The sequence below is a fragment of the Numenius arquata genome, chromosome 9, assembly GCF_964106895.1.
Source record: "Numenius arquata chromosome 9, bNumArq3.hap1.1, whole genome shotgun sequence".
In the NCBI taxonomy this organism is placed as follows: domain Eukaryota; kingdom Metazoa; phylum Chordata; class Aves; order Charadriiformes; family Scolopacidae; genus Numenius; species Numenius arquata.
In genome coordinates this window covers 60686776-60755035 of record NC_133584.1, presented here as the reverse complement: position 1 = coordinate 60755035, position 68260 = coordinate 60686776, and the positions used below count along the sequence as shown (strand labels likewise).

Below are 68260 nucleotides of genomic sequence, written 5' to 3'. Positions count from 1 at the left end.
CCCCCCCCAAGACCCCAGGAAGTGTGGGGCACCCCCCCAGGCCCCACAACCTACAGCAAGTTCCAGCAAAGCAGTTATTTTTAATAATTACTTTGATAATCAACCTTATTTTCACATTTAGGGGATGAAAAAGGCCCTTTTCCCAATCTTCTCAAGCCCCAAACCCCCTGAGACCAGGAGGAAGGGCCAGGGGGTGTCTGTCATGGGCAGCGATGGGGACACGGCGATGGGGACACGGCGATAGGGACACGGCGATGGGGACACACCAGTGGGGAGCCAAGCCGTGGGTGGGATCCTGGAGCAGGATTTGTGATGCCCGGGTGTTTTTTTGTGGGGCTGTCAGGAGGAACCGGGACAAGTGCCAGCGATATGGGGTGCCCCAGTAGGATCATCACCACCGAGGTGAGCACCAGGGAGTCCCCAGTGTAGGTGCTCCCCACCAGCACCCCCCATCTCTCCTCAGCCCTTGGGAGCAGAAGGGTCAGGCCCTCAGGGCTGGAAGGGGATGGGGGGTCAGGCCTCAAGGATTAGAAGGAAAGCACCCAATATGGGGCTGTATCTGCTCTCTGATGGTCACTGGTGAGGAGACTGCTTGGCTCACTGGGTCCTGGAGCTCTTCCACCCACGACACCTCTAAGGGGGCCAAGCAGACAGCTGGGGGGCCGGTTGGGCCATCCTAGAAGCCAATAGGGTCCTCCACAAATTATCTGTGGATATATCCCTGCTCTTTCACTCCAAGTCAGCCCCCGGGCTGTCCTCCCTCGCCCAATCCAGCCATCTCCTGGTGCCTTGGTCCAGCCACGATGGGTTCCCTCAACCCAGCAGAGCCAAGATCCTGCCAGGGGCTTGGAGCAACCCCCCAAAACCCTTCCCTGACTCCCCACTTTGGAGGATGCCTCTCGATTCTGCCTGGTTCCTGTCCCAGGGAAAATAAATGCCCTCTGAAAGGGGCTCCCTGGGGTCCAGGTTGGACATGAAGCAGCTGATGTGGACCTGGAGAGACAGGACTGGGCCGCGGTGGGGGACCTGCTCCCCAAGCCCTGGGATGATGGTGATGGATGAGTCTGAGATGACCGTGTCTGACCACCTCAGGGCAGCGGGACAACACCTTCTCCTCCATCTGGAGTTACTGGCGGTCACCACTGCAGGGTTGGAAGAGTAGTAGCCGTGAAGCTCAGAAGAAGAGATCTCCGGCTTCAGCACGCCTGGGCATCCGCCCACCTCCAGGCTGGTAACTGGTGGCATCGCCTGTGCTGTTGCCATGGGGTTGTCATGGTATTTGTATCTGCGGTTGCCATGGAGACAAGAGGAGGCTGGGAGTAGGGGGCTGCTGCCAGGGCTGCAAGGATGTCCCCCAGGCCCCACAGGGAGGAGTTACAGGCCTGGCCGCTCTATGGTGCCCCAGGTCCTCCTTCTTGTCCTTCTTGAAGATAAGAGTGACATTCCTTTTCCAGGGAACTGAACCTCCCTGGTGGAACCTGCTACAAGTGGCTCTGATGGCTACGTGTTCTCTCTCCTTCACGGGTGGGTGGGACAGAAGCCAGGCAGAACTGAAAGGCATCCTCCAAAGGCAGTGTTGGGGAAAGGTTTTGGGGTTGCTCCAAGCCCCCCTGGTCTGGGGGTGCATTAAAAAGAGTATGACCACCAAGTGGAGGGAGGTCATCCTCCCCCTCTCCTCCTCCTCCTGGGGAGGCCACATGGAGCACTGGGTCCAGTTCTGGGCCCCCCAGTTCAAGAAGAACAGAGAACTACTGGAGAGGGTACAGCAGAGGGCTAGAAAGACCTCCCGCGAACTGCTGGCCACGCTTCTTTTGATGTAGCCCAGGATGCAGTGGGCTTTCTGGGCTGTCAGTGCACTCTGCCAGCTCGTTGAGCTTCTCATCCACAAGAAGGTGTTCGGGTGACTTGTCATCTCCTTGGGTTCGGTGTGGAAATCTGATGGAGAGCAGAGGCTAACTGTCGTGGCCTGAATGAAGTCACACCACCACTGAGTGCTGCTGTGCTGGACGTGTTAGAACTTAGAGGGACATCTCCTCACTCTCTATCTGTTCCTTAACATAGAGGGCAACACCTCCATCCCTTGAGGAGGGTTCACCCATCATATTGGGCCCTCCGCCCCCCTCAGGTAGGAGTCACCAACAACTACAACCCTTCTTTTTCTCCCTGTGGGTGTGGTGGTGATCTGGGGTGTACACTTTTTTGACTGAGGAGACATCTGTGGTGTAGAGTGTCCATCATTCACTTCAGGGCACCCTCTAGCGCCTGAGATTGTTGGTTTGTGTCTGTTTGTGGTTTTTGGTTTTTTTTTTGTTTTGGTTTTTTGGGGGTTTTTTGTTTTGTTTTGGTTTAGGTTTTTTTGTGGTTGGACTCGATGATCTCAAAGGTCCCTTCCAACCATGAAGATTCTGTGATCTACTTCCTCACTTGGCTGCCCTTCCTCAACCAGAACCTATCTGTTCTTCAGCGGTACCAGACAGGGCGAGGTGGGCAAGGGGGAAGTTCTTCTGCTGTCCTGACCACGAACCTGCCTCCATTTGCTCTCTTCATTTAGGCTTCTGCCTTCAGCCTGACCGGGGCCAGGTACAGAGGATCCTAGACCCTGGCTGCTTCCCTCCCTAATGCTCCTCAACCTTTTGACTTCCTCTTTCGGCTCCGCCACCAGGCTGAGCAGATTATTCACCCCTTCACATCTCACACAGCAGGTCTCAGAGCTGCCACCTGGTACCAGTAAAAGGTCCTGGCACTCCCTGTGACCTGGACAGCCGCACGTTTCCATGGGAGCTCTGTCTTGAGTTCCCACATCCATTCTGCTTGAGGTTGAGAGCATGACCTTTCTCCGGTTGGAGACCAGGGCTAAGCTCTTTCCCAGGGGGTGGTGATCACCAGCAGGACTCGCCTGTCGAGCTGGCGAAGCTTCAGTTCCCTCCTAGGTGCCCTTTCCCCGCACCTTGTGGTGGTGCTCCCTGGTGGCCACCAGGTCCCGGGAGGCCACCAGGTCCCCGGTGGCCACCAGGTGGCATTCCGGGTGACGCCCACCCCCTGGCTTACTTGCTGGCTGCCCAGCTCTCCTTGGAGGAGTGGGCCCGGCGTGTTTACTCCTGGTTTGAATCTGCCGCCGGGGGTGCTGGTTCCTGGCCACGCCGCCTCAGTAGCCCGCCCACCAGCCACCGGCTTGCGGCAAGCTCTGCGCGGGTTCAGAAAGCCCTCCAAAAGAGCTCCTTGCCCAGCCGTTTTGCCGCGATTTCCCTTCCCCAGCGCGGACTCAACGCCAACGCGGGGCTTGCCCCGTCCCCTCGCTCTGCCTCCTCTCTCTGCAGACTTTGTCCCCCCGGAGCCTTTACGGGCTTTTAAAGGAGGTCTTTAAAGCCTCCTCCTCCTTTTCAAACAGGCTCAACTGGGAGACGGCTGAGGGCAGCAACAACTCTTGACCTCCAACATGGCCTGTGAAGTCGAAGTTACAGCAGCACCAGCAACATCTCAAGATCCAGCTGGGTGCTCCCAATCCAGCTCCTGAGGTGCCCGAGGTTCACTCCAGGGAAATGGAGATGCCTCTCCACCGCAACAAAGGCCAGGAGACCATGGAGGGCCTCATCCCAGAATCCAAACTGGAGCAGGAACTGGGCCTGCCATTCAATGGGGCGTAGACTCTGAAGAATGTTCCAGCTCTGACTCCTCCAACACCCCAGCGACCAGGAAAGCGTGATCACAGAATCACAGAATCTTCATGGTTGGAAGGGACCTTTGAGATCATTGAGTCCAACCACAAAAAAAAAAAACCAACAACCAAACAAAAAAACCAACCAAACAGAAACAAAAACAAAAAAAAACCACCAAAAAACCCCACCCACAAACAGACACAAACCAACAATCTCGGGCACTAGAGCATGCCCTGAAGTGCCATGTCTACTTCAATGCAACTTCAGACCATTTCCTCTGGTCCTGCCATTATTCCCTTGGGAGAAGAGTCCAACACCCACCTCTCTACACCCTCCTTTCAGGTAGTTGTAGAGGGCAATAAGGTCTCCCCTCAGCCTCCTCTTCTCCAAACTAAACATGCCCAGTTCCCTCAGCCTCTCCTCATATGACATGCTCTCTAGACCCCTCACCAGCTTGGTGGCTCTCCTCTGGACGTGCTCCAGCACTTCACTGTCCTTCTTGTCATGAGGGGCCCAGAACTGAACGCAGTACTCAAGGTGAGGCCTCACCAGTGCCGAGAACAGAGGCACCATCACTGCCCTAATGTGATGTGGTGGTTCCCATCGTGCAGGATCTGGCCTTCCTGGATGAGGCTGTGAAAATGGAACTAGAGACTCACAGTTTACAAATGGAGATCCAGAGGCGCTGTGGGCTGCAGACGAGGCTCCTGGATTGTGAGCAGAGCTTTGAAAACCTCCACTGGAGATAAAAAGCCTCTCCAGCTTTCCCTCCACACAAACACCCGGGACTGCCCTAGCGCTCCCCCTTCCAGCACTGGAACGTTGTGGTGGTTTGGGCCGGCCTGGCCACTGAAACCAACAACAGATACTCTCCCCCACCTCTCTCTCCAAGGTGAGGAGGGAGAGAACCGCTCCCGAGAGGGAATATTTCACAAACTGCCTATAAAAGCCACAAAAGTAGCACAACCCAGAAAGCTGGGGAAGCTCGGGTGAAAACTGAGTGAAGATATTGATGTAAGGGCTTCTCCAGCAAACACTATGGCAGAAGCACTGCTTCAGGAGGGAAAAAGAGCTGCGAGTCTAGCTACCATTCCCAATTCACCTCCTGAGGTGCCCAAGGTCCACTCCATGGAAAGAGAGATGCCTCTCCACCACAACAAAGGCCAGGAGACCATGGAGGGCCTCATCCCAGAACTCAAAATGGAGCAGAAACTGGGCCTGCCAGTCAATGTGGAGGAGACTCTCCTCCCCTTGGGGGATCTCGTTGGGTTCCTCAGCCTCCCCACTTGACCCTTTTTGCACACCCCGTCATCATACAGAACGCTGCAGCAGATGATGGCACTTCCCTGGGCAAGATGGAGCAGCGGGTGGTGCTGCCCCTCATCTCAGGCCTTTGGGGCTTCCTCTGCATATGTGCGCTGCTCTGCATCCTCGGCTTGGTGGCCATATTCATTCTGCTCGTCCCCAGGATCTTTGGCCTAAAGAGCAAGGCCAAGGTAGGCGTCCTTCCCACCCCCTCCCTATATGCCTCGTGCTGCTGGGATGGGCTTGTCCCAATGTCCCCCAAGACCCCACCTCACCCAGAGCATCCCAGAGCCAGAAGGGCTGGCTCTGGGGATCTGTGAGACCCCCCAGTTGGTCAGGAGAAGGCAGAGAGAGGGACTGGGTCCATCCCATCCCACAGCAGCCCCAACAGACCAGCCGGTATTTCCACCCGCAGGTGGGAGAAGCCCCATGGAAGAGGACAGTGGGGAAGTGACCACGGCAGGGAAGAGGCTTCTGCAAGGGAGCTCCCCCGGGAGACAGAAGACATGGCTCAAGGTGGAAATTCCAGTGCTGCCACCAGCACCGAGATCCTGGGGAACCAGCTGTCCACCACTGACATGAAGGAGCTCACCAGGTTGCTGTTGGAGTTCCTGGGCATCGATGCGGAGGAGCTCACTGCGTTCCTGATGGAATCCCTGGACATGACCCAAATCTGCCGAGACCTGCTGGGCAAGCTGAAGGAAGTTCCAAATAGCACCTCTGCGGTCCTCTGTGGAGCCGTGAGGAAAGAACATCTCATCTGCCCGTGGTGTGGCCGATGCTTCACTGGCCACTGCCCGCACTGCCGGGAGCCCGTGGCAGACCAGGACTTGCCCACGCTGACCGCCATCCTCCACACTGTGGACATCCTGGTGCACGAGGAGGACCTGCAGCTGGAAGTGGGTCTGGGCTTTGAGCTGGCCATTGACGGAGAGCCAGCCGGTCTTCGTGTGGGAGAGGACCCAGCGGTTCCCCAAAATCCCCCCCAGGCCTGGGCAAGGAGTGGGCTGGCCGTGGCCCAGCTGTGCTGAACCTGGTCCAGCTGTGCTGGCCGTTGGCAAGTGTTCAAGTGAGGATTCAGCTCAGCTCAGGGAGGGTCACTTGCATCACAAAGGTTGCCATAGCTGAGTGCTGGAGACATCACAGCTGCTGAAAGGGTGACAGCCGCGTGTCACGCCTGCATCACAAACACGGGAATTCATACGTGGGTGAGCGCCGGGTGGCATTTTGCCTGTGAGCTGCCAGGTGAAGAGACGCTCTTGGGCTGGGAAGGAAGAGCCGGTGAACTGCTGTCTGGGTCTGGCCATACATCCTCAAGCTCTCCTTGTCTTTCTCTGGCATGTTCCAGGCACGTCTCTCACGCTCTGGGGAATGAGCCCGGCACGCTGCTTCATCACTGACTTTGCTATCATGGCGCTGGTATTGGCCCTGGTTGTCTGCTGCTTCCCAGTGACCATGGCCTGGCCCCAAGTAGGAGACATTGCTGGGGCAGAACCCTCTCCTCCCCTCAGGGGATCTCGTTGGGTTCCTCAGCCTCCCCACTTTACCCCTTTTGCACACCCCTTCATCATACAGAACGCTGCAGCAGATGATGGCACTTGTGTGGGCACGATGGAGCAGCGGGTGGTGCCACCCCTCATCTCAGGCCTTTGGGGCTTCCTCTGCACATGTGCGCTGCTCTGCATCCTCGGCTTGGTGGCCATATTCATTCTGCTCGTCCCCAGGATATTTGGCCTAAAGAGCAAGGCCAAGGTAGGCATCCTTCTTGGCCAACACTCCCTGGATGAGGGTAGCCCAGGGCAGAGCTCAGAGGGAGCAGTGAACACTGGCCATTGCCCACCCAAGCAAGACCCCTGCCCTGGAGCCACCTCCACTTGGGCACCAGACTTGGGGCCAGGGATGCTCCTGTCCCTCTAACTCCAGGTCCTCTTCCCAGGGTCCTTCTTTACCAGGCAAAAGCCTTCCTGGCCGAGAGGAGACATCCTGCACTAATGAGGGGCTTGCTGTTGGGGGGCAGGGGACCTCTGTGGTGAAGAGCCCTCAGAAAAGGACGAGGAAGGATGCGAGAGGTGAGTGTCCCCGTCCCAGAAGTGCACCAGGCTCTGGGACACCCATTGCATGGCCCCCATGATCGTTGTCCTTCCTCATTCTTCTACCTCCTCCTCCAGGAGCCACCACCCACTCGGAAGGTGTGGAGGGGTCTACAAAGACCTTGAAGGATGGGTAAGAAGAGCCCTTCCATGCGGGGGGAGGGACTTGGGGAGGGCGAGGGCAAACCCCTGTGGGGATGGGAAGCTTCCAGGGCAAAGCCTTCTGCTGACACCCACTGTACCCCCTCCCGCAGAACCTGCTGGTGGCCCCAGAGCTCTGTCCTGAGTACTTGGTCCCTCAGCCCCTTTTCTTCTGGGGCCGGAAGATGCCCACCCCCTCCCTATACGCCTTGTGCTGCTGGGATGGGCTTGTCCCAATGTCCCCCAAGACCCCACCTCACCCAGAGCATCCCAGAGCCAGAAGGGCTGGCTCTGGCGATCTGTGAGACCCCCCAGTTGGTCAGGAGAAGGCAGAGAGAGGGACTGGGTCCATCCCATCCCACAGCAGCCCCAACAGACCAGCCGGTATTTCCACCCGCAGGTGGGAGAAGCCCCATGGGAGAGGACAGTGGGGAAGTGACCACGGCAGGGAAGAGGCTTCTGCAAGGGAGCTCCCCCGGGAGACAGAAGACATGGCTCAAGGTGGAAATTCCAGTGCTGCCACCAGCACCGAGATCCTGGGGAACCAGCTGTCCTCCACTGACATGAAGGAGCTCACCAGGTTGCTGTTGGAGTTCCTGGGCATCGATGCGGAGGAGCTCACTGCGTTCCTGATGGAATCCCTGGACATGACCCAAATCTGCCGAGACCTGCTGGGCAAGCTGAAGGAAGTTCCAAATAGCACCTCTGCGGTCCTCTGTGGAGCCGTGAGGAAAGAACATCTCATCTGCCCGTGGTGTGGCCGATGCTTCACTGGCCACTGCCCGCACTGCCGGGAGCCCGTGGCAGACCAGGACTTGCCCACGCTGACCGCCATCCTCCACACTGTGGACATCCTGGTGGACGAGGAGGACCTGCAGCTGGAAGTGGGTCTGGGCTTTGAGCTGGCCATCGACAGGGAGCCGGTCTTCATGTGGGAGAGGACCCAGCGGTTCCCCGAAAACCCCCCAGAGAGATGTTGCAAGAGCTGCAATGCCCCTCTGCCCAGGAGCCCTGGCGACAACTGGACAGACCTGCAGACAGTTGGATATGGAGGGTCTCATTCCATGCAGGTTTCCAGGTGGCCCCAGCCCCCCTCCCCTGTGGTCCTGGAACGGTTGCTGAGAGCTGGGATGGAGCCCCTGCCCCAGGTGGAATTCAGAGGTGTGGGGATGGGGCTCAGTCTGCAGCGCATCCGTCAGTCCTGGTACAAAGTGAAGGCCAGCGCCTGGAGGACCATGGAGGAGGAGTGCCACTGGCTGTGGATCTCAGAGGAGCCAGCACCCAGCAGCACCAGGGAAGGGGACGGGGAGCTGCCACTCCATCTCCAGCGCAAGGTGGCCGCGGAAAGCCATGTCACGCTGATGGAGGTGTAATGAGCACCGGTAAGATGCCTGGAAGAGGCATGGGGAGGTGGGTGTCCTGTGGGGCTTGCAGAGAGCAAGGGCTAATGCCAGGGGTCATAGAATGGTTTGGGTTGGAAGGGACCTTAAAGACCATCCGGTTCCAAAGCCCTGCCATGGGCAGGGACACCTCCCACTAGACCAGGTTGCTCCAAGCCTCATCCAGCCTGTGGATGCCCAGGAAATGCCCAGGAGATGCCTGCTACTCCCACACCCTGAAGCCCCTTCGCTCAGAGCCCCCAGTACGGACCCCAGAGCCCCCTTCTGCCCCAAGACTGAAGTCCAGGGTCCCTCCTCATCTTCTTTCTCTCTTCTTGGGTGGCCAGGAAGACCCTACCCACTGGGCAGCACCCCCAGTGCAGCCGGATGATGATGGAGAGCAGTGACCGGGAGTCCCCTGCCCATCACCGCCCTTCTCGGTCCCTGATGTCCCCAGGATGCGGCTGTCTGCCCGCTGCCATCCTGCCCCAGAGGGGTGGCAGGTCCCAGCCATGTTTGGTCCCCATGCAGCTGAGGGACCAGGCTGCCACCCCAGGCACAGGAAGCGGAGAGAGGCCACAGGAAAAGAGTCCGGGTCCGGGGAGCAGTGGGGAGATGGAGAGAAGGAGGAATGGGATCCTCCAGAAGAGCAGCCGGCAATGAGACGTCTCCCCACTAAGGCAAGACCTTGGCAGAGGACCCAGACGTAAAAGTCAACTTTTATTGACTGATTAAAACAGTGTTATCCTGAAAACTTCCCCCAGATCTCAGTTCCTCGGTGAGGGTCTGAAAGCAACAAGGGCTAAGTGTAGGGTCCTGCACCGAGGAAGGAATAACCCCATGAACCAGTACAAGTTAGGGTTGACCTGCTGGAAAGCAACTCTGCAAAGAGGGACCTGGGAGTCCTGGTGGACAACAAATTGCCCATGAGCCACCAATGCACCCTTGTGGCCAAGAAGGCCAATGGTCTCCTGGGGGGCATTAAGAAGAGCATGGCCAGCAGGTTGAGGGAGGTCATCCTCCCCCTCTCTCTGCCCTGGTGAGGACCCATCTGGAGGACATGATGCTGAGGTGATACCTGAAGCAGACTTTATGTATTCCTTAAATGGTTAAACTGTAGGGAATGTGCTTTTAGAGAAGTAATGTAGCTATTTTAGTAACCATCCCAAATCGTTTCAAGGACTTAGTAAGATAAGGATGTCTGTGGCCTTGAGAACATGGTGGCCTAAGACAAGGATGGAATAAATACGGACATTGTCTGACAAACAGGTGGTAGCAGGAAGATGAATAGTTTTAATGATCAATTAAGCAGTTAGAATGTTTTGCCAACATGAAAAGTGAGCCAAAGGACAGATGAAGAAGATGAAGATTGAGGAAGAACCGACCCTTACTCAAAACGAAGACAACCAGAAGGCGTGACTACACGTGCCCAAAAGCTCATTGTAATATGTAAATGAATTCTGGGAAATGTAATGAAGATGCGAATGTTTTCTTGGAATTACGTTGAATATGTAGACCCGGCGCGTATAGATTTGGCTTGATGATAGCATTCAGTGTGCGCAACAGAAGAAGATGGAGGAAGAAACGACCCTCACTCAAAACGAGGACCACCAGAAGGCGCGACTACACGTGCCCAAAAGCTCATTATAAATATGTAAATGAATCTGGGAAATGTAATTAAGATGCTAATGTTTTCTTGGAATTATGTTGCCTATGTAGACCTGGCGTGTATAGATTTGGCTCGACGGCAACATTCGGGGTGCACAACAGGAGGAGCGATCCCCTGCGCGCCCGGCGCCGCAATAAAGAAGTCCTGCTTTCTAAAACTTCAAGTTGAGCCGGGGGGAGTTTTATCTGCCCCTTTGCGGTAACATGGGGGACGTGGCAACTTGCCAAACGCTGGCCTAACGGCCGCACTCCATGATCTTAAAGGTCTTCTCCAACCTAGACGACTGTATGATTCCATAACCAGCCGTGGATGGTTATGGAATCATAACCAGCTGTGGACGGTATGTGCCTGAGCCGGGGAAGGGCGGGGGAGGTTGGACTAGCCGGCTCTCCACAGCTCCCCGCCATTTTCCATCCCTTCAGTAGCCGCGTGGCCACCAACCGCCTCAGCGCATGCGCAGCAACGGCCACCCGCGGGCAGGCGGGAAAGCGCCTCCGCGCATGCGCGACCGCGCCGTTGCCAGGCGACGGGCGGGACGCCCCAGCGGCGGATGCGCATGCGCAGTAGCTGCCGCCGCGCCGGGCGGGACGGGGCCGCATGAGGCGTGGAACGGGCAGGGAGGAGGTGGCGGCGGCGGGGGGATGGCGAGACCCGGCCCCGGCCCTCGGCGACACCGACCCCGACCCCGAGGAACGTATCGCCGCCCGCCGGCGCCGCATCGCCGCCCGCCTCGATGCCAAGCGCCGGTGAGAAACGGGGTTCCTTCCCCCCTGCCCTCCCTGCACCGGTTGCGGCCTACACTCCCAGGCGGGTCCTCCCCCAAATCTGAGCTGGGTCCAGGCCCTTCCCTGCCTCACACCGGCACCAAGCACCCCCATGTCTGGTCACAGATGAGCTCCTCTTCCCCAAACTGGCACTGGGGTTGATGCCCCCAGCCCCAGACCAGTGCCATCTGCAGATCCCTCACCCCAAAGTGGCACTGGGGTTGAGGCCCCAGCCCCAAACCAGTGCCAGCTGTAGATTCCTCACCCCAAACTGGCACTGGGGTGGATGCCCCCAGCCCCAAATCGGTGCCAGCTGCAGATCCCTCACCCCAAACTGGCACTGGGGTGGATGCTCCCAGCCCCAAACCAGTGCCAGTTGCAGATCCCTCCCCCCAAACTGGCAACGGGGTGGATGCCCCGAGCCCCAAACCAGTGCCAGCTGCAGATCCCTCCCCCCAAACTGGCACCCAGTCCTGACCCCCCACCCAGGCTCAGAGACTGTCCCCAGGGCTCAGAATACCCCCTGCCCCACACTGGCACTGGGGCCTAGACCCCTACCAGGAACTGGCAGGGGGCAGGGTCCCGAGGTAGCCTTGTCAGCCTTCATGGGGTCCAAGACCTCTTCCCAAACTGGCCTTGGGTCAGGGACCACCCTGAATCCTGAACCAGTCAGAGACATTCCCCACTCCTTGCCAAATGGCAGGGGGTCAGGGACGACCACTCTTAATCCCATCCCACATTCAAGGACATCCCCATCCTGTCCCCAGCCCAGCAGTGGGACAGTAATACCTCCTTCCCTAAGATATCACCCTGCCATGGACCGTCTGCTCCCCTGGACAAAACCAGCCTGGATCAGGCCGATATTCCCCCAACTGGGACTAACCAGCAATGGGGCTGCTTTCCCCAAAGCAGAACTGACCTGGGGCCCTGTCCCAAGCCTTTGCCGTCCCTCTAGGTTGGGTGACATTGGACCGTGAAGTGGCAGTACCCTGCTACCCTCTCCTGAGCTGGGGCTGGGTCATTGTCCCCCTTGTCCCCCAGCCTGGGGAAAACCAGGGTGCTAACCACCATCTCCTCTCCAAACCATGAGTAAACCACACCAAGGTGCCTGTGGAGCCTATGACCAACCCATGGGGCCAAAGTGGTCGCTAGCATCCACCCCAACAGGCTCCTTTTCCCCTTCCTGATTCCAGAGCCCTCCCTTGAGATTAGACCGATCCCAAGGAACTAGCATGGGATCAGTGCCAGCCCTGAAATGGCTCCAGGCAGAAGCTGTCTGTCTTCGTGGCCAAGCAAGTGTCCCCCCACAGCCACCTAAGGGCAGCCCCCAGAGAGCCCCTGCCCCCTGCCCTCCTCCTCTCTGGGAAACAAAGAGGGGCTGAGCCCCCCAGCCCTGCGCTGCAGGAGTGACCAGCCCTGGACTGCACTCCCAGCCCCAGAAAGGGAAGCCTGGACCCCATTTTCCCTCGGGGAGGCTGGTCCCACCCTTTTCTACCCTGGTCCCACCCTTTTCTACCTCTTTTTCTGCATCCGTGGGGACCTCCTGGCCTGGGACTAAACCTGCTGAGGGGAAGAGAGAGTAAAGTACTGAACCACACAGTTCTGGGGTGGGATCGCAGATCCAAGGCCACCTCTGAGCATAAGGAAAATGGCGTGGTGTGAAATGTTCTGGTTTTTCCCCTTTTCTGCCCAGGGAGGCCCTTGGAGACGATGAGGAGCCAAAGGTAGCTGTGGAGGAGGAAGAGCAAAGAAAGAGCCACAAGCAGATTGAGGAGAGCAGGCAGGTAGGAAGGTCCTCTCAGGTCCCTGATCTCTAGACACTTGGTTTTACCTTCCTTTTAGCTTTCTGAGGTGCTTAGTGTCACACAGCAGCATTTATGTGAGAAGAAGCAGGGACAGAAACTCCTCAGGACTGGATGGGGAGGTGATTCTTGGGCTGCATCCTGAGGATATGATTTCCCTGTGACAAACAGCCCATGGATTGGAAGGATCTGGGACGGATGCTGTCCATCCAAACCCAACCCCCCGTGCCTAACCCCATCAACACTCTCTGGGGAAGCAAAATAAGGTGCTCTGAGCATGTTCCTCTTGGTGCGGAGGGTCTGTGGGGCTTTCCAGGAGAGGGAGGACCCACTGGGTGCATTGAGGTCCTCGCAGTGCTCATCAAACCCCTCCATAACAGGGGAAGATGGGGCTTGTGGGTCCACATGGGACCGCAGCATGGGGATAGGAGCCAAATCCTGCACAGGCAAGAGTTCCTCCAGTATCCCTCCCTCCAGAGCTCAGGTCTCTGGGTGTGAGACGTGTCCCACCTTCTTCACAGAGGCTGGCCAAACTGCTCTTCGATGGCACGCGGATGGTGACAAATATCCAGGTGGCTGCTGACTTGAGGGAAACGCAGAGGAGGGCAGAGGAGGCAGAGCTGAAGCTGCAGAGGTAAGAGATGGCACGGGCGAGTCAGCTTTCGGGGGACATCCTAACCCTGGTCATCCAGGAACGCTTAGCAGTTAGGGCAACACTGAATTTATATTCAAAAGGAAAATTTAGGCACACAAAGAGCCTCCAGATCCAACCTGCCACAGCTGGATCTTCGCAGAGCTCTGCAACTCAAGGCTGGTGGCTTCCCCAGGTGGCATTGTTGTATCATGGACTCTCTGGTCATCGATCTCCTCCAGACCCATCACATCTTCAGCTCCAGAGTGTGAGAACCGCAGCTGGTTCTCAGCTTTTCACCAAAGCCTCTACCACGTATGCTTGTGGCCTCCTTGCTCCAAAGGCATAGGCACAGCTGAGCAGCTCTCCTGAGCCTGGAGGTGACACCGTGGTGGAAAACGTGCCACCTTGTGCACGTGGCTCGTTAAAGAGGTGGCTTGTTAAATGGCCTGTTTCCAGAGGTTGCCTTCTGGTGATGGAGATAGGGATGGTTATTAGCCATGCCATGGGAGTGCACTGGGACAACCACTGTGTGAGGAGTGGGAAGAACTGTGCTAATTGGAGAAATTGGATATTAAGGTCTTTGCAGTGAGAGTGGTCAGATGCTGGGTCAGGAGCCCCTGATGTTCTAGATATCTTCCTCCTTGGGGATACTCAGGACATTCCTGGACAAAGCCCTGCACAACCTGCTCTGACATTGAAATTAATCCTGCTGTGACCAGGAACCAGTGATTTTCCAAAGCCTTTCCAGCCTCGATTATTCTCAGATCCTCTCTCTGTGCCTTCCTAGGCAGACCTATCCTGCTTCACCAGAGGAGCTGGGTAGTCTCCAAGGGACTGGATCTTTCATCCCTGTCCCCAGGACTGGGACATCAGCGAGGAAACACTGAGTCCTTGCTCCTGCTGCCTTTGGAGGGCACTGCAGGAACAGTTTATGGGAGGTTGCTGTAGCAGGATGCCTGTTCCTCACTCAGTGGGATTCCCAGTGGGAATCTTAAGGAACCAGGTGCTGGGTTCAGGAACTGCCCATAGAGCAGCTTTGGGGGTGGCAAAGGTGGTGGCCGCTGTTCAGAGCCATCCCCAGAGCACGTGGGATGGTACCTCTGGTTGGAAGAGGAAAGAATTTTGTAATATGGACATGGACTGTTCAGTGCCATTTGCCTTTAGCCGGAGTGTAGTGTCTGGACTGTTTGAATCCCAAGTCTAGATGTCCCCCCTAAAGGGGCTCCAGTAAAGCTGGGGAGGGACTCTTGATGAGGGAGGGGAGCCCTAGGAGGAGGGGGAAGGGTTTGACACTGAAAGAGGGGAGATGGAGATGAGATGTGGGGAAGAAGTTCTTTGCTGTGAGGGTGGTGAGAGCCTGGCCCAGGTTGCCCAGAGAAGCTGTGGCTGCCCCATCCCTGGAGGGGTTCAGGGCCAGGTTGGAGGGGGCTTGGAGCAACCTGGTGTGGTGGGAGGTGTCCCTGTCCAGGGCAGGGGGTGGCACTGGATCGTCTTTAAGGTCCCTTCCCATCCAAACAATTCTATGATTCTATGTAGCCAGGAGGCTGTTTGGCACTTCTTGTCCATCACCTCTTGCTGTCCTGCCCCAGCTTCCCATGTGCTCCTTTGCTGCCTGCAGGGTGGAGAAGCTGGAGAATGAAGCTGACTCTGGCACGTTCAAGCTTGAGGAGATCACCTCCAAGTGGGCCTTGGCCGAGGAGATGAAGGTCCCGCAGGAGCTGTGGCAGCTGCTGAACCAGCAGCAGGAGCAGTGCGCGCTGCTTCTGGAACAGAAGAACAAGCTCATCAGTGACCTGCAGCAGGTAGCGTGGGGACCAGGCAGGGACAACTGGGAAGGATCAGGGGTTCAAGCTGTGGAGGATGCTGTTCTCCAGCAAAAGCCATGCCTGTCTGGCTTCTTCAGTCATCCATCTGTCTGGATCTTGAATTTAAGTCTGTCCAGGACCTGGACTGCCGGTGTCCCAGTGTGGAGGATGAGGTTGGGTGCCCTGGCACCGTTCAGCAAGGACAGACACACGGGACACTGGTGGCAGTAAGATCAACTGGCAGGTCCCGAATTGCACAGTGAAAATAAGGCAAATGAGGAGAGAGAGGGAGTGAAGAGGGAAGAGAGCCTTCCCCACAGCAGGTTCTCTGGCCCCCCGGAAAGGAGTAGGGTGTCTGCAGGCGTGTCACCTCATTCTCCATCTCACCTGGACCTTTTGGCAGCGACGATCTGTCTCTCCTCCCACCTTCCCTCCTAACAGCCTCTTGACTTTCTGGCTCTTTGCTCTCATCCCCTCTTCTTCTTTGGAAAAGGCAGCAGCTGGGTCTTACCCTCTCAGTCAGTCCTTGAGGATTCCTGGTCAAATGCTTCCCTCTGATTTCAGCATCCGCTCTCCTCCTCCCAGGAGCTGAAAAACAAAGACGAGCAATACGTGCAGGCCATTAAGAAGCAGTCAGATGACATCCACCTGCTTTTGGAGAGAATGGAGGAACAGATCAGGCTCCTGCTGAAAACCTACCGACATAATCTCCTGCAGATTGAGGTAGCCGGTTCGTATGGTGGGACAATAGTTCAAGGAGAAAACCTGCGGCCTCTTGCTCCTCCATATCTGTGGCAAAAAGGCACTGTGTGTTCGTCGGACGGTGGCCCCAGTCTGCAGCCAATCCTCTCCTGGAGGCTGCTGGCCTGGGCTAGTGAAAGGTTGGCAATGAGCAGTGCCAACATGATGATGAAGGGCTCTGTCTTCTTCACAGAAAGCTTTTGAGCTCGAACGGCAAGAGCTGCTGGACAACAACAGGAAGAAGTGGGAGGAAGGCATCCAGGCCCACAACACACAGGAGGTAAGGTCCATGTGAGGTTTAGAATCATGGAATCATAGAATCATTTAGGTTGGAAAAGACCCTCAAGATCATTAAGTCCAACTGTTAACCCAACACTGCCCAAACCACCACTGACCCATGTCCCTCAGCACCATGTCTGCCCAGCTTTTAAATACCTCCAGGGATGGCGACTCCACCACTGCCCTGGGCAGCCTCTTCCAAGGCTTCACAACCCTTTCCATGAAGAAATTTCCCCCAATATCCATCCTAACCCTCCGCTGGTGCAACTTGAGGCCGTTTCCTCTTGTCCCGTCGCCTGGTCCTTTGAAAAAGAGTCTGACCCCCCTGGCTACACCCTCCTTTCAGGGAGTTGTAGAGAGTGAGAAGGTCTCCCCTCAGCCTCCTTTTCTCCAGGCTGAACACCCCCAGCTCCCTCAGCCGCTCCTCACAAGACTTGTGCTCCAGACCCCCTCACCAGCTCCGTTGCCCTTTTCTGGACCCGCTCCAGCATCTCAAGGTCTTTCCTGTCGTGAGGGGCCAAAGGCAGCCTTGAAAAACACACGTGCGCAAAGGCAGCTGGTTCCTCAAGAGTGTGGGGGGCAGAGAGGCAATTTTTCAGCCTGCTCTGTCAGGGAATTATCCATGTGTGACCTTGCTGTGGGCTGGCCAAAGGAGCTGTGATCGCGGGAGGAAGCTGTCACCACTGATGGATGACATTCTCCTTTTGCCCGTAGCTGGAATACCTACGTGGCCGTATGAAGAAGGTGGAAGAGTTTGAGAAACAGCTGCATCAACTGCGGGTGCAGGATGAGGAGGAGTATAACAGCATGAAGATCCGGCTGGAGAATGATGTGGAGGTACAGAAAGGGCTGGCCGTGTGCCATGTGGGGAGGCAGAGGGTCAGATCTCCCTGAGCTTTTCTGTCTGTAGCTGGCGCTGTGGGGCAGCTGGATGGTGTGAAAGCTGTGGCTGGTATCTGGTCATAGAATCTTAGAATGGTTTGGGTGGGAAGGGACCTTAAAGACCATGCAGCCCCACTCCCTGCCCTGGACAGGGACACCTCCCACCAGACCAGGTTGCTCCAAGCCCCCTCCAACCTGGCCTTGAACCCCTCCAGGGATGGGGCAGCCACAGCTTCTCTGGGCAACCTGGGCCAGGCTCTCACCACCCTCACAGCAAAGAACTTCTTCCCCACATCTCATCTCCATCTCCCCTCTGTCAGTGTCAAACCCTTCCCTGTCATCCTAGGGCTCCCCTCCCTGATCCAGAGTCCCTCCCCAGCTTTCCTGGAGCCCCTTGAGGGACTGGAAGGGGCTCTAAGGTCTCCCCGGAGCCTTCTCTTCTCCAGGCTGAACCCCCCCAACTCTCTCAGCCTGTCCTCCCAGCAGAGGGGCTCCAGCCCTCCCAGCATCTCCGTGGCCTCCTCTGGCCCCGCTCCAACAGCTCCATGTCTCTCCTGTGCTGAGGCCCCAGAGCTGGAGGCAGCACTGGGGGGGGTCTCCCCAGAGCGGAGCAGAGGGGCAGAATCCCCCCCCTCTCCCTGCTGGCCACGCTGCTGGGGATGCAGCCCAGGGTGTGGGGGGCTTTCTGGGCTGCCAGTGCATATTGCTGGCTCATGTTGAGCTTCTCATGTTGGTCACGTCAACTCCTCACCGCACACATTCCAGCCCCATGTCAACAGGGGGATGGAGCTGTTCTGTTCTCGGTTTTCGTCTGCCCTTGGCTCTCAGAGCACATGAACTGTAGCCCCAGGACGGGTGAAGCACTTGGGACTGTCAAGGGGTTTGCTACTCCTGGCATCATGATTGATAGAAGGATTGAATAGTGTGAGTGTCCTGACAGCAGATCATTCCAGATCCACCTAATTTCCTCCTTCGTCAAGATCCTTGTCCTAAGTGGCGTGAGCTTTTCCCTCTGACATCTGCCTGTAGAATCATGGTTTCTCTAATGCCCTTGAAGTCCACTTGGTGTGAGAACTATCACGAGTTTGCCCTTACTCATCAGGGGCTCTCACTGCAGATCCAAACCTCGTAGCTGTGGCTTTCCCGAGAAACAGATACCTTTTAATCCACCGCATTCTCTGCGAGCAGCAGTGTCAGTGGCTCTCTGCCATCCTGCTGGACGGCAGCTCCAGCTTTGGTCCTAAATCCGTCAGATTTTGTTTTGCCCAGCATCATTCAGCCTCCTCTGCTCAGCTGACACCTTCCTGTCTTGTTTTCGTGTGTTTCTTCCCAGGTAGAGATGGGACACATCACATTTGGACTTTAGAAAAGCTCATTGTTTGTCCCATGGGATGTCCTCCCGGGAAGCCCAGGGAAATACGGGCTATTTTTAGAAGGTTTTGCACAACTTCAGGTGAAATATTAGTGTTGCAAGGTCCCTGTCAGCCTGAAAAGGGCAAGTCCAGGGAGGCCAGTCCTGACTCGGCAGTTTCTTCACCTTTATATCGATAACCTGGGAGGTGACACAGAGCGTGTGACATTCGCAGGTGGCTCTGAGCCATTTGGGGGGGGAGGTAGCAACACTCTGGGGATCGAGGTTCACAAGCAGCAATATGGGGCTGTTGTATAAATGCACCCACTGCCTTTAGCTGCAGTTGTGGGAGGGTCTATATATATAAGGCAGGAGAGGTAATTATTCCTCTCTACTTCGTACCCACGTGGCCTTGTCCAGGTTTGGCAACACGTTTGGGAACTGGGGAGAGAGTCTAGGACAGACCAAGGAGACAAATAACCCCTAAGAAAAGGTTGAAAAGGTTGGGACTGCTTAGATCAAGGAAGAAATTTATGGAGGGAGGTGATAAGTCTACAAATATTCACACTTCTGTATGATGGAGAGTGATTTCTTGTTTGTCTCCACTGTAGATGCAAGAAAAAATCATGGGGTTGAGTTTTGGTGGAGAAGATTTAAACTGGCATTTGGATTTAGGGTTGAAATTTCAAGCTAGGAAAGGCTGGAAAGGGCAAGGACTTGCTTGATGGTTAACCAGAGCAACTTGGTCTGCTGCTCTTTGACAGAGGGTTTAGGGTTTAGGTAAATCAACTTCTGTTGGGGCTGATTTGGTGAAGTTGTGCCCTTGGTGGGGCAGAAGAACTGGATGTCCTCCTGGTTCCCTTTAGCACCACAGTTGTCTAAATGTATAGCACAGACTTTACCCCTCCAGGTCAGGGAGAATAAGAAAAGAGAAGTAGAAAACACTTATTTTCCTGATTAACCTGTGATATCATCATCCTGAGGTATCTCAGGAGCTTAGCCAGGACCTAAAGATGAAGTCTATGGTTGGAGGGTTATGGAATACTCCCCAGTTTCACCAGATGGGAATCAGCTTTTTAAATATAGGGGCTGGCCCATGGTTTTCCTCCATCTGCTGTGAGGAGAAGGTCCCTTGACCCTGCTGAGATTTACCTCCATCTTTTCTTCCATCCAGCTTTGATCCCAGCCACCTGGAACTGCTCCTGGGTGTCTTCCCAGGCTGTTTGCACACTCCCTGTTGTATCCAGGGCTACCCAGGAGAGCTCTGAGCCAACTAACCCTGGTACCAGTGTCTTCCCTGCTTCCAGCCTTCACCTCAGGACCCTCTACCTGCCCCCAGAGATGCTCCTGGGCCGAGAGCAGGGGAGAAATCCCGCTGGGTCTCTGCTGTGCAGATTTCTGGGCAATGATGCTGGAATTTGGGGCCGTGCAGCTGCTTAATTCCCATCCCTTCCTATCTTGGAAGAAGTCTTTATGGGCCTCCCCGGTAAAGCACTGTATTATGAGGGTTTTTTTCAGATTTCTGCCTCTTTTTGCACATGGAAAACATTTATACTGATGAATTAAACCACCCAGGCCAAGACACCACCTCTCACCCATCCGTGCTGTCTGCTCCCAGAGTTTCCATGCCACTGGGTCACAGAATCACAGAATCATATGGGGCTGGAAGGGACCTCTGGAGATCATCTAGTCCAACCCCCCTGCCAAAGCAAGTCCATCTAGAGCAGGTTGCACAGGAACATGTCCAGGCGGGTTTTGAATGTCTCCAGAGAAGGAGACTCCACCACCTCCCTGGGCAGCCTATTCCAGTGCTCTGCCACCCTCAAAGTAAAGAAGTTCCTCCTCATGTTTAGGTCCTCCTGAGCTCGTTTCCAGATGAGCTGTAGGGCTGAGACAGAGCAGCTCATGGGTAGAGTGTGATGTCTCTCAGCCCAGAGCAGCAGCCCCAGGAGACTGGGGCTACAACTTCAGTCCATTCTCCCTTCCCCAGACATGGCCCTGTATCACGTACTCATGGACAACCAGCATCTCCATCACTTGCCTGTGAGCAGTGCCACGTAGCCAGGGGTTACCTGGGGAGCTGTGAGTGGGACGAGGGAGTTTGGAGATGCAGGATGAGTAGGACCCAGACTTCAGTGGGGCTTTCGGTCATGGCACGGCTTGTTTTTCATGTTTTTTGAAACGCCAGCACCTGGAGAGGCAGCTCCAGCAGTTCAAAGCCATCTATCTGATGAACCAGGAGAAGCTGGATTACAGCCTTCAGGTGCTTAAGAAGCAGGACGAGGAGAACACCATCATGAGATCCCAACAGAGGAGGAAGCTCAACCGGTAAAAATGCATCCCTGGAAGATGGGTTCTGCCATCACCTCCCATATGCCACTTTTTGCGGAGCCCATCACCCAGCACAGGCCAACAAGCTCTGTCCCAACCCATTCCTGGCCAGAAGCAGGGAACAGCCCAAGGCAGGGCCATGTCCAGAGTGCTTTGGCTGGCCATGGCCAACCTGTGTCAGCTGCCTCAGGGTACCAAAGTCTTCATACAAGCTGGATGCCTCTTCGGAGATGCTCAGCTCTGTTGTCCCTCTCCAGGCTCCACAGCTTGCTCAATAATCTGAAAGCAAAACTGGCCAACCAAGAGAAGCAGTTCAGAGAGGAGAACCAGAGCCTGGCAGCCGACTGCAAGCGCATCATGGGGCAGTGCAAGGAGGTGCAGAGGAGCATGAGGTGGGGTTTCCACTGGTGTCCATCCATGGTGAGGCCTCAGAGCACCTATGTGAGGTCCAGGGGGGGCTGACTCATCATGTGGGGGCACAGAACCTCTTCCCACAGGCCACCTCCCTTCTGGGCAGGCACTTTGCTGTCAGCGATGCCAAGAAGTTCACGGAGGTCTGGCTTATGAACGAGGAGGAAGCCAAAGGGCTGATGCGGAAAGCCCTCAACGCAGATCGCATCATTCATGCCCAGCAACTGGGGCTGCCCTGGGAAGAGCCCAGTTACTGGTTCCTGCACAACGTGGGCCCCCTCAAGCGTTACAAGGCGAAGAGGATGGCCACCAAGCTGGCTACAGAGGTCCTGACAGGTGGGATGGATGCCCTTGTCACCCTTGTGGCACTGGGAGACCCTCACTTTCCTCCATGACAGCCCCTACTGTCACTCCTGTCCTTGCCATGGCAAGGTGGCATCTTACAGGGGTGACTTTGTGTCCCCAGCCCTGAGCTTGGGCATCTTTGCCCTGTTCCAGACAAGCTGACCAAGAGCCAGCTCGTGTCCCAGGGTCTTCAGGGTGGTTTTCAGGTCACCAGGGAATAACTGTGATTTCCCTGATGACTCCTGTAGTGATGTGACCAGGGAGCACAGCCTGGGGACCACTGCCAAAGCACAAAGGCTTTTCCTCACCCTTCTTTCTCCCTGTTTCAGAGAGCGGCTCTGGGGGACAGAAGGAGGAAGGGAGAAAGGAGGAGAAGGAAGAAGCGAGCAGTGGAGAAGGAGTAAAAGAAAAGGCAGTGAAGGTTGAGGACAGAGTCACACCTCTGCGAAACATCTCCAAGAAGACTGCCAAGAGGATCCTGGAGCTTGTGAGCGACGAGTCGGTGCGTGACAATGTCCCCTGGCCCCTCCAGCTTGTCGTGGACCTTTTCTGAGCTCCACCTCTTGGGGTCAAGGCTTCTGCATGGCACAGGCCTGTGGTCAGAGAGCTGCCCCACAGGCCGGGAGAGGACCTCCAGGTCTTTCCACTGTGTGGAATATTCCACATATATGATGCTAATAAAAGGTATCGGCAGGCACAGTTGCCCAAATCCACAGCTTCCCAGCCCAGAATAAGCACAGGCACATCTGGGTCTGATGCTCCAGGCTGTTCCCTGTCTGGGGACAATCAGCAAGAGCTTCAGACCATGAGGTCCTTTGGGTATCACCGTGTTGATCTTCTTTCTCTGCTGGGTGGCTGTTCTGGAGCCTCCTGCCCCTGCCCAGCCTCTGCCCACCCTCCCTGCTCCTCCTGCCATCACAGGATGGCACAGCCATGGCATGGCATGGCACTGGCTGGCTTCTGGGCAGGGACGGAGACACTATTTCTCTGCACCTTCTTCTCTGCGTGTCTCCCAAGGGTTTCCTCATTGAGAAAAAGCTGCTGAAGCCCCTGAACGCGCTGGGGAGGCACGAGCGCACCCTCATGAAGCTCGACTCCATCTTTGCGGTAAGTTATGGCTTGGCCCATCAGGGGGTCACCAGGGAAAGTTCTCTGCTCCATGTCCACGTGGCGTAGGACCGAGCCACCCCAGGGAGGTTCAGCTGGGCTGCTGGGGGGCTCTGGGCCAGCAAGGGGAGAGGAACATCACGAGAGGGTGTGAAGAACCATGGCCAGACACTTCTCAGCTCAAGGACACCCTGCTGATGAATTAAACATCTCCAGGGCCCTTCCAGCCTTGTGTGGCATGGCCAGAGGGGCACCCTCTGCTCCTGGGAAATGCTTTCTGTTTCATTCCCCCTTCCGTGACATCTCTGAGGGACACCTAACCTGGTTCCTCCCCTTCCCAGGCCCTCGGGATCGACACTGAGGATGACCTGTATCAGCTGGTGGATTTTTTCCAGAAGTACAAAGCCCAGGAGGCGGCTCTCGGCCAGGTGGGACCACCAGGGACAGCAGTGGGGACAGCCCAGGAGAGACAGGGGTCCAGGGAAGGGGGAGAAGAACATTTGAACACCCAGGGAACGCAGAGAAGGGGACCCTGAAATATTTCCCTGTGACCAGGCATGGGAGGTGAACGTGCCAGGGTGGAGGGGTTTTAATCTTCTGCCATGGTTGAACAGAGCCTCTTGCACATGATTTTTTGCCTTGGCTCCCTAAATTTGCCAAGGGACAAGGCTGTGGGCAGCTGGAAGGTCCCAGGGGGAAGGTGGCTCTTGGGGAGGAGGAGGGGGTGGAAGGCACACTGCCCAGTTTGCTGGCCTTCCCTCCAGAGCCAGGACAGCCCGGGTGGAGAAGGTGTCACGGATCCGGCTGAGGACAGAGGGGACAGTGGATGCAGTGCCCAGAGGGACAAGCTCAAATCCCCTGGGACCTCGCCAGGCTCCCTTCCATCTGTGTACGTCTATGCCGATGACGTCCTAAAGATCCTGAAAAAGTTTTTGCGGGATTTTGAAAAGACAAGGTAGGACTTGGGGGTGGGGGAGGGCGGGGGGAACAGGGCTGTTGTCACTGGGAGGGAGCCAGACTGGGACAGAGGGGTTGTGCAGGTAGGGATGGGGGTGACAGTATTGCCCTGGCTGGAGCAAGAGCTTCCCCTGCAAGATCACAGAGGGAGGTCCCACCAGGGCAAGGGACAGGTCCACCAGGTCCCACCCTGGGCAGGGACACCTCCCACCACACCAGGTTGCTCCAAGCCCCCTCCAACCTGGCCTTGAACCCCTCCAGGGATGGGGCAGCCACAGCTTCTCTGGGCAACCTGGGCCAGGCTCTCACCACCCTCACAGCAAAGAACTTCTTCCCCACATCTCAGCTCCATCTCCCCTCTTTCAGTGTCAAACCCTTCCCCCTCCTCCTAGGGCTCCCCTCCCTCATCCAGAGTCCCTCCCCAGCTTTCCTGGAGCCCCTTGAGGGACTGGAAGGGGCTCCAAGGTCTCCCCGCAGCCTTCTCTTCTCCAGGCTGAACCCCCCCAACGCCCTCAGCCTGTCCTCCCAGCAGAGGGGCTCCAGCCCTCCCAGCATCAGAGGATGGATGGGGACAAGGCAGGAGATGACCAGCAGCCTGGGGAGGGCAGCAAAGCCATGGGGCAGGCAGGTGCCAGCTGAGGGGTCATGCTCATTTGTTTGACGATGGGGTTGGACTAGATGGCCTCAAGTTGTGCCAGGGAGGTTTAGGGTGGATATATTAGGAAAAATTTGTTCACCAAAAGGGTTATCAAGTGTTGAAGAGGCTGCCCAGGGCGCTGGTGGAGTCACCATCCCTGGAGGGATTTAAAAGCCGGGCAGACGTGGTGCTGAGGGACATGGGTCAGTGGTGGGTTTGTCAGTGTTGGGTTGATGGTTGGACTCCATGATCTGAAAGGTCCCTTCCAGCCTGGACAATTCTATGATTTTATGATCTCTGAAGGTCCCTTCCAGGCCCTGCCATTCTGTGGTGGTGCTCAGTGCAGCTGAGCTGCTCCTCACCCGTGAAGAGCTGAGCCCCAGGGCTTTCTTCTGTGTCCCCCAGGGAGAAGGACGGACCAGCAAAGGAGGTGCCACAGATACCAGACAGCTCCAAGGATGGGGAGTACTGGGAAGCCCTGGGACGCGTTATCCCCGAGCCCACCTTGAAGCTGTGGGATGCACTGGCGGTGGCACTGGAGGAATATTAGTGAGTGCACAGCAGCAATGCTGGGGACAGGGCAGGCTGGGGGGACCACGGTGGGGCTGGCACCAACTGTCAGTGACAACCCTCTGTCCTCTTCTCCCCAGCGAGGTCCTGATGCGGAGGTCCAGCCTTCTGGCTGAAGCAGCCATCCTGCAGCAGCAGAACTCGGAGCTCTACCTGCTGCTGAAGGAGTACGTCAACTCCGGGGTGAGTGTGGCATCCTCCTCCCCTGCAGAGCCTTGGGGACATGCCACCACGCGTGCCCCACGCAGAGGTCCCAGGGGACTGGAGCCCATCGCTGTCGGCCTGTTTCTCCCCACAGGTGAACCACAAGCCGCTGTCACCCCCCACGAAGTGGAGGGACTCAAACATGTCCTGGCCCGGGGAAGCGCGGTGAGTGCCCAGGGCCGGGGCACGGCTTTTTTTTCTGTCCCCAGCTCAAGTTGTGCCCGGAGCCAGGGCTTCCTGGCAAGAATTAATAAACCCTTCCCAAATCTGGGCTGGGAATGTGCGTGTGGCCTGCGAGGAGCGTCCCTCTCGCCTCTGAAGGTGCTGGGGAGCCACAGCCAAGTGTTCCCTGGATCCAGGGGATCCCACGGGAAAGCATATCCCCATTCGTGCTTCAAAGCCTTGTGGTCTGGGTCCTTCCCCTCCCTTCCCTTCCCTTTTTCCTTCCTTTCCCTTTTTCCTTCCTTTCCCTTTTCCCTTCCCTTCCCTTCCCTTCCCTTCCCCAAAGCCAAGCAGGAGCCCCCTCCTGCAGGCTCATGTCCCCACTGTCCCTTGGCATCCTGGCTTCAGGAGAACCCCACCCTTCTTTACCTGATTTTACACCTTATTCCACTTTTTTCCCAACACTTTTTCTTCGCCGCCTCTGGGCTCCTCCCAGACATCCCACCCCCAATGACTCTTCCCTCGTCGGTCCCGGGGCTGCTAAATCTGTACCAAAATTGTGCATTTCGGAGACAATATCAGCCCAAAGCGATGCTACCGGCAGAGTTGTCTCCAAGGAGGGCTACGTCCCATCCCATGACTCCCGGAATTCCACCCGTCTGGTTCCCACCAGTTTTATCTCATTCCCAGTCTGGGTTTCCCAGACGGCTTTATCTTTAGCCTTGACTCCCCTCTGCCTGATGCAGGAGCAGTTTCTCACACCGGAGCAGAATAACACTATTTTATTTTTTTTTGCTCCCTGGGTATCTCTGCCCTTGAATAGTCGTCGCTTTTCTCCCGATCCCTCATCAGGGGCCCTGGCCGGCTTCCAGGGCCGGCGGTCCCACGGGATGGCTCCCTCCCTGTACCCCTGGGGGACAGCGGGATCCGCGGGGCAGAAACGCCAACAAAAAGACCCAAAATTGAGAAGGTGGAAGGCAGGGGAAGGAGTTTTGGGGCAGGGATGGGCAGGGGAGCGGCAGACACCGCCCGGCACACCTCGGCTCTGGGCTCCCGGGACCGCCAAGGCGCCAGCCCCTGGAGTCAGGGGATGTTTGGGAACTTGGGACGGAGCAGCCTCCAGCTCCTTTAATCACAGAGTGGGTGTCAGCGGTCCCAGCCACACGAGGAGGAACGGGGGGGGGGGGGGGGGGGAGGCAGGAGACCCCTAAACCCCTCACCCCACGCTTGGGGGGGGGTCGTGACCCGGTGAAGATGCCCCCCCCAGCAGCAGCAGGAGGGCTGAAATCCGGGCAGGGAGATCCTCCGGAGCTGGGACGGTGGGGTGGGGGGGGCCGTGCCCGGGGGAGGGCCCTCCCCGGCGGCTGCAGCCCGGCCCCCCCCGCCCCGCCCCGCCCCGCCCCGTCCCGCCCCACCGGGAGCCCTCGCCGCCGCCAGTACCGGACGAGCCCCGGCACCGGGATGCCGCAGGCGCCCACCCGAGCCCCCCTTCGTCCGCCGCGGCGGAGGAGCCGCTGCAAGCGCTGCCTCTCGCCCTCGGCAAGGTAGGACACCCCCTCCCCCGGTGAACGGTGCTGAGCACCCCTACTCGTGCTCCACGGGCACCGGGGAGCACCGGGGTTCGGACACCGGGGCTGCCCCGTGGGCTGGGGTCCGGGCACCGGAGCAGCCCCGGAGGTGGGGGTCCAGGTCCGGGCACCGGAGCAGCACCGAGGTTGGGGCACCGGGGGTGCCTCGAGGGTTGGGGTCCCGGTCCGGGGCTACCCCGGGGGCTGGGGGTCCGGGCGGTGGGGCTGCCTTGCGGGCTGGGGGTCCGAGCACCGGAGCAGCCCGGGAGGTGGGGGTTCCGGTCCGAGCACTGGAGCATCCCTCCGGGGGTGTGGGGGTCCGGGGCTGGGGCAGAATCGCGGGCGGGGAGTGCCGGTCCGGGCACCGGAGCAGCACCGAGGTTGGGGCACTGGGGCTGCCCCGGGTCTGGGGGCCCGGGTCCGGGCACCGGAGTATCCCCGGGGGTGAGGCTCCGGGGCTGCCCCGGGGGCTGGGGGTCCCGGTCGGGGAAGCGGGGGTTGAGGGTCCAGCTCCGGGAACGGGGGGAGAGCACCGGCGGTGGGGGTCCGGTCGGGGCACCGGACCGGGGAGTCTAGGGCTGGGGCAGACCCGGGGGTGGGGGTCCGGGACCTGGAACCGGAGCACCCCGGGGATGGATTGTGGGTCCCGGCACCGGGGCAGAGCACCGGGGGGCGGGGAGCCCGGTCCGGGTATCGGGGCTGCCCCGGGGGCTGGGAGTCCCGGTCGGGGCACCAGAGGGTGAGGGTCCCGCTCCGGGAACCGGGGGAGAGCACCGGGGCTGGGGAGGGTCCGGGCACCGGGGCGGCCCCGGGGGCTAGTGGGGTACGGGACCAGGGCAAGCCCCGCGCAGGATCCGGTCGCCCTCGGCCCCTGCCTCGCGGCCCCACCGGAGCCTGCCCGCCCTTGGCGGCCACCAGTGGCCCGGGACGGTGTCACTCAGGCGAGTGACGGGGAGGGAGCTGCGGGGTGAGTCACAGGCAGGAAACCGATTGCATCAGGAACGGGGCTGTTTTTCCAACCGGGGCTCCCGGAAAGCCCCGCTCCCTCCATCCCCTCCCTCCCCAGCGCCATGGAGAATGAAGCCGGACCCTCAACCAGCAACTCGGTGGCCTTGGCCTCGTCCTTGTCCTCCACGGCCACCTTCAAGGAGGAACTGCTGTGTCCCATCTGCTACGAACCTTTCCGAGAAGCCGTGACGCTTCGCTGCGGCCACAACTTCTGCAAGGGCTGCATCAGCCGTTCCTGGGAGCACCGGCACCACGTGTGCCCCGTCTGCAAGGACACCTCCTCCTTCGACGACCTGCGCCTCAACCACACCCTCAACAACCTGGTGGAGATGATCCTCAAGGAGGAATGCCAGTCGCAGGGCCGGGCGGCCGTCCTCTGCCCCCTCCATCAAGAAGAAGCCAAACTCTTCTGCCTGGAGGACAAGGAGCTGGCGTGCTTCGTCTGCCAGAGCTCCAAGCAGCACGAAGGGCACAAGATGCGGCTGGCGCAGGAGGTGGCGGCGGATTTCAGGGTGAGGGATGGTCCGGGGAGGGGGGGGAGCTGGATGTCACAGGGAGGTACCCCGACATCTGGAGGGGTGCAGCCCGCGCACGCCCTGGCACAAACTTGCCAGCGCAGGGTTTTGGCTGAGGCACGGCGTGGTTGTACCCGCCGGCGTGCCGGGATGAAAGATGCCACGCTCCCATGGGAGTGCCCCTGCCGCATCCCTGCCCCACGCTCTCCCGGCCTAGTAATTACGCCCTGCCACCCCCTGTCCCCCCCCGCCCCACCGCCAGGGCACGGCCCTTCGCCCCGCGGGAACGGGGAGCGGGGTGATGCTCCCAGGAGTTTGGCCCCGTCCCCTGCGCTTCCTTGGCTCCTTCATCCTCCGCTGGGCTGGATTTGGGCCGTGCTGGTTATTGCAGCAACCGGTTATTGCAGCCGCGCCTCGGGGTTGGGAACGTGTTTGGGATGGGGGAATTGCACAATTCCCCCAGCCGGGGAGGGACAGGGGGGATGCGGGATAGAGGGGGAAGCGGGACGGGGAAGGAAGCGGGATAGGGGGGGATGCGGGACAGGGAAGGAAGCAGGGGAGGGGAAGGAAGCGGGATGCGGGGGGGATGCGGGATGGGGAAGGAAGCGGGATGCGGGGGGGATGCGGGATGGGGAAGGAAGCGGGATGCGGGGGGGATGCGGGATGGGGAAGGAAGCGGGATGGGGAGGGATGGGGAGAGAAGGCAGCCCCTGAGCCCCATGAGGCATGACGGGCCATGGCAGCACGGGGAAGAGGAAGAGGAGGAGGCGGGCATCCCGCCAGGACCTGCCGTGTTTCCCGGCCCTGGCTCAGCCCTGCCCCGGGAAACCATCCAGATTTCAAATGTCGCGGGGCGGCCGTGGGGCCGCTGTTTCGCAAGGCTTGGCCAGCGGCCGGGGGCAGGCAGGGACTTGACGGTGCAGCAGGAGAAGGGCTTAAAAACAAGGGGGAAGGGATTCCCTGTGGAGCGAAGCTCCTCTCCGCCTCGCTTAGGGGCATCGTGCCCTCACAACCCCACACGGAGCTGACCCCAGAGGGGGAAGGGGGTGGAATGAGCGAGGATCCTGCTTAACCTCCTCCTCCTGGGTTGGGGGCAGCTTGTCTTTCCGGGCTGGGAGCCCCGGGTGTAGGTTGGCGAGGGTGCTGAAGGCGTCTCCTCCCCGCAGGCCAAGCTGAGGAACATGGAGACCTCCCTGCGGGATAAGGTGAAGGATTTCTCGGCCGTGCATCGCTCCTACGAGTCCATTTCCAAACACAACCAGGTGGGTGGTACCTCCCCTCTGGCCCGCAGGCAACAGGCCTGATCCTGACACATGCGTGGACATGTATGCACACGCGTGTACACGTGTGTACACACCCCGGGCAGGAATGTGGGTTGCTCTGGGGTGGAGCCATCCTGGGCAGCTCCATCCCTGAGCGAGGAGGGTGCTGGAGATGGGGAATTGGGGACCTAGGGGATGGAGATGGGGCTGCTGTGGCAGCCAGGACATTGATTTTGGGAGGGCAGCGTGGTCCCAGCGAGTCCCTGAGCACTGGAGCTGGTCGGAGGTCTCCAGAGAGGCATTTAGGGAAGGCAGGGAGAGCCCGGGGGAGCTGGGGGGCTCCGAAGGGAGGTGGTGACATCCCCACGTGGGGCAGGTGGAAGCGGTCCGGCTGGAGGAGCAGATCGGGAAGGAGTTTGAGAAGCTGCATGAGTTCCTGCGGGATGAGGAGAAGGCGCTGCTGGCCCAGCTGCAGGAGGAGATGCAGCGCAAGAGCAGCCTCATCGAGGGCAAGATGAAGTGCCTGGTCAAGGACAGACAGGCCCTGCTCAACGAAGCCATCCAGCTCCAGGCAGACCTCAAGGAGGATGACTACACCTTCCTCATGGTAAAGCCCCAATGGGGTGCTGCCCCACACCCTGCGGGGTGTCACCCTCCCTGTGACACCCTCCTGCCTCTGCCAGGGGATGCTTTGGGTGCTTGCAAGCCCCCGTGAGCCCCCCTACAAGCTGGGATCTGATGCCTGGTGTCTCCTTCTCTTTCAGAGCCACAAGAACCGCAAGCGCAGGTAAGTCCCGGTCCTCGCTGCATCCTCTGCCTGGTGACACAGGGGGCTGAGGGGAGGGGGGCTGAGCCCCTGCACCCCCTCCATGGGGCTGAATGGGGTCTTCTGTGAGGTCTCTGCCCCATATAACTTTCTGTACCCATGGGATGCTCCAGCAGAAGAAGGTCCTGGGTGTCCCCAAGGCTGGGTGCCTCCAGGCAGGATGGTGAGGCCACACAAGCAGACGCAGAGCAGCTCTGCAGGTCCTGGGGGAAGCATTAAAACCCTGATGGTGGAGGGGGATTTGGTGCTGGGACCCTTCTGGGGTGAGAACAGGGTGGGGGCAAAGCCTAGGAGGAGACACAGGGTGCCGGTGGGGACGTTGCTCCCAAAACAAAGAGTACCAGGTGCCCCCAGACACTTCCTCCATCCTTGACCCGTCTCCATCCTCTGTCCCTGCCCCAGGATCGCCTGCACAGCTGAGGAGCCCGAGGCTGTGCCCTCTGGGATGCTCCTCGATGTCGCCAAGTACCTGGGCTCGCTGCAGTACAACGTGTGGAAGAAGATGCTGGATATCATCACCGTAGGTGAGGTGCTGGGCCTGGGGGACACGTGGGTCTTCCCCGAAGGGTGGTTTTTCCCAGGGCTGGTGGATGAAAAGCTGGACAACGTGGGCTGGCAGCCCAGAAACCGCCCCCCACACCCTGGGCTGCATCCCCAGCAGGGCAAGGGGGGGGATTCTGCCCCTCTGCTCCGCTCTGGGGAGACACCCCCCAGTGCTGCCTCCAGCTCTGGGGCCTCAGCACAGGAGAGACATGGACCTGTTGGAGCGGGGCCAGAGGAGGCCACGGAGATGCTGGGAGGGCTGGAGCCCCTCTGCTGGGAGGACAGGCTGAGAGAGTTGGGGGGGTTCAGCCTGGAGAAGAGAAGGATCCGCGGAGACCTTGGAGCCCCTTCCAGTCCCTCAAGGGGCTCCAGGAAAGCTGGGGAGGGACTCTGGATGAGGGAGGGGAGCCCTAGGAGGAGGGGTGATGGCTTTAAACTGAAAGAGGGGAGATGGAGCTGAGATGTGGGGAAGAAGTTCTTTGCTGTGAGGGTGGTGAGAGCCTGGCCCAGGTTGCCCAGAGAAGCTGTGGCTGCCCCATCCCTGGAGGGGTTCAAGGCCAGGTTGGAGGGGTCTTGGAGCAACCTGGTGTGGTGGGAGGTGTCCCTGCCCAGGGCAGGGGGTGGGAATAGATGGCCTTTAAATGTCCCTTCCATCCCAAACCATTCTATGGCTAAAACAGCCTTTGCATGGGGCAGCCCCAGGGGCGGTGGGTGCTGGAGAGGAGCGTGGAGCAATCGTGTCCACAGCTGGTGGGCCTGGGGAAGGGGGTTGGAGAGCATAAAGGGTGCTCAGCACCTCGGAAGGGAAGCCCTGGAGCATGCATTTCTCCATGGTGAGCTGGGTTAGGAAAGGATGGGTGGATGTTCCCGCCCCATAAACTCATCCTTGCGGCAAGCCAGGCTCCTAACACGTGTGTCCGTCCCCCCCCAGTCCCCTTCAGCTTGGACCCCAACTCTGCGGGTTGCTGGCTCTCAGTGTCCGAGGACCTCACCAGCGTCACCAATGGGGGCTACAAGGTGCTGGTGGAGAACCCCGAGCGCTTCACCTCGGCTCCCTGCATCCTGGGCTCCCACGGTTTCTCCACCGGCTTCCACACCTGGGAGGTGGACCTGGGCAGCATCACGAACTGGCGGGTGGGGGTGGCCCGGCCCTGCGGTGGCACCCACTGGACCTTCCACCACAATGCCCGCTCCGGCTTCTGGTACATCTACCGCCTGCCCGGGAAGGATGGTGAGACCTGCCGAGCCTCCAACACGGCGCGTTCGGAGGCGGTGGTGGGCGACCTGAGGCGCATCCGGGTGGAGCTGGACTGCAACGAAGGGGAGCTCTCCTTCTACGACGCCGACCGCAAGACCCACATCTACACCTTCCACGAGAAGTTCGGCGGCACCGTTTTCCCTTATTTTTACGTGGGGGGCAGGCCGGAGGGCGCGCTGCCTGAGGGGCTCCGCATCTGTCCCCTCCGGGTCCGCGTCCATGAGGATGTCCCCGTCTAAGCGGCCACCGTCTCCTGCCGCCGCTGCCTCTCGCCTGCATTTGGGGTTCTCCAGGTGCTTTTTCAGCTTTCCTTAAGGAAAAAAAAAAAAGAAAAAAAGAAAAAAGGATGTATGTATGTATGTATTGCCTCTTTTTTTTTTTTAATCATTAATAAATGTTCTGCTCTTCTGGGATGGCTCCACCTCTGTGTCTGAACCGCCCCGGGTCCTGTCCTGCCCCTCTCCATCATGGATCAAAGCTGAGAAGTTCTTGAGGAAAAGGTGTCTCCCTGCCAGGGGACTGGAAATACTGAATTAAACCATCTTGGGCTTTTCTTAGCTCATACAAGGGTTGCAGCTTGCAGGGCTCCGAGTCTCCCTGCTGTGGGTAGAACAGGGGACGGTGGCTTTTGCCCACAGACCTCAGGGACGGGGAAGTCCCCCATGGCCTGGTAGATGCAGGTAGAAGCATCTGCCTCTCCTCTACAAGAGAAACCACAAAGGGGGACGCCCTTGAGAGCAACAACCCATCTCCTCCAGCCCTTCTCCCTGTGACTTTTACCCCTCTGAGGGGCTTTCTCCGTCAATCCCCAGCTCCGGGAGTCAGGTGATGACACGTGGTTGGAGGTGGTGGGATGAGGGGGATGCTCGGAGGTGGGATGAGGGGAGACAAAAAACCCACCCTCTACAATCCCCTGCTGGGTCTGGCCCCACATTAATCCTGCCAAAAAAAGGCTTTTTCCTCCATCCTGGTGAGGACGGGGTGGGGGGGGGTTTGAAGGTGATGTCCTGGGGAAAGGGGGGGTGCCTGGTGGGCCGTGCTTCCCACGCTGGCCAGGACCTCGCTGGCAGGATGCTGCTATTAGCGGCTGGTTTCCATGGTTTCTCCCCATTTGCATAAGGATGCTCCTTAGGAACGAGGAGGAAAAACAAAAGGGAGCTTGAGGGAGGTGTTTGGTGCGGGGGCGACCCCGGGGGGTCCTCCGCCTTCCTTACGTCGCCAGACGTCATCTATTTCCAGCCGAGCATCCCTGGATAGGGGGGAAAAAGAGGAACATCAGCCCGAGCATCCCATCTCCCTCCCGGCCCCGCATCCCGACGCTGCCCACCGCCTCCCAAAAAGCTGGAAATTTGGGCATCCTGCAGCCAATTTGGGCACAAACAAGGCGTTATTTGGGAACAATAAAAAGCCGACGGAAGCTCTTTGAGTTGTCGGGGCTGGAGCAGGACGAGGAATTTCTCTTTGTCAGGCCCGACGGGAGCGTTTCCCGCCCCCCCCCCCCCGGCCCCGTGGCTGCCAGAGCAGGTGCCTGGCGTAAAAATGGCAATAAAGGGTGAAATGAGGCGTCGCCTCGGACGGCAAAACCCAAGCTTTTTGCCTTTTTTTTTTTTTTTCTGATTCATTTTGCGAAAAATTGGCTTGCAGGAAACAATACGAATTAATGAACTGGTTTTTTAGGGTAATAAACGGTACCTGCCTCTTCCCCCGAGCTTAATTTCATTCCCATAGAGGCAGAGAAACGGCTTCCAGTGGAAACTTAAAGCCACCGCAGCCACGGGCGATGTCTCCCCGGGACTGAACATTTGCTCGCGCGTCCCACATGGGAGGAAAAATTTGGGGAAACCTCCCTGATTCCTGCGATCCCGCCTGGGGACGCTTGCGGAACCTTTCCCGAGCTCAAACCTTGCAGCAATTAAAAAGATCTCGTTAATACTAATTACTATTGGTAGTAGTAGCATTATTTTAGCATCGTTTTGGGCTGCCGAGGATGGGGAATGACGGCATCCAGGATGCCCGGGATCCCCTTCCCCATCCATCCCGGCACCGCTGGTCCACGGGTGGGCGTGGGGGGCGAGTGGGGCTCCCCGGTAGCCGGGTGGGGAAGTGGGGGCGTGAATCCAAGCGGGGGAGGGCTGGGGGTTGCAGCAATGAAGCTCCCCCCACTCCATCAGGCTGTACCGACACACACCCCCCCTCCCCTCCCCTCCAATTTATAGGGACGGGCGATATTTCGGAGAAGCAGGCGGCTCTCCCATTGGCTGCCAGCCCGGCGATGATGTCATTTCTGCCCAATCCGGGGGGGGGACACAACACCTTTTTCCCGCCTCCCCCCCCCCCCCGCCCTCCCCCAGCCCTCCCTCGTCCCGGGTACCAGCCAGCGCCGGGGCACGGTGGATACCGGAGGGGTGGGGGGAAAGTGGGGACCCCCCCCCCCCTCCAAAAGAGGTTTCCCGGAGGGTGTGGAGACCTCGGGCAGCCCGGGGGATGCGGGGGGGATTCTGCACCGGGGCAGTCGGGGGGATGGGGGGTCCTGGGGACGGATCCAGCGCCGGGGCATCCCAGGGGATGCAGGCTCCTGGGGATGGATCCCGCACCGGGGCATCCCGGGGGATGCGGGGTCCTGGGGATGGATCCTGCACCGGGTCCCCAGCTCCGGGGCATCCCGGGGGGATCCTGTGGGGGGGACAAATCCTGCGCCCGGGTCCTCAGCGCCGGGGCAGGGGGGTTGGGACTAAGCCCGTGCCCTGACAGTGACGGCCGGGATCTGCTCCGGCTCTTCCCGGGACCAGGAATCCTCCGGAATGAGGAGGGTCCAATCCTGTGGGCCTTCTTCCTTGAAGGATCTGTGGATGCTGTACCTCTGGGAGGAGGTTGGAGTTGTCCTGGGAGGGGAATCCAGGGAGGGGGATGCAGAGCCCACCTCCAGACCTGCACACCCCCCGCTTCGAGTATGACTGGAGGCTGGGAAGGGGCTCGGGGGGGGACACAGCACATATGTTCCCCCCATCCTTAGGGTCTTCCATAGATGCCTGTTCCCTCTCAGGACACACGGACCTTCCCCCGTGTCCATCCCCGTGCTCCAGCCCCGAGGGACCACAGGCTGCAGGTGGGTCCCACGGCGAAATGTCCCCCCCATCTCTCCCGTGCCCGGGAAGGGTTTGGATTCTGGCACTGGGATGCCGAGGAGGTTTCCCTAAGCCAGTTGGCTACAGCCACGGGAGGAGGCAAACCCTTTGCCTCCCCTCGCCACAGGGTGACCCAGGTGGAAACGGGGGGGGGGGGGGGGTGTGTGTGTGACATCACCTGGGTGACACCACAACTCATGGTGGGGCATCTGTGACATGTCCCAGTGAAACCCAATGGGGCAAAGCTTCCCTCCGAAAGGATCCTCTGATGCTGGGGCTCTTCTCTTCCCAGCATCAACCTGGCTCCACCACCAGCCTCTCCTCCAGCCACCTCCTGCCCTGTCCTACCCCAGAGCTGGGGACAGCCCCAGGGCAGGCTGACACCCTGGGGACAGTGTGGATGGGGAAGGGGTGGCCTGTGACAGTCCCCATCGCCCTGGGGAGACCCAAACCTCCTCGGCCTCCTTTTTTCTGTGCCTCGTTTATTTTAGAGCGGTTCCCGGGAGGCTCTGTGGGGTGGAGGGTGGCCACCAAGCGTCCCCAGAGCCACAGCCTCACATAGGGGAGCTCTGGGAGCTGAAACCAAGCTCCATCCCCCCCAACGCTGGTCCTGTGGAGCTGGGGGACAAGGAGGCACCTCCAAAAGTGACCCCCCTGTGGCTCCCAGTGGCTCCCCCAGGTCCAGGGACCGCAGCCAGCCATGGAGCTGAACTGTGGCCATCAACGTGGGGTGGCAGGAGGGGTTTGTGCCCCAAGCCAGGACCTGTGGGGACCTCAAAGGAGCATTTGAGCACAGCCCCCTGCACCCCCCGCCGTGGGGTGTCACACACCCCGGTGCCAGCCGCGGTGGGGACCGTCCCAAAGCCACGTGGGTCCCCACAATGGCTCTTTGTCCCCCACTTGGCTGCTGCATCTTGACTCTTTCCTCCCCTTGCCCCCCACCCTGGTCTCAGGGCTGTGCCCTGTCCCCTCTGCAGGTCCTTGTGCACCCCAAGGCCACCCTCCCCACGGCACCCACATCTGCGTGGGCACCCCAAACCCTGCCGAGCTGGCGGGGGGAGGGGTCCAGCGTGGAGCTCACTCATCACTCCAACATCAGAGGACCCTTTGGGAGGGACACCTTGCCCCATTGAGTTTCAGAGATGCCCCACCGTGAGCTGCGGTGACACGCACACCGTGTCACCCTCACCATTTCCAGCTGGGTCACCCCGTCCTTCCCCGCGTCCTGAGGCCACGGGCTTTGCGAAGCCACCCTAGATTCGTTTTCCAGCGGGGAAACCACCTCCCCAAAACTGCCCTGAGGGAGGGGGCCGGTGCCTAAATTTACCCACGCGGTTCCCCGGAGGTTCTGGGCTTGCGATCACCGTCAGACGGAGCCGTCGGCTGTAAATAGGCCACGGTGAAGCAGATCCGGGGGAAGGAGAGTCGGTTGATGGGAAGGACGCAACCAGAAGAGATGTCCTCGCTCTGCCGGGACCCCCCGGGAATGCCCCCCCCCCCGCCGCAGAATAGTTTCGGGATCTGGGACTCGGCCACCCCGAGCCCCCATTGCCCAGTTTGGAGAAGGAAAACGAGTCCTCACGTGGCTTTGGGGCTGGGAATGGGTCACACCGGGCTTGTGCCGCATCCCGGGGGGATGGAGAAGGTACCCCACTGCTCCCCGGAACGGAGAGGACACCCCACAGCCGGGGTGGGGTCTAGGGGAGCGGAGCCGGGGGGGGGGGGTTGGCCCCTATGAGCTGCCACCAGGGCTCCATTAAACCCTCCCCAGGTCCCCTTCTTTGTCACGTTGTCACTCTCCAGCTTTGTCCTGCTCTAGCAGAGAGCCGAAGCTTCCCTTCCACCATGTGCTCGGCCCTTTCAGCCCATCACCCCCCCTTCAGAACCCCCCAAAAAAAACCTTTTTCGGGCCGAAAATAAACCTTTTGGCGCCCTCCCCCGCCCCCTCCCCTGGTTTTTATATTTTTTCCCCCATTTTTTAATGTGGGGGGATTTTTTTATCCCCCTTCCCTGGGATTTTATTTAAAAATAAATATGACAAAATATGTATTATTTTAATTTTTTTCTTTTTTTTTTTATTTTTTCCTTTTTTCCCTTTTTTTTTTTTTTAATTTAATTTTTTTTTTTTAATTTAATTTTTTTTTTTTTAATTTATTTTTTTTTTTCGGGCCCAGCCCCAAAAATAGCTGCTGGGCGTGATGTCACCGGGCTGGTACCCGGTTCGCACAGTCCCCCGGCCAATCAGGGGCGGCGGCGCCGCTGCGCCAATCGGCGGCCGGGGAGGTGATGTCATGGGGGGGGGGGGGGGGGGGGGGGGCGGGGGGCGTCGGGGGGGCCCCCCCCCCACCCGCCTGGGATGCTCCGCGCAGACCCCCGCGCCCGCGTTAAATGAGCTCGGAGAGCGCGGAGAAGCAGCCCAAGCGCCGGCGGTGGGGTGAGTGTCGTGATGATGATGATGGGGGGGGTGGGAGTGTGGGGGGGGGGAGCTGTTGCTTAATGTGTGTGCCCGGGGCGGGGGGGGGGAGGTGTGTTTTTTTGGTTTAAAAGTTTTTTGAGGAGGGATTTGGGGGGGGGTGGGGGGAAAGGAGGATTTTTCCGGGGGGACCCTAGTGTCGCTCTCTGGCCGCGACACCCCGCTTTGTGTGTGCCCCCCCCCCCCCCCCCCCCCCCACTCCATCCCTCCAGCATCCTCCCCGCCGGGTGGGGGCAACCCCCTGCGCGCTCACCCCTTTTTGGGGTGGTGTCCCCCCCCGCCATCGCCACCCATCCGAGCGCGCACTGACACCCCCCCCCCCCGCCTCGGTGGGGCGTTTGCCATCTACCTGGACAACCGGGGGGGGGTCTTTTTCCCCCACACCCCCGTCTCGACAGCCGAGCTGGGGCTGCTGGAGGCAGCCTCCCCCCCCCCCCCCCGCCCCCTTCTGCCTCCGCACCCCTCATCCTGCCCTGCCAGGGGGCGGGGGGGGGGGCGACCTACGCCCATGTTGTGGGGGGTGCAGGGATGGGGCTCAGCATCCTCCTCCTCGCCCCAGCATCCCCGGGAGACCCGCACCTTCAGCATCCCCGGGACTCCCGGGGCGGGGGGGCGTCGCCTCTCCTGGACACCCCCCCCCGCCAAAATGTCAAAATGTGGGCGCAGGGGCTCGGAGCCCCCCCCCCCCCCCCCCCCCCCCCGCCCCGGGAGGGCAGGGCCAGGCTGAATTATTGATGGTGGCAGGATGCTGGCGGAGGTGACCTGCTCTCAGCAGGCGCTGAAATATTTATTCCAGGGACGGGGGGGGCTGGGAAAGAGAGGCGGGGTGGGGGGGGGGAGGAAGGGAGGAGGCGGCTGCCATCCTGCCTCTCCCCCGGAGATGTGGGGCGCGGGGGGGGCGGGGGGGGAAGCATCCATCACTTGGAACGAGGAGCCCCCCCCCACCTCCGCCCCTCCATCCCCTCCCTCCATCGCTGGGTGCGAAGATGGGAGATGGGGTGGGGGGGGGATCGGGGGTCAGGGTGTGGAAGCACGGTTGCAGCCCTTTGGGGGCGTCGGATCGAGCCCCCCCCACTTACCCCCCCCCCCCCCCCCTCCCCGCCACGTGCGCCTCCTCGGGTGCGGGATCGCTCCCGCAGCATCTCTGCGATGGGGCTTTGAGCGAGGTTTTCAGCCCGGGGGGGGGACAGGTTTAAGTCTGGGGGGGGATAGGTTTTCAGCCTGGGGGGGGACGACAGGTTTTCAGCCCGGGGGGGACAGATTTAAGTCTGGGGGGGGACAGGTTTTCAGCCCGGGGGGGGGACAGGTTTAAGTCCGGGGGGGGACAGGTTTTCAGCCTGGGGGGGGGACAGGTTTAAGCCTGGAGGGGGGACAGGTTTTCAGCCTGGGGGGGGGACAGCGGTGGCAGACCCCCAACCACACCCCGCTCCCTTTGGGCTGGGTGTGCTGGTCGGGGGGGGGGCGGGCAGCGAGGCTGGGAGGCAGAGAAGGGGGCTCAGCAGGGAGGGGGGGGATTCCTCTTGGAGGAGCCTCCACACCCCTTGAAGAACATCTTCATGCTCTTCAGTGGGGCTGGCAGCCAACATCCCCTCCCCCCCCCCCCCTAGAATGGACCCCGTCCTCCTCCCCATTTCGGGGTCTCGGGGGGAGCATCTCCGGGGATGGTGTCCCCAGCACCATGTCCCCACATTTTGTCCCCGTTCCGCCCCCCCGGCAGCTGCGGGCAGGGTATTTGAGAGATTCCCGTGTCAGATCCCAGCAGGAGGGGGGACGAGGGGTTGGGATTTCTCAGGACCCCCCCCAGGTCGAGCTGGGTCGGGGTGTGTTGCCGCTGCGGGAGCTGGCGGTGCCCTGACAGCCCCGGGATGTCCGCAGGGTGGGGGGGTTGCCCCTTCCCTGGGTGGAGGCTGCAAGGATTTAAGAGCTTCTATTTCAAAGACGGATTTCCCCCCCCCGCTTTAGAAACAAAAGCCGTAAATAATTCCAAAACCCAAATTCAGCCCCTGCTTTTCGGGCATTTCCACCAGGAAACCCCTCAGATGCCACCAACACCCCGTTTGTGTCCCCAGAAACCCCAGGAAAGGGGGACAGCCCTGGCTTATTCGGGTTTTAATGAGGCTCTGGGTGTTGCCACCCCATGCCCGGTCCTCACCCTGGGGGTCTGCACCCCAGGAATGGGGTTGGGGGTTCCGGGGATGCCCCCACACCTGACCCATAGCCACATAGACCCCTGGAGAGGGTCCCAGTGGGATGTGGGAGAGGGTTCCGGTGCATCAGCCCCTCTGCATGTGGTCTGGGCAAGGGGCGAGCTGAGGACTGGGGCTCTCGAGACGTGAATCACGCGTGTGTGTCCCCTACATCACACCAGTGTGTCCCTCACAGCACACCAGTGCATGCCCATCACACCTCACCAGTGTGTGCCCTACCCAACAGCACGTACCCACCACACCACACCAGTGTGTGCCCATCTCACCCATCGCATCACACCAGCGTGTGCCCAACCCGACAGCACATCCCCATCACACCACACCACATCTGCATGCCCATCACACCAGTGTGTCCCTCACACCACACCACTGTGTCCTCATCCCAACAGCACGTCCCCATCACATCACATCACACCACACCTGTGTGCCCATCACACCAGTGTGTCCCTCACACCACACCAGTGCGTGCCCACCTCACCAGAGCATTCCCATCACACCATCTCAGAGCGTGTGATCTGAGCACAGATCCCAACCCCAGCAACCCCAACATTCTCACAAGGCCATGTGTGGGCAGATGTCCCACTGCCTGCAGGGGACAGGCACGGCTGGGCGATGTCCCCAGCCCCTGGGACACCCCGTGATGGGCAGACATGGGTGGGTAGGGCCAGGGGATGCCCCCAGCCCCTGGGACACCCCACACTGATCCTGGCTCTTTCCTTCCCCCAGGAACCCTCTTGTTGCAGACGCCCAAGGATCTCCACACCATGACGTTGGCTGGTATGACACGATTGTGGGGCCCCGTGTGGGGACAGGGGACACCACCCAAGCCCATGAACCCAATCCTGACACCTACCTCATGCTGGGGAACCCCTAGTTTGAGTGGGGACCCATCCAACCGCCCCCCAGGGATGGCCCTACCCTGGGCTAATCCTTGCCCTGGGATACTTGTCCCCTGGGAAGGGGTTGCACATGGGGTGAACACCCCAGGAGAGACATAACCCATGTGGCTATGAGTAAAGCACCCCAACTCTGCGTGACTCAGTTTCCCCTTTGCCCACAGCTTCTTTCCCCCGCCCAGATCACCCTGTTTGCAATATCTGGGCAAACTTTGGTGCCAACCACTGTGCCCATCCCTTCCCTTGGAAGGACCCCCCCCCCCCCACCCCACCCCTTTGACCCCAATCCCACCATCTCTTCCCAGCTTACAAAGAGAAGATGAAGGAGCTGCCTCTCGTCTCCCTCTTTTGCTCCTGTTTCCTCTCAGACCCCCTGAACAAGCCAGCGTACACATATGAAGGTAAGAGGCCACTGCCCACTCATGGTCAAGGGGTGCATGGATGGTGGGGGCAGGGGGACAGCACTGCTCCCCCAACCCCATGAACCCAACCCTGGCACCTACCCCATGCTGGGGCACCCCTAGTTTCAGTGGGGACCCATCCAAACCCCTCCTTGGTATGAGCACCTTCAAAACAAGGTGGGTCCACAGTTGGACCTGGAAGCAGGGGGTCAGATTGGGGTCTGGGGGGGGTCTTTGGGAGCCCCGCAGCCCCCCTCCACCACGGCTCCTCTGCACGAAGCACCAGGCGTGGGTTCGGTATTTTTAGGCAGACGGCGCCGGGTGATTCAGACTGATTCATGTTGGTGGGTCCAGAGGCAACAGCGGCAGTGGAATGGGATGACCAGCCTTGGGGGGGCTCTTCCCAGCCAGCTGCGGGTGGTTCTGGGCTTCATGGTCCCATCCCCAGTCCCTGAAGAAGGTCTGAAGTGTCCTGCTTGCTCACATCTCCCTGGAGGGGATGCCTAGCCCCTCAGGTCACCCAAATATTCCCAGCTCAGGGCCCTCGATGGGTGTCTTGGAGTCACTACCCCAACCCACGACGTTGGGGCTGAACCCCAAAGGTGCATTCGGGGTGCAGAGATTTGGGTGGAACCCCTGAAGATTGGGAAAGGTGGTGGCCCATTGAGGGGGCTGTGGGACCCCAGGATGGTTTCCTGATGAGGTGGGATGCACCCGTGCCAGCGGTCAGCCCATGCCCCTCTCCCAGCAGACACGGTAGACCTCACCTGGTGCGTCATCTCCGACATGGAAGTCATCGAGCTCAACAAGCGGACCTCAGGGCAGTCCTTCGAGGTCATCCTGAAGCCCCCATCATTTGATGGCATCCCCGAGTTCAACGCCTCCCTGCCCCGGCGGCGCGACCCATCCCTGGAGGAGATCCAGAAGAAGCTGGAGGCAGCAGAGGAGAGGAGGAAGGTAAGTCTCGTGCACAGTACCGCAGCATGAGGACATGCCATGGGGACATGCAGCCTTGCACTTGGGGTGCTCAGCAAGGTGCACCCACCTTTGGGGATGTTGATGAGTTTGGAGGGGATGGTTTTGACTGGGAGGGCGAGGAACCCATGGTCCACATGGCCATGGTGTCCACTTTGCCCATGCAGTACCAAGAGGCTGAGCTGCTGAAGCATCTGGCAGAGAAGCGGGAGCACGAGCGGGAGGTTATCCAGAAGGCCATCGAGGAGAACAACAACTTCATCAAAATGGCCAAAGAGAAGCTGGCGCAGAAGATGGAGTCCAACAAGGAGAACCGGGAGGCCCATTTAGCGGCCATGCTGGAGCGCTTGCAGGAGAAGGTGAGAGCACGTTGAGGGAGGTGGGATGTGCTGGGACACCGGTCCAGGAGGGTGTCACAGGACACCTGGGCACCCTGCATGGCTCTTGGGGTGGCATTTTCCCTTGGGGACACCACCAAAAGGGGAACTCCCTCTTCCCTTCCCACTATGCAGCAATATCCAAGTGCAATGTCCCACCTGGGGTGGGAGGTCCTGCCCGGGGACCCACCGAGCCTGACGTGTCCGTGGGCTCATGAGCGGTTGGTGGGCGGAGAGCTGGGACCCATAGTTCATCCTTTGCTTTCCCCGTGTCCCACTGTGATGTCTTTGACCCACTGCTGGCAATTTTTCCACCTCCCGGGTGGTAGATCTTCCCCTGGTCCCTTCCCCAGAGGCTGTGGAGCCCTCAGCTCCCCAGTGGAGCTGGAAGGGTCCATGCTGCCATGCTAGGAGACATTTCCACCCTGCCAGCCTGTGCAGACCTCTTCTCTCTCCCTGAAGCAGGTCTGTTCCCAACCTCAGCATGGAAGGTCCCACCCTCACCACCTCCAGCTCCCTCCAAAACATCCCTTCTGCAAGGAGCTCGCCCAGTGCCCTTCTCCAAACGCCTCAGCTAGCCTTGGGTCAGAGGCAGAGAGCACGAGATAATGAAGGACAATCCCAGCTAACCCCATCTCCTTGGGGCTCCCGGTCCATCCCGTCTGGTTGACGTCTACCTCCTAGCTAGAGGGCGAGGACAATCTGTCCCTGAGTGCCTCCACAGTCCTTAAAACACCCCAGGGGAGGAGAGAATGCTGTTGACCCATCAGTGGTGGTGTCCCCCTCCGGGGATGAACCTCGCCAACGCCCTCGTGCCTTCGAACCCCTCCGAAGCCGCTGGCCCACCCGTGGGGACCCCGAAGTCCGTCCAGCTAACGCGTGTCCCCCCCTCCTCCTTCCCTCCAACTCCCCCCCACCCCCTCCCACAGGACAAACACGCGGAAGAAGTGAGGAAAAACAAGGAGCTCAAGGAAGAAGCCTCCAGGTAAAGAGGCGATGGTTGGACTGACAGCTCCGGGGAGGTGGCGGAGGCTGCCGCAGCGCAAGGTCCGGATGGTGGAAGGGTGGACGTTCCTCTGCTTTCTTTGTTCGTGAATGTAAAGAGTTGACCAGTGAAGCCATCCTATTCGTTTCGGGGAGGGTGGGGAGGGAGAAGGAAGGAGGGGAGGGTGGGCGGGAGGGTGCCGGCTTTGGGATGCCCACCTCCTCGGTGGGTCTCATGAGCCGCCCGTCAACCAGGTCCGGAGGAGACAGCCGAAGGCTGGCCAAGCGGCGGAGGTGCCCCCCTACCCAGGGGAAAAGCCGGGGGGGGGGGACACAGAGCAGGTGGGGAGGGAAGAAGTGGGGGGGAATGTGCGTCGTGTGTGACTTTAATTTGGTGCTGGGCAGGCAGGGTGGGCAGGTGGGCATCCCTCCAGCTTCCTTCTTCTCCTCCATCCCACCCCATCAACGCGCAGTGGCATCTCTTGGTGTCCCTCCTTCCCTCTCTCCCTTTTTCCTTCCTGGACTCAGGACCTCTTGCCCAAACCGGGCGCTATTTGCCCATAGACCTTACAGAACCACTTAAGAGGACCCCCCCAACTGGAGGTGGCTGGAGAGTGAGGTTCGCTTGCTCTAATGGCTCTATCTGGCTGTAGGAGACACTGATGATCCTTTTTAAGGGTGAAATTGTAAAGTCCCGTGACTTCCCAAAGAGCTTTTTTTTTTTTTTTTTTTTGTAAGAACCTCCTGAGAATCATCTTTCTGGGAATTCTTGGATGAAATCCCCTTTTCTGCTGTCGAGCATCTGGAAAGCCATCAGCTTTCAGAGGTGGTTATTTGAAAAGGGAGGTCACCCCTATGGAGAGCAAGAGCAGGAGAGGAAAAGAGGGCAGGGCTGTGGAAACCGTCATGGAAGGGATGGGGAAAATCTAATGGGAAAGAGGAGCTGGGGGACCCCAGGCTGGAGAGCCAGAGGTGGGATGGAGATGCCTCTTGGGAGAGCAGGAGAAGACAACGGCCATAGGGAGCTCCTGGGGATGGTGATGGCACCTCCTGGTGACACAAGGCTGGTTTGGGACCCCACCAACACGTCATCCCAAGCCGTGACCAGCCCAGGAGGTGCTTTGTGGGAGCTTCTGTGCAATCCCCTGGGTGATCTTTGCCTCCAGGGAGGGCGAGCGAAGCAGAGAGGTTGCAGTGAGATCCTTCCCAGTGGGAGAAGGTGGAAATTCTGCTTTCTGCCAGGGGGGTGGGTATGTCCCCTCCTCTCCCAGCGGTCCCAGTGCTGCAATGCCCTGGCACCTCATCAGCCTCCAACCCTGATGCTAACAGAGGGTTTGATCCCCACTATGGCCACACAAGGCTTTCCAAGCACTGGTTTGAGTCTGGAGGGAACCGTGTCTCTTCTTGTGCCGCGAGATGTTCACCTGGACCCCAGAGGCCCTGGGGGGGACCACCCTGGGGTGGGGTGGGGGAGCATGGAAGAGGGCGGCAGGTGAAGGAGACGGAGGGGGCTGTTCTAGCTGTGGCACGAGCTGTCCTTTTTTTGTACACAACGGTTGTAAATAAACTGCCTTGGCATTTCTTTTGGTTTCTCATGATCTGTGCAGTGTCTTGTGTGTGGCTTTTTTTTGGGGGGGGGGGGGTGGGTATACGTGCCAAGGTCTACGCTGACGCCAGATGACCCATTGGTCTATGCAAAGAGTAGACAAAAGCAAAACATCATGTCCTCAGCGCCGGCAGAGGAGCTGGGGAGGTTCTAAGAAGAACCCTAAGGACAAAGGGTCTCCAACCCTAAGGAGAAAGTGGTACCAGTTCCTCTCCCATCTTTGCTCAGCCTTGAGGGAGGTGATGGCACCAAAATTTCGGACCAGCCACCCAAAAGGCCCAAGAGTCCATTCCTCCTGGGCCAAGGAGATCCTCCCTGACCTGATCCACTCCCATCTGGGCTAAGGAGGTCCTCCTGACTCTGAGAAACCTTGGTGATGGCACCTCCTGGTGACACCAGGGTGGTTTGGGACCCCACAAACACCTCATCCCAAGCCGTGACCAGCCCAGGAGGTGCTTTGTGGATGTTCAGCTGAGGAGCTGGTGGTCCCACAGGTGTGGGATTCGGTGCCAACATTAGGACAAATCCCAGGAGAGGACTCAGACCTCCCTGTGAATGCAGCAGCCATGCCCAGGGGTTCCCATCACGCTCAGGTGCAACAGAGAAGGGTCCATATCAAAAGGGACCATGCGAAAAAGGGCATGGAGTCAGCGCTGAGGTAGCAGAGTCCACGATGATCATACGAACTGGTGGGACGTGATTTAGCAACCCCTAGAAGCCATGTGGGAGAGGACTTCGGGAGAGCAGAAGAGCTTGTTCCATGTGCATTGATGGTCATGAAGGGATGCAGGAACCACGACACAATGGAAAGGGGCACCCAAGCCGGACTGAGGATGAAAAAATATGGAAAGACTAAAAGATCTTCCTCCAAAGAGCCTTAAAAAGCACCCAGAAGCTTTGAGGAGGGTGGCATAGAAAGGGGGAGCAGAGCCAGAAGAGCACAGCTCTCTCTGGGGACAAGCCAGGGGTGTCTGGGGAGAAAAATGGGGCCCCAGGGTAAGAAGATAATGATCAGGGCACAGCTGATGGCACCAACACCATCAGGAGGCAGCTGTTTGGAGGAGGCTGTCCAAAGAGGATGAAGGTGAGTCAAAACCAAGCAAAGTGTGATGCAGAGGGTGTCAGGATGCACATCCTAAAAGCTGTTGACTCTCTCCTCCACCTGGAGCAGAAACCCACCCCACCCATAACCACCTGCATCTCAGATCATCCTGCTCCATGGCCCAAATCCTCATGAACACGGTTGGTGCTCCAGCAAGGCTTCAGAGGCTCATTTTTCTCTCATTGCTGTCAAGGGGGGGGGGGGCGATGATGGTGGCTTAGGATAAAGAGAGAGGTGATCCAGATCTTCTTCCTGCATCCAGCTTTTTGTCCATCACAGAGATTCACCTGGGACAATCCCCTCCCTAAAATAACCAAGTTTTAATCTCTTTTCCAGCATTTTCAGCATTGTGATTTAGAATAGCTAATGTTTAATTTCCCTGTTCTTCTCCCTCCCCGGCTCTTTCTCTCCAACCCCAAGATGTCTGAAGATCCAGTTCTCCGGCCACGGACACCTCACAAAGGATTATTCGATGACCATCGCTCCACGAGCCCTTTCTTGCCTTTCCTCCAGTCTCAGTTCAGATGCCTTTCCCAGCCATAGGAACTGGAGACCCATGGGACCATGGGCTAGAGGCCCTCATCAACCTTCTCCATCTCCAGTAGACACAATGAGAACTGATTATCACACAGACAGAAATACTTGCCTTGACCCAACATGTCAGATGGAAACTGTCCTCGGACCTTCCTCTTTCTTGGGTAGCTGTGAGCCAAAACAACTCCAGGTCACGTAGCTCTTCCCCCAGCGACACACACGCAGAGCCAGTGGCAGCTCCTCAGCAGGAAAGATGCATGTCCATGTGTGCGGGGGTCTCCAAGGGCTGTTGGGTTCGCGCACCACTGGCTGGGACCCAGCGGGGTGTCTGCCTCATGGCTGCACTCGATGAGGCCCCTGTCAACACGATTTCCTGCCCCACATCACTTTGGACAGCCCTATAATGGGGTCAGCCGAATTAACGAGGCCAGGGTTAGTTTGAGGGGCAAGAGGAAGGGAGGAAGAAGGAGCCAGGCTCGCGGTCGGGAGCCCTGTCCTGCAGAGGGACAGACACGTTTTCCTCCCCCAGCACGGTGTACGGGGTCATTTGATGGGTTCTAATGAGTTTCTTGTTTAACCACACCGCTGTGTCCTGCCCAAAGCCTGATACCCAGCAGGCACCTGGACCAGGACCACCACCTTCCTTAAGGGGAAGCCAGCAGGGTTGTCAGCCCCATAAAGGAGGGAGAGGCAGGGGAGGTGTCCCCCTGTCCCATCTCCTACAAGCTATGGGACACGAGCACCAAGGGGTCCAGGCTTAGCCTTCCCTTTCTGCAGCAGAGCCACTTTTGCAGATGTTGGGCCCACTTCTCTTCCCTCCATCCAGGGAGGAACTGAGGAACCCTCTGGCTGGATTTGGGGCTCACGGAGATGAGACTCAGGCTGCTCTTAGCCTTTCTGGGGTACCAAATACCTTCATCTCACCACACAAAGCCATTTGAGATGCTGCCAGTGTTTCCCACCTGGTTCCCAAGGGTCCTGTGTCCTGCAGGTCCCATGTCACCTCTGCCCACCCCATGTGCCAGCTTCTGGCAGCCCACAAGTCTCAAATGGGGGAAGACACCCTCACCTGGGTGAGGAGTTGGAGCTCAGAGCCTCACACCTGGGCATCCTGCACCAAACACAGGAGAGCAGATGTGATGGAAACCAGGCCCTTGCCTGCATGGTGGAGTCCTCTCCTGTACCACCATCCCTCAGGCACAGGCAGGACGTACAAGGAGAAAGCACAAAACAAAGGTTTGGTGCCTTCAAGGAACTTTCCAAGGAGACATTTCATGGCTGAGATCTGGACAGACCTTCTGCACCTGATCCCACCTCTCCTGTTTGAAAAGCCGGATGTAATCCCATCCCTAAATCCCAGCCCAAGCAAGACCTGTGCTATGAGTTGCATCTCCTGAATATCGGAGGATGCTCCAGTGTCCCTCAGAGCAGACTTGACAGATGCCAATCATAAGATTTAAGGGTGATACCTTTATCATTGTGTTTAATAATGTGCAAAATCTGATTGTAGATTAATAATGATAGTGTGATCACTAGTTAGATCCTTGCTTATTCAAGTGATTGATTAGTCTCTTGGTAGGGTATTGCTTTACCAGGGGACATCTTGGCCTTTTGAACGCCTGCAGTCCAAAGAAGGAAGGTTGTACCCTGCAGGGATGTTATATCTGAGATGTGAGTGCCACGAGGCAAGAAAGCTCTCCTCCCACCACCGATAGTGCCCAGATGTTCACAGCAAGTGAAGGTCCAAGAGTGGCTTAGACCAGTGCCATTGCAACTCCCAAACACCATCTAACATGTCTTGGGAACACCACTCAAGGCAGAACACGAAGTCATGGGGAAAGGACAAATAGCACTGTTTTATAGTCTTGGGGATATTAGTTTGTAGGATGCTTGGAAGGTAACTTCTCTGCCTGATTTGCCCATGAAAAATGAAGTTCCAGGCAAAATGTAAGTCCAGAACAGTGTGAAAGCTACAGAAACCATCAGGGAGACAGCAGAGCATCAAACAGGAGACAAGCAGTTGGGAGGAACTGGGTGCTCTGTCTCTAATGCATCTGCTTTTCCCCTTCACTGAACCCTCTTCGAACTCATCCCCGTGCACAAAGCTGGAAAAAGGTAATTTAATTATATATTCATCACCAAACACAATCAGGGCTGAGGCCAAGTCCCAGCCTGCATTGCTTGATCCTGTGAGGAGGTGAAGTTGGGAAAAAAGGAGGGTCTACTGCAACTACAAATGGAAAATTAAAAGACAGCAACAGCAATTCTCTTTACCCAGAGTAAGGCAGTAAAAAAAAGATCTAAAATTGTGTTTGATCGTTCCTGCAGATCATTTTCAGGGTGGATAGAAAATTCATCCAAAGTCCTTTGCCAGAGAAAGGAAAGAAAGGTGAAAATAGAATAGAAAATGGAAAACCTTCCACATTTTTTATTTTTAAATCCTTCCATTTGGAGTATTATTACCGCAGCTAACTAATGTCCACGTGTATAATGCAATCCCTGCCAGAGAAGGCGACGGCTGCTGCAGACCTTCCTCCTCATTTACCCAATGAGGTTACCGTCCCTGGGCGATGCACGCTGGCTCTCCTGGCTTTCCTTGGGGCCATCTCAGCACCTTGGAGCCACCCTGGCACATCCCTGGGGTGGTGGACCTGCAGAGGCGGTGATGTGAATGGAGAAACTCTGCCGAGACTGGAGAGAGGCTCATCGTACGGCACAAGAACTGGTCTCCATCACATCCCGTGTGGAAAACTCATACAGGATTGCTGGTTCTTTGCTTCCCTCTAAAATACCATTGGATTGGGAGTCAAAGCACTCAACGTCTTCATTCAACGTAAGGTCCAACTTAAGTGTGTAGTTGACTCCCATCAGCCGGTCAACAGACTAAGGCTCAAGCCTTGGGGATGCCCAAGCCCACCAAGAACTACCAATGAACCAGGTGTAACAAGCTCTTCTGAACCCCGTGAACTACCTGGCCACACAGTTGTCTTTGCAAAGCCCTTCTCAGCAATCACCTCCATGTTTCTAGGAGAGCTATCACCACCCAAACACTTGTTGAAGGTCTTGAGACCTTTGCTGTTGGTTCAAATCTCTCCAAAGAAAACAGGCAGCAACAGGCGTGGTGGCTCTGTCCCTCTGGGATCTCCAACATCAGTTTTTGCTCACAGCAAACTATTCCCAGCCCTCTGATCTCAACATTTGACGTGAGGTGAAATGAAGAACATCCCAGGGTCCTTCATGGGGAGAGGTGGGGTCGGAAAGTGCGTGGTCGGATCATCATGACTACCTTCCTCAGGGAGTAGTAGTCTGTGTCCTTCCACGAGTACCACACGATACCATCCGGCCCCAAGACCTTGCGATTTTTGATGGAGTATCGGCCGCCCTGTGATGCAGAGAAAGAAGGATAGTCAGGCGTGGGAAACGCATGGAAGCCTCATCCAGATGGGAGCATGGGAAAACCGATTGCTCTGAAACACCGGAGCAAAGAGCTTAATGACGATGCGGTAAAAAGAGCACGTAAAGCCCAACATTTTTCAAATGGTCCCAATGGAGCTGGCATCCATCCGCCTCAGGCTGCATGAGTCACCCGTACTGCAAGTTTCTACCATGAAGTCCCAAACCCCAACATAAAAAGGTGTCTCAACACCCGTGTCTGGCCCATGACCCTGGAAAGGTTGGACTGCCTTGGTGCCCAGCACTCATTTCCTTCCCTCCCTGGAGAGCAGAGGCTGGTCAAGCCAGGAAGGATGACTGTGAGGACCAACAGCCTCCTCCGAGCCTTGGACCTCATCTGTTAACACCTGCAACCTCATCCCTCCATCTTTCCATGTACTACACCCCATTGAGGTTGAAGGAAAAGCACTGGTTGGAGAAAAAAAACACCTTTTGCCCTCATCTCTCCACCTTACCTTGTAGTACACCCCGTTGAGGTTGGAGAAGAAGCACTGGTGGTACCACCAGCCTCCGTGGGAAATCTCGGCGCATATGTTCCCTGTGTCGGGTGTGCTGAAGCTCCTCTTGTTGTGGTACCAGGCAAAGGAATCCTCCACTGTCCCACTGAACCCGTCCACGTGCAGGCGGTAATAGTTTGCCTCATCCTCAATGCTGCGAGAAACAAAGGTGGGAGTGTTTAATGGGGAGTGTTTGGGTCTCCTTTCCAACCTGGACACTGCATTCCTGGTGTGGACACCTAGCAATCATCGAGCAGCTCTGGCCGGCCTCCCTGCTGTGATTCATCACCTCTAGAAGCCAAAAATGTTGTGTTTTTCCCTTCTGTGGGATGCGCATGCTTTTGTCATGACTCAGGGCACTTGTTAGAGGGCGGAACTGGGCAGATCATGACTCTAAAACCACAATAAAGGGCTGCCGCAGCTTTGGCAAGACCTTAATTACACAGCACTGCCCCCTCTCCACATAACGAGCATCCTGCTTTTCACCTCGACTGAGCTAATTAGTAATCTACCCCTAGGCTAGCAAAGGCTAAAGGTCACTGCCATTGCACATGATGTCTGATGAGAAAAGTTGGGGACGACCAGTTAGAGCACACATTTGCTGGTGGAGCCCCACGGCACATTCAGGCAATGGGATTTTTTTTTTTCCCAGCAATTTCAGCAGTTTTGGGGTCTACTCAATGCCCTTGAGCTTCAAGTGTCCATAAGGTGCAGTGATCCCTCAGACATCCTCCCATGGCGAGTTACTCCACAGTCACCCACAAGCATTTCCTGTAGAGACAGGGAAGGAGTCCATCTGGGATGGTCTAGACGGGTCACCCCTGATTAAGAAAGGATGTGGTAAGGATAAATAAAACACCAGGAAGGGCTATAGACACTAAAGGACATCACATCAGGCCCAGCAAGGAAAAGCCATGAGTAGAGAGGATAAAAATCAAAACACGACTCTAAAAGAGGAAGATGCCGGAGGACCTGCCCAGGGATTCAAAACCTTACTTTTGACATAGACCTCAATAATTTTGGCAGAAAAAAATACCCCTAAGCAGCTGGGGACTATCCACTGGGTCCTACAGTTCCCTTACCCCGGGGCTGTGGATGTTGGCCATGGCCAAATGACATGACACGTTTGTTAGCTCACACCCAGGCTTCAACCTGGAGCAAAAATTGGTGGTCAAATCCAGGTGGGGATGAAAGGATAGACAGCCTGGACCCAGGCTGAAGAGCTCGCTAGACAGAGTCACCCTAACCACAATGGGGTTCCCCGTTGCCTGAAGGTCTCCTGGCATTGACTCAGCTATGTCTATGAGAACCAGGGAAGGCCATCCCACTTTCTACCTGAAGACCTGGTAGAAGGCGTGCTTGTGCTTGTTGTTCCAGTCCTCCAGGTCGATGCGCAGAGAGTAGTCCCCTTGGCTTGTCATCTTGTGGATGTTCTCATTGCCCAGCCAGAATTCACCATTGAGGTCCCCAAAGCCCTCCTTGTACTCATTCCAGGTCCGGTTGAAGTCAACTGAGCCATCCTGACGCCTCTGGATGACCGTCCAACCCCCACCTGCCACCAAAAAGATAAGATAAAATGAGAGTCTCCAAGGAGCATCCAAGGGTCCCAGACAGACCCTTTACTGGTGCATCACCTCTGAGGATCCATCTGCAGATCAGCAAGGTGTCTCCTTGTCATGTGTCCTTCCACCAATGGGCAAAATACAGTGTTAGTTGCCGCATGGGGATAAAAACCTGATACCCATCATAGCTCATGGAGAGAGTCTCCCACCTCTCCCATGTTGGTTCATGATGGCGTTTCCCTGTTGGCTGCCAGAGGGTCATTCCAGACCTTAAGGTGGTTTTAAATGAGAGATGGTGGTTTCTGGGAGGTTAATGTTTTGGGACTGGAACAAACTAGAGATCCTGGAGTTTGGAGATTGTTATGTACTGTTCCTGCAGCACCACAGAGGCAGACGAGCTCTCCCAGTATTGTCTCACTGTCTCCATCTGCTCTCCCATCTGTCCAAATCCCTCTCTCCTCTCTCCTTTCATTCCAATGCTGTAAGCTCGGGGCGGGGTAGGATGGGGGGACAGGACTTGGGCCATCTTTTTATTTGCTGTTTGTACAGCCTGTTACTCTACAGCATCCAAGATCGTGTGGATGGTCAGGCAAATAATAGTAATGACCTAACGGAGACTACATTGTCCGAACAGCCTGGTTCTTAATAAGCACGTGCATCCCAAAGCTGCAAACACCTGTAGATCCTCCAGTAGGCAAGATGCCTACATGTGGGGACCTGAACCCCTTCCTCTAGCATGGGATCTGTGGATGCGACACATTCATCCAGGCTGGGATGAATCCATGGGGCAAGGAACTGACAACCCAATACCCCCTCTCCCTGACAATTGCCATTATTCTTCCAAAACTCAAGTGTTGCAAACTAATTTTGCCCCCTCAACTACCCAGAGATGCTCCAGACACACCTCAGTGACCAGCTGCTACTCCAGAAGGGCTTCTATTTCCCTAAGCCGTGTCATATCCACTAGCATGTTGCAAATATCTTGGATGCATGATGACATCTCAAAAAGCACTAAACACCTCTATTTAGGCAACTGAATCCCAGCCATAATGTCTGGTTTGAACTGTTCATCCAAAGCCCTCCTCTAGCCAGCAAAGAGGACAAGTCCTCTGTCCCTGGAGAAGAGTCCTTCTGGAGATGCTGCTCCCACTGACTATAAAGTAGCCTTAGAATAATTCAGATATAAGATAGAACTCTCAGGTTACACAAATCCCACCCAAAGTTCTGCTGGAAGATGTTGTAGGTGCCTCCTGCAGTACCTTCGGTGTCCATCTCGCACAGCACTTCAATGGGCATCCCTCCGACCGAGGGCATGATGCTGTAGACCCCGGACCGCCGGAGCCCGTTGTAGTAGACGGAAGCACAATCGATGGGGCAGTTCCTGCCGTGCTTCACCTCTGAGCAAGAGAGCAGAGAGACATGCTGTTTAGTGCCCAGTTTAGGGCAAACAACCAAAACCAGCATGGTTTTCATGCAATGGTAATGCAGAGTTGGACAAATAATCTTAGATTAAGAGCTACTTCTGAAGATGAAAACCTCTGCAGCACGATGGCTTCACGCCTGAGTGCAGTGGCTTATTACTGATAAGGTTCGTTAGCACAGATCTGCACTTAAGGATGTTGCAGCTGAGGAATGGTCTTCAGTTCGACTGTCTTTTTCATGGCAACACAGAAATCATAGAATCAGAGAAGCACAGAATGGTTTGGGTTGGAAGGGACCTTAAAGACCATCTTGTTCCAACCCCCTGCCTGGGCAGGGACACCTCCCACCAGACCAGGTTGCTCCAAGCCCCCTCCAACCTGGCCTTGAACCCCTCCAGGGATGGGGCAGCCACAGCTTCTCTGGGCAACCTGGGACAGGGTCTCAATAGCCTAGAAGAGCTCCCACAGTTACATCTGGGGGGCTCTGAAACCTGGTCTAGTGGGAGGTGTCCCTGCCCAGGGCAGGGGGGTTGTAACTGGATGATCCTTAAGGTCCCTTCCAACCCAAACCATTCTATGACTCCATAACCCTTTTGTGAGAGCCTATAAGGACGAAGCATCCCCTCCCAGCCAGCCCCAGCAGCTCCCCAGCATCACCTGGATGGTGCATCTCCTCCTGCAGCCGCATCTCAGCGGGGCTGAGGCAGGTGGGATTGCGCCAGGCCCAGTCGGTCAGGACGGAGATGTTGTTTATCTGTGCCTGCATGTCATAGAGCAGGGTGGCCTGGATGTGCTGCAGGGTGCTGGCCTCACTGTACCGATGCTCCAGGTCCTGCACCCGTTGGGCCAGGCTGTGGTTACGGCCGGCCGCCTCCTCGTGCTGTGGGCAAGGAGAAAGGTGGGATGGGGGAGATGCCTGGAGACCACCACAGAGTCATGGACATGGACCCAGGACCCCCAGGGATGGGAGCAAGAGGGTAGAGGAGCACTCACTGCGTGCACCAACAGAGACCAAGGACCCCAAGAATGGCACCTGCACCCTCAGCCTCATCCTCCAGCTCCATCCCAGCCCCCAGCCCACCACGGGAGCCATGGGCAGCTTGATATTTCCAGGCTCTGGGGCAGGCAGGGCATGCACAGGCAAGCTGAGGGGTGCAAGAGCAGGCCAAGATTCCTCTCCAAACACCCTCCAAGTCTGCAACCCGTTGCCACATGGATGTGGCCTTGACGTATTTAGCAACCACAATTGCAGTTTCCTCCCCAAAAGCTGTCCATTCTCCCCTGGAACCACCTAATGTTTTCATAAGGAGCTACACAGCTTATCTACACGTTGCATGATGAAGCCACCTCCTGCTTTTTGGGCAATGGCTGTTGTCCCGTAAAAAGCAATGACCCCGTCCATGTGTGATACAGGACCCCAACTCCTTTCATGACCCTTTTTCTGCATGTTTTTTAGGACAACCAGTCTCTGATCTGGCTGGAAATGCCCACAGGAGATGGGCACCCTGAGCCCCACCAGCCTGCAGGGAACGTGCCTCAGATGCAATCACCGCAGACACGCTCGTCTCTCTTGTTCAGTGCTCCCTGTCCATTAGATGGCAGAGCAAGCCTTGAACAGCACCTCCAAAATCCCACAGCAGCCTGGGAACACCCTCCCTCCCTCCCCTGGGACACGTAACAGCTCTTCACCGAGCTCCCCGATCCCTCTCAAGGATCCAGCAGTCCCGGACCCACATCTGCACTGGAGGGAGGTTGGTTCTCCATCAGCACTGCCCTTTCTTGTCCCCTGATGGGGACATCTCCTCCTCCATCACCCGCTCAGCATCACTGCCTCGGGCTCACAGGCCACACCAAGACCCTGAAAACGCTGTGTGGAGCGGTCAACACGCCTGAGAGACAAGATGCCATCCAGAGGGACCTGGACAGGCTGGAGAGGTGGTCCTGTGCGAACCTCATGAAGTTCAACCAGGCCAAGTACAGGGTCCTGCCCTTGGGTCTGGGCAATGCCAAGCACAAATCCAGGCTGGGTGGAGAATAGATTGGGAGCAGCCCTGAGGAGAAGGACTTGGGGGTGTTGGTTAATGAGAAACTCAACATGAGCTGGCAACGTGCCCTGGCAGCCCAGAAAGCCCCCCGCACCCGGGGCTGCATCCCCAGCAGCGTGGCCAGCAGGGAGAGGGGGGGGATTCTGCCCCTCTGCTCCGCTCTGGGGAGACACCCCCCAGTGCTGCCTCCAGCTCTGGGGCCTCAGCACAGGAGAGACACGGACCTGTTGGAGCGGGGCCAGAAGAGGCCACGGAGATGCTGGGAGGGCTGGAGCCCCTCTGCTGGGAGGACAGGCTGAGAGAGTTGGGGGGGTTCAGCCTGGAGAAGAGAAGGCTCCGCGGAGACCTTGGAGCCCCTTCCAGTCCCTCAAGGGGCTCCAGGAAAGCTGGGGAGGGACTCTGGATGAGGGAGGGGAGCCCTAGGAGGAGGGGGAAGGGTTTGACACTGAAAGAGGGGAGATGGAGATGAGATGTGGGGAAGAAGTTCTTTGCTGTGAGGGTGGTGAGAGCCTGGCCCAGGTTGCCCAGAGAAGCTGTGGCTGCCCCATCCCTGGAGGGGTTCAAGGCCAGGTTGGAGGGGGCTTGGAGCAACCTGGTCTGGTGGGAGGTGTCCCTGCCCAGGGCAGGGGGTGGCACTGGGGGGGCTTTAAGGTCCCTTTCCACCCAAACCATTCTGTGATTCTACTATTCTACATTTTCTTCCCTTCCAGCAGCTCCCAGGACCCAGCTCACACCTCGGTCCCTGTTCCTGCCAGGACATGTCTTGGCTTGCTGTTCCCAGGAGATGGCATCACCGCTGCTGGGTTATTGTAGCGGTAACTAACGGCTTTATGATATCCTTCCCGATGCTGCTTGAGCATTGCCTGCCTGACCCTGCCAAGAGCCCATCAAGCCCATATCCCAAAATCCAGAGCCGGTGGACAGGCAGGGGCAGCAAAGTGGGAATGATGGCCTGTGAGGACATGGTGCTTCCCTTTTCAGGACTGCAATAGTTCGACCATAAATCACCCATCCCCACTACCTGCTCTGCGAGCTGTGACTGATACCGGCTCCTTCCAGCTCCCTTCACCCACACATCGGCTCTCCCAGTAAACCCCGCACTGCTTTCTCCCAGACAGTCTCCTCCTCCACAGTTGATACCTGGATGTTTTTTTTTCTCTGATGTTGATTAAAAACATCATGGCCAGACCACCCTGACGATGGCCATGCTGCCACTCCCACCCCTCTGTCCCTCTGCTCCGGTGGGTCCGGGGATGTCTTTTTGTACCCCAGGATCCTGCTCTCTTCATTCTCCACCTGTGGAAAAGCAATAGGACTGCAAATGGACAGGGAGAGATAGGCGAGGGAAGTTCCTTTGCTCCTTAAACTGCCCTGGGAGGAGGGAAGCCCGGTGGCGATGGGGTCAACCCCTCTGAGCCCATTTGGGTGTCCCCATCAGGAGGAGAGGAGCCTGCGGCTCTCCCTCAGCTGGGAAAGGGATGCTGAGCTCAGAGAGACGTCTCCACTTGGGCAGACGAGCCCACGCTTGAGCTCCTGGAGAAATAAGTGATGGCAAACCCCAGGGAGACAAACCAGCAGCAGCCCATGGCTGATTTATGAAGTCGGATTTAAGGGAGCAAGAGCTCCTCGGTGGGAGGAAGGGAAGCGGAGGAGACCTCCCCAGGCTGACACAGTGGGGAATTCGGGGAAAACAGCTTCCCAGGCTGGGGCACAGGCTTTGGGAAGTGGCCAGACCAACGTAGAGGGAGAACTCCTGATGGGAGAGTGCCAAATCCGACAGGGAGCAGAGGAAAAGCAGCTCCACAGCCTCTGTGTTCCTCTATCCAGCTGTAACTCCCCATGCAGCTTCACTTCTTGTTTTTCCCCTCTGCCAGTGCTTGGAGGGTGACAGGACACAGGACACATTCATTGCCAAAACCTCCAGATTTCATTTCCTTCCTTCTTCTTCCAGGCCTCCCATTGCCTTATTTTTAAGACTCATGATAAAAAACATAGGTTGGAAGAAATGGTTGGAGGTGCCCACCCCACCCCCCTGCAGAAAGCAGGGCCAATTTCCAAAATGGATGCTCAGGGTCTTTTCCATTCGAGGTCTGAAGCTCTCTACAAATGATCTCAAAAGATCTCGGAGGATGTCCCCTTTCTGAGCGCGCTGGTATCTTGGTGGCACAGAGATTGCTGCCACTGTCTCCCAGGTATGAACCACTTGGAGACACCCAGGTAGGACCTGGGACCCTGCAGCTCCAGCACATCTGGGTGCTCTTTGTGTCCCTCTGCTCTCCTTGTAGGGTGAGGAGCCCAGCAGCACCCCACAGGAGAGAAAACTCCTTCAGAGTGGCTCACCTGGGCTCCCATTGAGGAGAAACAAGTTCTACCAACTCATCCCATCTTCCAGAAGACGTCCAATGTCTCGGATGTCTACGAGATGGGCTGAATCCCACAGAGACCCTTGCATGGCAGAGACAGGAGGTGGGCAAGAGGAATCCCACCCCTTGGTGCTGCTCCAGAAGCATCCCTGTCCATCAGCTTCTCCCCAGCTGCCAGGCAGGGGCAGGAGAGCTGTGAGAGCATCCAGTGTCTTTCTAAGGGCAATTCACTATTAAAAAAATAGCAAATAACAGGGAAATTAATAATAAACGTTAAAAAAATTAAGTAGAAGGTGCCAGGCAGGTGAGAAGGGAGACAACTAGGAAGAGCAGAGGCTTCAGCCCCTGCCCCCCTGCTGGGGCCTTGAACAGGGTCCATCTGAGCCCTGCAGCCGATACGAAGGGGCAAACACAATTATCAGGAGCATTATGGGCTTGTGGGACTCTGCGAGACTTATTATGGGATGTTCAGGGGGAAGGTGGGGAATAGAGGGAGGGTCGGGGTGGATGGGGTGGGGAATGAGTGTAGGAAAATGGAGAGTTGGGGGAGTCCCAAAGGGCTGGACATGCTTAAACCAGCTGCCGGTCAGTGGCCTTGTCCAGCTGCAGCTCTGTCTTCTCTTCCCATGCAGTCCCTGCCTTAGGTTTTGGTTTTTTTCAGTGTAACCTCACTCTCTCCCACCTGTGAGGGCTGCAGAGTCTAAGTGCCTGCAGCTGGAAAGACCTGGGGGTGTCTGTATTTTCCCCAGTGAATTTAACTGTGTGTATTTAACTCACTAGCAAAGTTCAAGCTGGACCAACTGGCGAGCGTGTGGGGTAAGAAGGTGCAGCAGGATCTGGGCATGGACATCAGATGGACTGAAAGATCATGCTCCACATCTAATTCCCTCTCTTGAATACCGAGTGTCCTGTTGGAGACCATCAGCTCAGCTCCCTCAAGAGCTACCACCAGGCAACCAGCATCTCCAGAGGGAGGCTGGTTCCCCCCCTCTCTTCCCTCTGACCCTGAAGACACCCTGCACAACCCCCGTAGACCAAACCCCTTGCCTTTAGGTGGGTCATTTCAGAGCCTGGAAATGAAGAATGGATTAAAAGGATGAACGCTGCCGGGAAAACATTTAGTGCATTATCTTCCATCTCCCTCCTCGGCTCTGAGCTCAGAACTGTGTTTTGGGGGCAAGAGCAGGGAGCTGGGGTTGGGGAAGGACAGATTGAACAGCCCTAAGGGACAAGATATCATCAGGGGATGGATGTGGGAAGTGGGGACACCGAAGACCTATTGCACCAGCTTGTTCCCAGTGCAAGTGGAAGGAGAAAATGGGAGAGGTGCAGTGGAACATCTTGCTCCCACCGAGATGCCCACCCAACAGCATTGGCCATCGCAGGGCTCAAACAGCCCTGCAGCCCCCAGCACGGCCTCGATCTCCCCATGGGGCAGCTCCAAGGAGGCTTTCCAAAACCAGAGCCTAAGGGTGAGGATGAAAGGAAGCCAAATAAAGAATAAATCAGCCCCAGAGCCATACCATATCCAACCTCGTCTCCTCCAAGAGCAAAGACAAGGGCGCTGGTCACCCACCAGTCTCAGGGCTCTTCCAGCTGACACCAGCAGATTGCTGCTGGTTCTTCTGTGCACCTCATCAACAGCCCAGTGAGACATCTTAGCTGGGAAATGGCTCCTATGGCAAACAAAAACACACCCTGCTCCCTCCCCGATCCTGGCTACAACCCTGGACAAACTGCTGGTCACCTCTGCTGACAGCCAAGCCAAGTGTTTGCCAGGCAAAACCATGGGGCAGCACCAAACATCTGAGACCTTCAGAGGTGCCAACCAAGGATGGAAAAAATGTATTAGCATGAAGCTTCAGGCTACAGGGCTGATGAACGGAGCTGAGGTGGGATGAGCACCAGAAAAGGACACTGTAGGAAGGGTGCCACAGGCTGGAGGTCAAGACTTCTCCAGCTCAGCCGTGGCCATCAGAGATGTGGTCCTTCACTGGCCACCCAAAACTCCACGTCTAGTCTGGGATCACACTATGGTCAATGGGATGGATCAGCAACCCCTCCTAAGCAGAGATGGAGGAGACAGCACAGACGAAACACTGAAGGGTTTGTGGCAAAGATCAGCCCTGGAAGGCTCCTGAGCCATCACAGTGGGAGCAGCTGAGGTTTAATAGATATCCCAGCCCATGGTGAGGACAACACCATAAGCTTCACTGGGTGTCCTCCCCGTGCAACTGCTGGGGACTGGAAAGGACCATGGGGAGGGACCGTGAGCACCCATGTGGAGGGGGTTCTGCGCAGGGCAGCCCTTTACCTGGAGCTCAAGGACTTTGATGCGGTGCCGGTGGTTCCTCAGCTCCTCTTGCAACTCGGAGATCAGCTCCCTCAGCTCCAGGACCTGCTGCTTGCGTTCCTCGTTCTCATGGAGCCAGTAGGACACCTCGTCAGTGCAACGAAACATGTCCGGGCACCTTTGCTCATCCCCCTGGGGCAAGGTGGCCACAATCTTACAGCGGCCATTGGGCAGCACCTGGTTGCTGTACTCCCCACACCGGATCAGGCCCGTGCCCTCCTGGGGACCCTGGTGGTCTCTGTACGCTGGGGGCAGGGACTTCTGCAGCGAGGGGCTGCTCAGCACAGCCAGGAGGATGAGGGACAGCAAACACACCCCAGCAGAGCTGGTGGTGGGGAAAAACTCCATCAGGGAGGTGAGGATGGTCCCCGGGGATGACCCCACGTGTCTCATCATCAAACGCCGTTGGGGAGAAAGGTGGAAGTCCCCAGAGCATAACACCAGGTCTTCTCCTGAGACCTAGTGGATGAAGTTGCAGCTATGTGGGAACCAAGCATCTGTGGGGATCCCAGAGCTCCTGCCAAGGGGGTCACTGCAGGCACAGGAACCGTCTGTCCCCACAGATCATCCTCCCTGGTGTCACCCTGTGGCCACCAAGCTGGGACCAGCTCCAGCTGGAGATCTCCAGCTCTCCTGGCCACACTCCACCAGCTTCGTGGGCTGTTTCCCCTCTTGAAGAGCTGCTGGTTGGCTTGGAGGGTGCTGAGGTCTGGCTGGGGGTGGTCAGCCCCTCCCTCAGGGCTTTCTGCCCATGCAGGACTGTGCATGGGAAGGAGCTGGTACCTCTTGATGCATCATCCCGCTACGCCGTTGCTCCCTGAAATGGGAACCAGAGCAAGGAGACAGGTGACGGAGAGGAAGGAAGAGCAACCAACCCTCTCCACCATGCTCTGCCCACCTGCAGCAAACCGACAGGTCCCCCGCACCTTCCCTGGCCCCCTCCAGCCATCCCCACGGCACCAGGGACACAGAACACGGGTTTGGAGCTCTCTCCATGTCCCTGACAATGGCGCTTTCTTGGCAGATGTAACTATAAATGGAATTATCAAGTGGACGGTGACCATTGACATGGGCAGCCCAGACCACCAACCCACCCTTGGGCAGGGTTAGACCATCAACTCAACCCCAGGACAGTTTGGATGGGCCCTGCCCGTGGGCTGGTTGCCCCAGGTGGGCTCAGCGCCAAGGGGGGATGGAAAGATGGTGGCCTGGCCACCATCCAGGTGAGACAAAGCCAGAGCTTGGTTCCTTTTATCCAGAGAAATCGGGGTCCCCTTGCAGCCAGAGCTGCCCCCTGATCCCTGCCCGACACCAGGGCTCCCAGCTCCATCACACTCTGAGTTTGCTCCCGAGGTTTCTCCTGACCAAAAGCCATCCCCATCCCACTCTGGTGAGGACAGGGAACTGAGAGGGCTGCCATGGCTCCCCAGCAGCACCCCAGCTCCCAGCCAGCAGCACCCCAGCTCCCAACATACCTTCAAAAGTCCTGGCCAGGCTCTCCAGTGGCAAGAGCAGAGAGCGGAGAGCACCGACTGGCCATGGGGAGCGGGCTGTGATTTAGGGGACACGAAATGCTTATTCCCCCTGATCCTATCACCGCACTATAAATAGGGCCAAGAGAGCCACCAGTCTCAGACGATGCACAGGAGGGAGGAGCACAGGTCCCGGCGTGACCTTATCAGCGTACGGGGGATTAAACTGGTGCTTTGGCAGGATGGCATGGCTCCCTCTCCCCTGGAAACCCCCCATCCCACCCCGGGGATGTGTTTTGGGGAGAGTGGAGGCTTATCTGGTGCATGGTGACCTGCCCCATCCCAGTTTTGGGGGGAGCACTTCCCAACCTGGCCATGGATGGGGGCTCTGGGCAGGGAGCAGCCGTGATTTATTCTATTCACTAGCCCAGGGCTTCCTCTTTGCTTTTGCAAGGGAGTAATGTCAACAGGCTTGCTTAATTAAATGTGCTAATCACTCAGCCATAGGAATGCGAGCTGAAACCAGAGATTTCCGTATTGGACAAAAGCGTTGGGTTTTCTTCCCGTAATGTAAAGAGCTTCCAGATGACGTTCCCAGATCAACTGCCTCAAAGGAGATACTCAAACCAGCTCAGATGGCCTCCAAAAACAGAGGAACTGCCTGGAGAAGAGGAGCTTCGTTAGCAAAGGTCTGCTCGGGTGGTTTGGAGAGGCACTGAACCTCACCAGTCCTCCAGCAGCTACCCCTGCTGGCCACGGTCCAGATGGTCCTTTGGAGGACCTGTGACCCCCATGGACAGGACCCTTCTGCACCACTGGTGGCCCCCAGCAAGAGGATGACACAGCTTCCATGACATGACACCCGGGCATCCCCACCCTACATGCCATGGTGGGGCCACGTCCTGCCCTGACTCCCCCACAGCTGGGTCCAGCCCTGCAGATCCAGCCTCTCTTCCCCTGGGAAGGATGAAATCCGAGTTCAGCTCTAGTGTTAGGCAGAAGAACTGAAAGCCCAACCAGATTTCCAGCCCATAATCGGCCCCCGGCTTTGCTTTCAGCTCGTAAAAATGTTGGGCAAAGGGGTTTTATTTGTTTTCTTTGTCTCTGCAGGGAGTTGGTCCGGGCAGAGCAGGGGGATGTCCTGCCCCTGAGTCCTGCCAGCTCAGGACACGGTGCTGCTTCACTGGGCTGATTTCTGCATCTCTGTCACAGCAAGCATCTCTGGGGCTGTACCCACCACCCAAGGGGGCTTGGAGAAGAAGCAAGTCCCACCAACAAGTCCCCCCCTGTGAGCAGAGGCTGTTCCAAACTCATGCACACTAATGAAGGGAGAGCAACCAGCCCAGGCAGGGAGCAGATCACCCCAGCTCCCCCCAGATGGGAGAACCCACCAAGGACACCTCGTCTTGCTGGGGCAGGGACCCAGATTGCTCCAAAAATCACACCTCTCTGCACACGCTGCCTCCAGTCAAGCCACCCTCTGCTCTTTCTCAAGTGTGGCCATGCTTTTGCCCCAACAGCCGCTTGTGAGAGAGGAAAATAAGGGTGAAGCATCCCCCCTGGAGCTGGCAGGAGCTGTGCCAGCAGGAGAGCAGTGCTGGGTAAAGCAGGAGCACAGTGGGGAGAAGGACCCTGAGATCATCCCGCAAAGCTCTGCCATGAGGGACACCAAGAGAAGTGCTGTGTGAAGGGACACCATGGGCAGAGAATGGGAAAATGGGGCTGAGGGTGGGGGGAGCCAGAAAAAGAACGTTGCGGGGAAGGGAGGAATGGGGGTCCATCCGGACATGATGGATGTGAAGCCCTTTTGGTGCTGACACTTCTCTTTGGGCTGAATCCCACCGCTGCATCGGCAAACCCCACTCCAGAACCCCAAAAGTTGTTCCACTGGCCAGATGTAGATGTTTGCCCTCCAGGTTTGTCCTGAGCCACCCCGTGGCCAGTGGAGAGGAAAAAGGATGCGATGGTAGACACCGACACGGTGCATTACACCCCATAGCCGGCTCTTTATGGGGTGGTAATGGGGGGGAGGTTGGATCAAGGCAGGGGACCAAGGGGAACATCTCACTCTCGAATCCCAGCCAAGAGCTCCTCCAGCGCGATTAGCTAAAGACCAGCTTCCCTTTATTGCACACGAGTGGATAGACATTTAACATGCTTGTCTATAATGAAATCCATTATCCCCGTCTTTCATGGAGACTCTACAGTTCTGGTTCCCCCTTTTCATGGCCGGAGGTGGCGGGGGAGAGGAGGTGGAGGAGGGATGGAGCCAGGTACAGCCAGGTCCTTTGTGCGGCCACTCAGGAGGCACTCTCCCCATAAACGTTTGGGTTCCTAAATGGATCTGACCTCCCCTCCTCCAGCCCCTTTCCCTTTCATTTTCTTTTCCCCATTATCCTCAGGAAAAAAAAAAATAATGAAATAAAATAAACCCTCATCCGGATCATTAGCGTCAGAGGCGGAGATGGGCGCCGAGTGCCACATGGAAGAGGCGAACGTACATTTCGTTCAATGCCCCTCGAGTGGCGTTTCACTCAAGGCTGCTCCTTCACAAAGGGAGATGTGAAAATGGTCCCCGCTGGTGGCTGGCCACCGGCTGCCCCGACAGGGCTCGCTGCAAAGCTGCCTCTCCAAGGAGACAAAGCCCGGCCATTTCTTCTGCTGTCAATTGATGTCTGAGTTGTTTGGGGAGCACTTAGTGAAGAGGGGAGCGGGGAGGGCTGGGAGGGGGAGAGAAATTGAATGAGAGAGCCTGGGTGATGCTAACAGAGATAACGGCTCTGAAAGACCCAAGGTTCAGTGCTTGGCTGTCCATCTTCATCATCCTTCCCTGCTGTTTATGGGGGACAGCAGCTACAACCCCTACAGTGGTCCAGGATTAATTGAAGCCAACACCAAGAGCCCCAAGTAACGCTTTAGCCAACTCTTTCCCAAGTCATAGATGCAGGTTACACCACAGCATCTGGGATTAACTGAAGCCAACACCAAGAGACCCAGGTACCCCTTGGCCAACTCTTTCCCAAGTCATAGATGAGGATTACACACCACCCTACTGGTTTTCAAGCATCCCAGTGAGAAGCTGTTGAGCATCCATCTCCCCAATGTGCTGTGAAGAGCAGCACCATGAAGTCCGTGGTACCTCCATCCTCCCCTGCTGCGAGCACATCATTTTCTGCTTCCTCCCAAATGTGGGAACACACACCATTTCCATGGGCATGCAACTCCTTGTCTTCCCACTCCACCACAAATCCCACTCTGTCTGTTCCTCACCATAGTTTCTGGAGGAGACGAGGTCCCCACAATCATCACCTGGTGCTGCTTGATGAGCCTGTGGTCAACCTTCAACAGCTCACATGCCCTCGGTGTGCAAACAACCCACCAGCTCTCCCATGGTCTCTCTTTAAGGGAGAAATGTCAAAAAACTCCACAATACTTCTCCATTTCTTGTTTCTGCCCAAATGAGTGAAGCGACACCCCCCCAGTATCCCTGGATAATTCTCCATCCCTGACCCTGCCTTGGTCTCCTGGAGGAAAGGACAAACTAACCCAACTCTACCCACCCCAACCTCTTAGGAATGCAATGACCCAAATTAGCGCCCACCACTAATGCCAATAATCAGCCATTTGCTAAAAAATAATCATCAGGAAGAGGCAGTTCAGAGGTTCCTGAAGACCAGGGAACCCCAAAATCAGAGTAAACTTTAGTGCCTGAGGTCAAGCTCCACAAATATCAGCAGAAGCCGTACTCTGAGGTAGAGGGGACATGGTTTTCCAGGGCTCACGTGCTGCATCAGCCCCAAGCCCTGGATGCGAAACTGCCCCGGGATGCCCTGCCCCAGGATGCCCTGCCTGGGTGCATCAGATGGAGATTGAGGGTCCAGCTTTGGGATCCTGCAGGGATCCGGCTCTGCCCGGGGGCTTTGCTAAGCGCCTTCGCCCTTAATCCCCCCCAAGAGCACCAGCCCTGAGCAGAAGCAGCATCTCGAAGGGGCGAGCAAGGCCATTAACACCCCTCGGGGGCTGCTCCTCTCTTGGCTCCCCACAGCCTCCCCAATCCCCCTCCCATCGTCTTCCTCTCTCCTGCAATTTCAGTGTGTGATGAAGGAGGAAAACAGGGCACGGTTGAGTGTCACCAGGGCTGGAGAAGGGGCTGGGGGTGCAGTTCTCCTCCCCACGGGACCCCGAAATGTAGCGTGAGCTCCGGGTTGCAGGAATGAAGCCCCCGCTGGGCTCCTAAACCCTGCTGAAAGCCGGCTCCCCCCAGCCTCTAAGAAGCTGTAATCCCTCTTAGGGGCACGGGCCATAATCAGGGATTTGGCTCTGGGTGTGCAAATACGTGTGTGTGTGTCCCCGTAGAGATCTGGCTCAAAAAGAAAAGAAAAGACAGCGTAAATGAGGAAAGAAAATGCTGGATTGGACAATTTGGGGTTCCTGACCCCACCTCTCCTATTGCCCTGGGGATGGCTCTGCCCTGGGCAGAGGGGGATGATCCGGTCCCAATCCTGGTCCCGGAGGGAGGGCAGGATTTATCCCTGGCACTTTTAGCCCGCTGAAAGTCAGGCAGCTCCTCCCAGCCCACGGTCAGATCGGGCTCTGCTGTCACGAAGAAGGAGTCACATCCCAGGGGGGACCTCCATGTCCTCAGATGGGTGGCAGGGACCCCAGGAGCTGCTCCGGGCAGGAGGGGTGTCCCTCTGCAGGGACAGGACACCCCCTTGAGAGCGTCACAGCTGTGCCCCTAAGCTGTGGGATTTGCTGACCCCACTCTTCCAGCCCAGAAAAGAAGGACAATTTCCAAATCTGGGAGCCAAAATTAGATTAATTTGGTCTGAAAACAAGGTGCAATATTTATTTACTGTGGTTTTTTTTGTTACCAGCAGCTGGAACTGAGTGAGAGACGTTCCTTGTTTTTTTCTCGATTCCCCTTCCTGGGTGGGGAGGGGTCATCGGGTGAGAGAATAATTGTCTAAAGGACAATAAATTGTTGCAGGGTTCCTCAAACCATAGCAAAATGTTGCTCCTGTAATCGAAAGTGAAGTATTTCTTCCCAGAGCAGGGCAATGGGCTGTGCGGCTCCCAGCCAAGGGATACTGTAGGATGCTGGGAAAGAACACTGGAAGCCATCCCAGAAAAAAACCTACAGGGGGAAAAAAATATCAGTGTGACATCGTTCCGACCCTCAAATGCCTTCAGTTATCTGTTACTTAGAGAAGTGCCCGATTTTGGTTCAAGTCAGAGAGAATCGGGAGGGATTACAGATTTTAGCATATAAATAGCGCCGAGGAAAAGGCATTGGAGGAAAAGGAATCGGTGGTGGGATTCCCAGTCATAGAACCACAGAATCATGGAATGGTTTGGGTGGGAAGGGACCTTAAAGACCATCCAGTTCCACCCCTCCTGCCCTGGTCAGGGACACCTCCCACCAGACCAGGTTGCTCAAAGCCCCGTCCAATCTGGCCTTGAAGTCCCTAACTTCAGAGCTGCTCTTGCTCCTACAGAGAGGCTACAACCGAGCAACCATCAGTGTTTTCCTCCAAGAGCAAGGTGCACAGCTTGTATTTCACCTCCTTCCACGGACTCAAAGTTCAGAAGGGACCCCTTGACCAAAGCCAACTGAGAACCACACCTCTGGGTGTCCACAGACATGATCACCTCCATTTATGCACCCAAAACCGCCCTAATCCTATGGGTGATCTGCCAGTCTGGCTCCAAAGCTCAGATTTACCAGCAATAGGTGTCTTCTGGATTTTAAATCCTCAAGCAATGGACATAAATAGTTTTATGGTGATGACCCCACTTTTTCTTCATCTGGATGACCCCTGGGTCCCTGCTCATCCATATCCTGCACAAGCCCTTAATGCAACTGCCTTGTGGGTCCACCATCGTCCCATTTTGCCAAATAGGAGATGAAGATGGTTCAGACGGACCAGGGTCCTCAGTCCCACTTCCCACCCCACCAGGGCAGGATCAGGGGTGGGTGCTGAACCCAGGTGACCTGCTCAAACAGAGGAAAGGTCAACTTCCTGCAAAGCACTGCAGGGAATCTGTCCTCAGATAAGGGAAGGGGACTTTCTCAGCACCCAATGGCTGTGCTGGAAGGATGCGTGGGTCCGAGGACAGACCATCGTGGCCGTCACAAGGTTTTTGCAAGCCCCAGAGCACCTCTTGCCCCTGTGACACTGGTGTTTACAGGCCGGTGGGATGGATTCTCC

The 68260-nt window shown here is 57.4% G+C and overlaps 4 protein-coding genes across 9 annotated transcripts; 3 read left to right on the top strand and 1 right to left on the bottom strand.

Moving 5' to 3' along the window:
• Nucleotides 1–10837: 10837 nt before the first annotated feature.
• Nucleotides 10838–25379, top strand: DRC1 (dynein regulatory complex subunit 1). The gene is given in 17 exon segments (XM_074153667.1): nucleotides 10838–10986; nucleotides 12698–12788; nucleotides 13328–13440; nucleotides 15059–15242; nucleotides 15831–15968; nucleotides 16180–16266; nucleotides 16980–17102; nucleotides 20687–20826; nucleotides 21087–21221; nucleotides 21347–21576; nucleotides 21915–22087; nucleotides 22603–22692; nucleotides 23034–23120; nucleotides 23457–23647; nucleotides 24692–24835; nucleotides 24937–25039; nucleotides 25155–25379. Coding segments are annotated over 17 exon segments (2403 nt in total).
• A 2395-nt stretch (nucleotides 25380–27774) lies between these two features.
• Nucleotides 27775–32614, top strand: TRIM35 (tripartite motif containing 35). The gene is made up of 6 exons (XM_074153375.1): nucleotides 27775–28310; nucleotides 29480–29575; nucleotides 29952–30182; nucleotides 30340–30362; nucleotides 30804–30925; nucleotides 31876–32614. Exons 1-6 carry the CDS (start codon nucleotides 27861–27863, stop codon nucleotides 32439–32441), a joined length of 1488 nt encoding a protein of 495 aa, XP_074009476.1. The 5' UTR covers nucleotides 27775–27860; the 3' UTR covers nucleotides 32442–32614.
• Nucleotides 32615–37715: 5101 nt separating this feature from the next.
• On the top strand, nucleotides 37716–43645 carry STMN4 (stathmin 4). 6 transcript variants are annotated; one of them, XM_074153088.1, is made up of 6 exons: nucleotides 37716–37761; nucleotides 40734–40784; nucleotides 41209–41304; nucleotides 42053–42261; nucleotides 42447–42638; nucleotides 43122–43265. In XM_074153088.1, the coding sequence occupies exons 1-6, from the start codon at nucleotides 37716–37718 to the stop codon at nucleotides 43263–43265; spliced, it is 738 nt and encodes a 245-aa protein (XP_074009189.1). The 6 variants fall into 6 exon arrangements, with proteins under 6 accessions (XP_074009189.1, XP_074009188.1, XP_074009190.1 ...); XM_074153087.1 differs by having other exon boundaries at nucleotides 43119–43265; XM_074153089.1 differs by lacking the exons at nucleotides 37716–37761; nucleotides 43122–43265 and adding exons at nucleotides 41510–41523; nucleotides 43586–43645 and having other exon boundaries at nucleotides 40772–40784; nucleotides 41209–41347; nucleotides 42035–42261.
• A 6472-nt stretch (nucleotides 43646–50117) lies between these two features.
• LOC141468556 (fibrinogen-like protein 1) lies at nucleotides 50118–60924 on the bottom strand. Its single transcript, XM_074153666.1, has 6 exons — nucleotides 60538–60924; nucleotides 54473–54695; nucleotides 53654–53791; nucleotides 52168–52384; nucleotides 50791–50986; nucleotides 50118–50264 (listed from the first exon to the last, which is right to left on the bottom strand). Exons 1-6 carry the CDS (start codon nucleotides 60922–60924, stop codon nucleotides 50118–50120), a joined length of 1308 nt encoding a protein of 435 aa, XP_074009767.1.
• Between the last annotated feature and the right edge of the window lie 7336 nt (nucleotides 60925–68260).

Coding starts and splice junctions, on each gene's coding strand:
- TRIM35 (XM_074153375.1), top strand. CDS start 27,861: ATGGAGAATGAAGCCGGACCCTCAACCAGCAACTCGGTGGCCTTGGCC. Junction 28,311..29,479: donor AGGTGGCGGCGGATTTCAGG/GTGAGGGATGGT, acceptor TCCTCCCCGCAG/GCCAAGCTGAGGAACATGGA. Junction 29,576..29,951: donor CCATTTCCAAACACAACCAG/GTGGGTGGTACC, acceptor CACGTGGGGCAG/GTGGAAGCGGTCCGGCTGGA.
- STMN4 (XM_074153087.1), top strand. CDS start 37,716: ATGAGCTCGGAGAGCGCGGAGAAGCAGCCCAAGCGCCGGCGGTGGG. Junction 41,305..42,052: donor GCCAGCGTACACATATGAAG/GTAAGAGGCCAC, acceptor CCCCTCTCCCAG/CAGACACGGTAGACCTCACC. Junction 42,639..43,118: donor TGGAGCGCTTGCAGGAGAAG/GTGAGAGCACGT, acceptor CTCTCCCTGAAG/CAGGTCTGTTCCCAACCTCA.
- LOC141468556 (XM_074153666.1), bottom strand. CDS start 60,924: ATGGAGTTTTTCCCCACCACCAGCTCTGCTGGGGTGTGTTTGCTGTCC. Junction 53,792..54,472: donor GGAGGAGATGCACCATCCAG/GTGATGCTGGGG, acceptor TCTCTTGCTCAG/AGGTGAAGCACGGCAGGAAC. Junction 52,385..53,653: donor GTGCGAGATGGACACCGAAG/GTACTGCAGGAG, acceptor TTTTGGTGGCAG/GTGGGGGTTGGACGGTCATC.